This window comes from Leptodactylus fuscus, chromosome 1 (assembly GCF_031893055.1).
Source record: "Leptodactylus fuscus isolate aLepFus1 chromosome 1, aLepFus1.hap2, whole genome shotgun sequence".
NCBI classification, from domain to species: domain Eukaryota; kingdom Metazoa; phylum Chordata; class Amphibia; order Anura; family Leptodactylidae; genus Leptodactylus; species Leptodactylus fuscus.
Window position 1 is genome coordinate 222,194,531 of NC_134265.1, and position 72,089 is coordinate 222,266,619.

The 72,089-nt window shown below is 43.6% G+C and overlaps 1 protein-coding gene across 1 annotated transcript; it reads left to right on the top strand.

The window, feature by feature from the left end:
- Positions 1–5,087: 5,087 nt before the first annotated feature.
- On the top strand, positions 5,088–34,730 carry ERI1 (exoribonuclease 1). The gene is made up of 7 exons (XM_075283735.1): positions 5,088–5,389; positions 8,480–8,649; positions 19,395–19,596; positions 20,012–20,095; positions 29,046–29,155; positions 34,098–34,212; positions 34,341–34,730. The coding sequence occupies exons 1-7, from the start codon at positions 5,291–5,293 to the stop codon at positions 34,581–34,583; spliced, it is 1,023 nt and encodes a 340-aa protein (XP_075139836.1). The 5' UTR covers positions 5,088–5,290; the 3' UTR covers positions 34,584–34,730.
- Positions 34,731–72,089: the final 37,359 nt, after the last annotated feature.

The following is a 72,089-nucleotide window of genomic DNA, read 5'->3' on the forward strand; positions in this document are numbered from 1 at the left end:
ATGCTGCATTAAACAGATACAGACTAGGTATAGATGCCACCATTGTAAAACAATTCCTACAGAGCATTTACACCATGAACCATGCCATCTCAGATTACCATATACAACTGCATTTCCTGTTAAGGAATTGTTGACAAACGTTATCATTAGGGTTGAGCCGATCTTGAGATTTCAGGAATGGGATCGTTTTTATCCGATTTCCAATCATTTTCCATTCGAACTCGATCCCAATTCCGATCCTAATGCAAGTCAATGGAATTTTTTTAATAATCGAAGATCGGATTTTAAAAACGATCCTATTCACTACACAGCATGGAATCCAAAAATTGAACGCTTTAATTTTTAGACTCCACGCTGTGTAGTGATTAAAAAAATATCCCCCGCTACTTCGTCCCCACTGGTGTCCACTTACCTGCACAGATCGCTGCCGCTGCCCGTTGTTCTCGCTCCTCTTCTCTCTCATTTATAGGCCTTCAGAGTGCATCACTCACGTCTCCCCTCCCAGTACCCACCCACACTCTCCTAAGCCACAAGCCCCACCTTCTTCCTAGGTCTGTATGAGAGAGAACCGGACCGAGAAGAACGAGGATCGACAGCGGCAGTGGATCTGTGCAGGTAAGTGTTAGCTACTAGATGTTAGCTAGTCTAGAGATGAGCGAGTACTATTCGAAACTACCGTTTCGACTAGCACGATCCCATTAGAATGAATGGACGCAGCCGTCACGCAGGGGGTTAAGCCGCTGTGTGTCGGCTTCATCCATTCATTCCTTTAGGAGCGTGCTATTCAAAACAGCATTTTCGAATAGTACTTGCTCAAGCTAAATTAACTTTTCCCACAATGTTTGGCCAGTACCAAAGCATTGTGGGAAATAAACTCCGACCTCGATCCCGCCTAAAAAGATCGGGATTGGAATTCCAATTGCAATTGTGAAATTTACTCGATCGCCGATCGGAATCCAATCTTTTCCGATCCCTCAACCCTAGTTATCATATGTGAAGCACAAAATCACTATAAGGAATAATTATGTGTGACACAGGATGGAAATGATACTTCTTCTCCAGTATGTATATTACGTGAGGCACTTAAGATGTTTATTCAGTTCTGCACTTAACGTGGGGGGAGGGGCAGATCAGACAAGGGGGTTGGGGCTGTTTAGTTGCTGCACTCACAGATGTCTCTTCTTAAAGCTACTACACACACTTATCCACAGGATAACACAAAATCAAAAAGGGATAAGCTAAAACTTTTACTGGGTACTGTGAGAAGGTGACAGAGTGCTGGAGTCCCACTATATCAGTCCCATATTCCTGACTTATGTGTGGTCCAGTGCGTGTCTGGAATAGGTTTCAGCCCAAAGTGTGGGTCATGAGGCTCATTACTGGCCCATAAAAGGTTGCATAGCCTGCACTTCAGGGAAGATCCAGGAAGTCAGGAGGTGTTTGGGTCCGTCCTGTAACCCTGAGTCCGGTTAGACCAAATTCTGTTTGTTATTTCATGTGGCTGGTAATAAGCCACATGTATAGTTAGGTTATTACTTCTGTTTAATTATTCGCTCGGACAAGCAGGAATTTGTTTTATTTTTGGCTGAAGTTAAGGCTGTATTTTGTTTTTGCTCATTTGTGCTTGAAGTGAAGGTTTATTTATTTTCCTGTTTTTTTTCTGAATAAACCTATTTTCTGCATATTTTGTGTCCCTGTTTTGACTGTTTGGTTCCGCACCACTGCTTCTACCGAGCTGCCTTCCCCACAGTACTTAAATAGAAGGTAACGTGAACACTTCCACTACTCAAAACCACAGTAAACCAAATGACAAGATATAATGATGTACAATACTGTTAACAGAAATTAGATCTCCAGCGATCAGACACATATCTCCCAACCTGTGGTGAGGGGATAAATATTTGAAATAGTACAACCACTTTAAAGATGTCTGGTATGTAAAAGTGTAGGGTTAGCTTTTATTGCTGCCTGTAATAGCAGCACAGTAATGATGAATCTGGAAGCCTTCAATATGTTTCTACTGCCATGGATTGCCACCATTGCATCTTGCTCCGGGGGACGGCAGTCTGCGTGAACCTTATGACGCCTACGTGTCACTGCTATCCACATTGGCTTGAGGAATCCAATTCTTTAATGCTTGTGCTCAGAGAAGACTCTACACCATGGAGACCATGCGGTTATGGCACCCGCTCCATTCCTGCTTGTCTTAGTATAATATTTGCCAAGTTTATCAAATGTTATACAATGGTTCATAAATTTGATGTATCTAACACTTTCTACACCACCCACCAAACTTTTCAAAAATGCAAAAATTTGCATTTGATATGTTGCATTAAAACAGCGTATTATTACTGTGTATTTGAAAATGCAGCTAGAACCTTAACCAAAGGCCTGCATATACTTTAAGGCCTCATTCACATGACTGCACTCAGAGATGTGTGAGGTTCATGCTATTTATGTATAGCCCCCAACCTGAAAATTGTGGTGTCTGTGCCTTATCTGCGGTTTACACCTATGAACTTTTTTTGGTTTCATTTTCTATAGTTTTTATGTCTCCTGGTCCATGAAAAATGGATGACATACGCATGTCATCCTTTTTTTTTCACAGACACATAGACTTTCAGCAATGTAATCCATCTGTGATGCATCATCATCAGTGAAATAAAAAAATCAAAGGTTAAGGCCCCACATTGCGGAAAAGCTGATTTTTTTTTTTGTTACAGATTTTTTTGCAGTTTTTTGAGCCTAAGCCAGGAGTGGAACCTTCTTTTCTGAATAAACACTTATTAAAACATTCAACTTTACAGGGGTTGTCTGGGATAAAATTAAATCCCTACTCTAATCTAACACCACACCCTTCCCTCCGCCTAGTTTCTAAATAACATAAATGATCAAAAATGTATATTTACCCATATCTCTGGGGCGGTCATGTGACCATTCCAGGGAGTTTTTCTGGTTATCTGATGTTGATTCATTTCCCTGTCTTCTCCCCCATCCACTCCATTATACTTACCTTTCTTCCTTCTACCCTTACTCCAGCTTTCTGACTGTTGGTGCACACAATAGTCCCGGCACTGCTCTGTAGCTGATATTCCACCTCCCATGCCTGCACAGTAGAGGTGGATCGTCAAGGTGTGACATCCCGGGGTCATTTGCTGAGGTCATGTGACGACTGAGGACAATCAGTGGCTTTAACTGAAGGCATCCTGGACATCACAACTGGTGAGGAGTTTCACTTCTAGAAGAGACCAGGACCGGAGCATGCTAGAAAGACACTGGAGCACCAGGGGCTTGTGAGTATAATTTTTTTTTACCTCCCCTGATCTAATTAAAATTTTTTTTTTTTTACCTGGACAACCTCTTTAAGGATCTCCTCATACTCGCTATGTCTATCTAAAGTAGCTATAAGGGGCGCTCTTAACAACTGATGTTCCTATAAAACTGTGGTCTAGCAGCCAGCGTTATTTCTATGCTGAATAATAGTTTGCTCTAAGCTTCCCTCAATTTAATTGTATAGGACTTCCATTAGACATCTCATTCCCACCTAATACATTTCCCAAGAGTCACTGCAAAGGGAATGTGAAACAGATAGCAAGCTCTTATACTTTCCCCTTCTGCCCACTCCACTTCTGGTTAATATTGCTATACTCTTATGTGCTGCCTGGTGACTATGGCCACGACCCCCATTGTGTGAAACATTACCTCATCACCCTACAACTCTTTAATATAAGTGAATAGAGTTGCTTTGTGACCAAAGAGGTGCTGCAAAGTGAGATTTCCAGTCACAAAATCTGGTACTGATTGACGTTTTAGTGACCAGAAGTTTCACTCGCAGCACCTTCAGAGTACTTTCACTTAGGGGGTGTTCACACTTGCACCTGGTGTCCGCCCTGTGCCATTCCACCTGGTTTCCGTCCTCAGCCCCGAGAAACTGGAGAGGGGACGGCATCCCAGTGATCAGCTTTAAAACCCATTCATTTGAATAGATTTTTAAAGGTGACCGCCAGTGTCCGCCTGCGATCTCTTTGTGGGGAAAGTTTTTTTTAGCCGGACACAAAGTCAGACATGCAGGACTTTATGTCCAGCCGAAAACAGTTTCCCCGCGGAGAGGCCGCAGGTGGACATCGGTGGTCACCTTTAAAAATCCATTCAAGTGAATGGGCTTTAAAGCTACCCGCCGGGAAGCCGTCCGCTGTCCAGTTTCTTGGGGCTGAGGATGAAAACCCGGTGGAATGGCACAGGGCGGACACCGGGCGCAAGTGTGAACGCCCCCTTACGCTAGGTTCACACCTGCGTTCAGCCTTCCGTTCTGTGCTTTCCGTCTTCTGCATGCCAGAAGACGCAAAGCACAGACCGGGTCCGGCCGTGAGCGCTTTATGCTCTCCGCCGCGAAACTGGATTTTTAAATCCGGACACAGAGTACTGCATGTCCGACTCTGTGTCCGGATTATAAAACCCGGTTTCGCGGCGGAGAGCATAAAACGCTCACTGCCACACATCTTTTTCACCCATTCAAATGAATGGGTGAGAGACTCCTGCAGGTTTCCGTCTCCTGCTCTGTTTTATGCAGGAAACGGAAACCTGCAGAACGGAGAGGAGAACGCAGATGTGAACGAGCCCTTACACTGATAATATAAGTCACAGAGCGACGTGGTGATCTTTGGTTGTGGTGTCGCCCTAGCCCTGCCGCTATATACAAATGCACTAATGGGACTAACACAAAGTCCAAGCCGTTATTTTCCTAATTATATCATATTCCGCAGCACTGTTACAGACATTCACAGACATAAAGTAAACACTTTTGAAAAGCATAAAAAACATGTTTGTAATATGACAAAACAGTATATGAGGTAAAACAGAAGGAAGCTTCCACATCACGGCCATACTAAAGGTTATGGAGAGTACAAGGTCCAGTTTGTCGTTTACTGTGCAATGACAACACACTAGTCAGTTGGCGCCCTCAAACGGTCAGCCGAGTCTCTTCATGGCACCTTTTTCCCGGCTCAAACATGGCGATTTCCCGTGAGGAAGTCAGTAACTTCCGGTACCGTATATTCCGGATGTACGTCAGAGACGTGGTAGACGCGGGATAAACAAGTGACTCGGTATTTGAGCCTGGTGTACAGCTGCGGCCACTATGACTTACCGTATGGCAGGCATCTAGGGAATCCATCATGGCGCAGCCCACTTTACACGTCTCTCTGCCGCTCATATGTTTTTGAGCGCCACGTAATGATTGGAGCCGTCTATTGCGATATAAAGAGGGACATCGCGTTCCAGTAGAGCCATAATGGAGGAACAGAAGGAAAATCGGCCTCTTCATAACGTAGGGTGTGAGGAGGACGAGCTGTGCAGGACTCTGATGAACGTGGTGGAGCTCTCAGATGGGGTACATGGAGGCTTTCATTCTTCTCTGACAGGACGTGTCATGTCTGAGTAGGGAGTGATAGGAGCTTGCAGTGATCCTGGATTCTAGTCCTTGTCCACTTGTATCCTGGTCATTACACAGAATGCCTTCAGAACGGGACGCCTGTTATGGCTGTGGGCACATTGTGCAGATTTGGTCCTTCTTTTTCACTTCAGAGTCTTTCCCTGGTTGTCTGTAAGTTGTCAGTAAGCTTCAGAACTACAGTGGCACAGTCCTGCAGCTGACGCGTCAGATGAGCTGCGGTAGTTCTGCAGCTTACAGCGTTACAAAGTCTGATGTACTCCACTACTATTAGTAACGGAGCATTGACTGGGGCTCACCATGAGGTGAAGGTCTGAGCAGAACAGCAGCTCAACATATTCAGTATTTAAAGGAGTATTCCCATGACACTTGTTCACCAACCTGCAGGCTGTTGTTCTCTATGCACTTCCTGCATTTCTCGGTACATTGATGGGCGGGGTTTCACTTGCACGGGATTGGTTGTAAATGAATTACCAGTGTGAAGCTGATGTAGCAGAGCTGGATTTGAGTCAATTTGCATTACATACAGAGGTAATGGACTCCCTATCTCAGCCCTTATCAGCCAAATTCAATTAAACCGACTGATAAGAGCTCAGAGAAGCTCAGCTACTTATCAGACACAGCTCAGCGCTACTCCCAGCCCCTCCCCCATGAGAGCAGGCAGCTACATCACTTGGCAAATAGCAGATAATCCCAAGCGCCATAGAAACGGAGTGTAAACAATGTAGTGAATAAATTAAGATAGCTGCCGAACAAAGCAGTTTTGATAAAACAATGCATTTAAGAGAAGTCTTAAATCCACATAAACTAGCAGCATAGATAGGATCCTTGTGATGGGACAACCCCTTTAAGGTACTTTTTGGACAAAAAGACACATCTGGCTTTAAGATGCACAAGAAATAGTGCCCCCCCCTGTTAATAACATTACATGTGGGGGGAGACTATTGTCTGTGGTAGGGGGACTGTTAAAGTTATAGTGCTCCCCTAAGAGCTAATAAGTCTGTGCACAGGTAATGTTATTAACTGTAATAATACTTACCACAGGTAATGGATAGTGGTAGTAATAGTGCCCACCCATTAATAACATTACCTGTGTATGAGGGGACTGTTATTAATGGTAATAGTTAGAGCAACCCTAATAGTGCCCCCTTGGTCCATAGGGAAATTGACCTACATGTAAGTGGTCTGTGTGTGGGTGGGCTCATTAAAAAAAGGACTAAGGGGATTAATATACAAAAGGTAGGTGTGGAACAGCCTTTCTAAAGGCTATGCAAGGATATGATTAGTTTAAAAATGAGTTTTCCCAATGATAGAGCCCCTTTAACTTTCATAACTGAATAAATGTTCATTTTCTCGATGTCTATAGCGTTCTCAAACATAAAAAGGTATTATTTTTATCAGTGCTATGGCATCTATATCACTATGGGGGCACTTTAAATGAGATAGGCAGCTGATACTCTTTAAAGAGGACCTTTCATGTCCTCTGGCACACACAGTTTTATATACTGCTAGAAAGCAGACACTGCACTGCATTCAGGAGGGGCATTCCCAACTAGACCTTCTGACAGTGAAGAACTATCGGTAATAGCACCGATATCTCTTCCCCTGGAGCACATAATGGGAAAGCCGACAGTGCACTGAATTCAACGCACTGTCGGCTTTCTAGCAGTATATAAAACCGCATATGTCTGAGGACCTGAAAAGTCCTCTTTAAAGGGGTTGTCCCATCACAAGGATCCTAGCTATACCGCTTGATAATGTGAATGTAAGACTTTTCCTAAATACACTGCTTCAGCAAAACTTCTTTGTCCACTATATTACTTTATTCATTTCTCTGTTGACACATCCCTTGACTTATCTGCTGCTCTCAGGGGGGAGGGATGAGGGGCTAAGTGCACGGGAGCGAGCCTGGAGGGGAAGGGGGGGGGGGGGGAAAGGGGCCGCCAATACAGACCTGGCATCCGCTGTAATAGAGAGGCGGATGCCGGGGAGTGTAGACGCCGGCACCGGTGCCTGCAACACCGCTACGCTCCTGCCCTGCATGAAGCCAGCAGCGGCAGGAGTGATGCTGTTATTCCGGAGGAGCGGAATAGCAGTATCACTCCTGCCGCTGCTGACTTCATGCAGGGCAGGAGCGTAGCGGTGTTGCAGGCACCGGTGCCGGCGTCTACACTCCCCGGCATCCGCCTCTCTATTACAGCGGATGCCGGGTCTAAATTGCATTGTGAAGGCTGTACGTCCGATGCCTAACTACATCGGGAGCGCACATGCAGGGCCAGCAGCATAGAAGCGACGACTTCTCGCCACTGGCTTTCCATATGTAACCCCGCCCACCAATGACGCAACAAAGCCGGAAGAAAGAAGAATTTACTGCAGCGAAGAGTGGTGAGTATGCGACGTGGGAATACCCCTTTAACTGGATCCTACATAGCCTTAAGCTGAAGCCCCACATTACGTGAAGGCAATTTGCAGGTTTGCTGTGTTTTATTTTATTTTGAGCCAAAGCCAAGAATGGCTACAAAAGGAAATGGAAATATATAAGATGTACTTAAACCTCCTGTCCACCCACTCCTGCCTTTGGTTCAAAAAACCACAGCAAAATCTGGAAAAATTGGGCTTATTACATGCTGTTTATGGTGTTGTGACTATTGTCTGATATACTACACTATATTGCCGCTCGATGGCTCTCCTTGTTATCTTCCCCTTCATGGCTCCATCATTTTTCTTATTTTGATGCTTCTGGGTGCAGGAACAACACGTTGATACAGAACTTAGCGACTGCTGTAGCCACTCACTGGCAATATTCCGTAACTATTGCAACAGTCCCATGTCCATGGACAAAATAAGTCTTGTTTTGTAGAACCTTTTTCGCATTTGAGATCCTGTGATTTGGAATGATTTTTGGATTCAGAGTTTTCACTTTATGTGCTGGAAGTGATCCCTTGATAACATGGTAAACTGGTACCATAGTCCCTTCAGTCGTATATGATTCATACTACTAACCCTTATGAGATATTCACTTTCTTTTAGGTTAAAGAGAGAAGCCAGCCTGAAGACCAAGGGATTTGTTGTACTAAATCAAGTGCCGGTGACTTCAGTGATCCAGTCTACAAAGAAATTGCTTTCGCAAATGGATGTGTAAATAGAATGAGTAAAGATGAGCTGAAAGCCAAACTTACAGAACTAAAGTTGGACACCAGGTAAAGCAAATTGAAGGGAAAATTAATTAGTTATTTTTTATTGCTTTGCTTTATTGAATTCTTTGCCTCATGAAATGTTAGAGGCTCATGATGAATTTCATTTCTTGTTAAAGGGGACCTTTTACTGCCTCATAGTTGTGCGGTATATTATATACCGCTAGAAAGCTGACAGTGTGCTGAATTCGATGGGCTGTGAGGAACGCCTCCCCCAGATAGTTCAAGGCTATGGAACAGTACTATGGGCCCGCCCCTTCTGACAGTAGGAAGATATTGGTGCTGAAACTAATGGCACCGATATATCCAGCACTGGTGAGCTTGCTGGTGATAGCCGGCAGTGCTCTGAATTCAGTTTTAGCTTTTTAGAAATCTGCTTTCTAGCTGTGTTTAATACCGCACATGTACGAAGATCTGAAAGGTCCTTTTTAAAGCTGATCTGTCAATTTAAAGTGGCTTTCCAACCCCAAATGTATTTTTGATAATGATGGGACTCCTACTTCTGGATGTATTTGAGCAGTCCTAGCTCTGCCTCCCCCTTCATTTGGGGACGTTGATTGTCGGGCTGCCTTTCTTTCAGTTATATACAGCAGCCAATCAGTCTTTCTAAATTTGTGAGGGATGTGCGATTGTCTCACTGATCATAATACAGCTGGACTGTATTCCTTTTCAGTTCTGCTAGTGGAAAGATGGAACATTATTCTTGTGTTTTGACTACTAATACTACGGACCTGTAGCTATAAAATGCTTTTTTCATATGTACAGATCCAAAGGCAAAACGTGTGTGTGTGTGTGTGTGTCCCTAATGCAACAACTAGCTGTATACTTAGTGGTTTAAAAAGTTCTAGAAATAAGACCCAATGTAATGTTTTGAACTAGAGTTTGGACAGAGTAGGTGAAGCCATCTACAACCATCAAGTCCAAAAAAAGTTATAAAAAGTAAAGAACGCAAAAATACAATGATTTCATAGAAGCATAAGAAAATGCAACTTTTTTTTTTTTTTTTTTTAAAGGCAGTGTCTACCATTGTTTGGCTATGCAAGGATGTGATTAGTTAAAAATGACTTTTCCCAATGATAGAGCCCCTTTAATGCAATCCACATACCATCAGAGATGCAGGCTTATGAACTGTGTTGTGATAAAAGGATGATTTTCTCTCCTATTGAGACTGCAGGGCACTGTGGTTTCCATAGAGAAATTCATATTTTGATTCATCTGGCCAGATTTTGTCAATTTTTAACCAGCTTTGGCCCAGAAAATACTACAGTATTTGTGGATTTTTTTGATATATGGTTTTTCCTTGCTTTATCTTGTATTTGTGGAAATTTTTTGTCGAAATGTGTTTACAGACTTTGATTTCTGGAAGTATTCTTGACACTAGGTTCACAGCTGTGTCCTCCTCTCTGTTCTTGTCTGTCAGCACTAAAAGAGAAAAATGGATAGTTAGTTCTGTGAAAAGAAATGGCACTGACAGACCCCATTAAGTAAGTCCAGCGGAGTTGGGGTTGCTTCGGGTATTGCGTTTTGTTTGACTGAAACCACTGGATGAAAAAGTCAGACTTGCTGATGTAAAAGCCTAAGTATTCATGACTGTTTTTAATTCGGTGTTGCAAGAGGTCCTGTAGATCGCTAGTATCCAGTTTTGACAGTCAGCCTTTGTTCCTTTTACTCATGGATTTCTCAAGATTCTCTAAATCTTTATGTACTGTAGATGAAGGCATTTTCAAAGTTTTAGACTTTTTTTTTTTTTTTTTTTTGTACTTTTAACAATAGAAACAAAGAGAAATCCGGGTTGCGGGCCTTCATTCGTGAATAGGCAAGTGACATTGCGGTGCTGTGTAAGTGTCCCAAGCACTTGATGACTGACATAGGGTATTTTGTGTGTCTTCTTGCCCGTCTATGGAGCCATTGGAGGGTGGCAAGGTGAAGAGAGCACAGAGACCCTTCCAGAGCAACCCAGGGTTTGGTGTGGACATGGTGGTGCCAGTCTGGAATGCATGCAGTGACCGCAGCCAAATAGTACTGTGTGCAGTCCGGGACAGCCTGGCCACCTCTTTGTTTTGTCTTAATCATAATATGTTTGGCAAGTCTAGGTAGTTTAGTGGCCCAGATAAATTTAGAGAAGATCTTTTTAACGGAGGAAAGAAACTCTTTAGGGAATACCACAGGAATTGTTTGAAAAGAGATAAAGTAGTCTAGGCAGAACATTCATTTTTAAGAATTTTTTTTTTGGCCGAACCATGAAAAACCTTGTCGCAGTGTTTGTGGTCAGATTAAAAGGTGTGTTAGAGGGAGGAAGTTCAGTGCATAGGTGTCTTTAAGGGAGCTTGAGAGGCGAACACCGAAATATTTAATGACTGTCAGGGACCACGAAAAGGAAGACGTCATTGGACCAGGGATGCAGGTAGAGAAATATTAAGTGCGGTACTTTTGGATAGGTGAATTTTGTAATTACTAGAAAAGTTGTGTGCGGTGATTAGATGGAGGGAGGGCAGCATTGTTAGAGGGTTTTGAAGAGCAGGACATTGTCTGCGAATGCTGATATTTTTAGGTGTAGATTACTGACGTGGAGTCCCTGTATATTCGGGTTACGTCTGGTGGGCAACAGGAGGTGTTCTAAGACAATGGTGTAGAGCAGGGGTAGGGAACGTATGGCTCTCCAGCTGTTGCAAAACTACAACTCCCAGCATACATACTGGCTCTGCTGTTTTGGGAACTCCCATGGAAGTGAATGGAGCATGATGGAAGTTGTAGTTTCACAGCAGCTGGAGAGCCAAAGGTTCCCTAGCCCTGGTATAGAGGATTATGGAGAGGGGGCAGATCAGTGAGGTGCCATTATGAATCAACAGGAGAGGGGAGAGTGTGCCATTCACCTATATCTAGGCCATCAGGAATGAGTACAGGACATGAATGTGACATAACATGACCGGTCCCATGCCTATCTTGAATTAGGGCCGCTTTGGGGAAATGCCGTTCTTGAAGGCCTTCTCCATATCTAGGAAGAGTAGCATCATCTGAGTCTTCGAGCTTTGGGCTTGATGGATCGCTAAGAAGGCTTTCAGGGTGTTGTCCCATGCCTTCATCTGGAATATAAAGCTTACCTGGCCGGGGTGTATCAAGCTGCTCATGGGCTCCATGTCGGTTTAGCGTATAACTTTGCGTCTTTGTTGATCAGTGAGATTGGCCTGTAACTGGGGCATAGTTGAGGGTCTTTGCCCTCCTTGGGCCAGACAGTGATGTGGGCGTGAAGAAGTGAAGGGTGCATCAGGAGAGACTGTGTTAAAGGATTTTAGAAGCATAAGGGAGAGTTCAGAATTCAGGGATTTATAAAACCAAGCCGTGAAGCCATTTTATCTTTTTTTTTTTTTTTTTTTTTTTTTTTTTTTTTTTTTGTAATTTTAACTTATAAAAAAAAAAAACCAAAATGGATACTCAACAATCAATCGACAAACAAATGACATCAGGTGTCAACATTTTAATTAACTCTAGGCTCCTACCCGCAAAAGCACCTATTCCTGCAGACCCCCAACCTCCTCGACCCTAGGTCACCCTCGTCTGCCAAAGGTGCAACACCTCCATCAAAAACCATTCAAAAAGGAGGATTTGGATCATCAAATGTTTGATCTGTTAGATATGTTAAAAGAGCTCCACTTCACATTCAACTTTTTTTGTTTTTTGTAGCAGTTCTTACCTGTTCTGCTTCCAAACACAGACTCGTTTCATATGTGTGATCATCTGATCTGTCAGAAGTGTAGGCAGTAGCCAGTGTTCTAACAATAATCACTTAGGCTAAGGCCCCACGTTGCGGAAACACAGCTTTTTTTCTTTTCTTTTTTTGCGGTTTTTTGAGCCAAAGCCTGGAATGGATTGAGCAGGAGGTAGAAATAAAAACTCCCTATATATTTCCCATTCCTTTGGTAGCCATTCTTGACTTTGGTTCAAAAAAATGCAACAAAAAAAGCTGCATTTCTGCAATGTGTGGCCTCACCCTTAGTTGGTACACTTGAAGGATGAAAAAGTTGGGGAAAGTTTCTGTTTCTACCATCTCCATTTAAACTCTACTCCTCCCTGTGATGAAAAATAAAAATGAGGTGATAATGGAATGCAAATTCCCCACAGTTTGCTTACTATGTCTCCAACCTGGCCCTAGAGTTTCTTGTTCTGTGCAGAACCCATGGATAATGAGAGATCAATATTGTTGATTGTGCACTTTGGGCAGGACATGAGTTGATGTGGCATCCCCCTGCCCCCAGGAGGTTTGAGGGCATAAATAGCTCTATGCAGAATTGCATGTCTTGACAAACCTCATTAACCATATGTTTACGCCTTAAAGCACATCCTGCTAGTATCTTACTTCCACCCTCCCTGTTATCTAATTTCTTCTCCCAGGTTCAGTCTGGAAAGAACCGCAGCAAACACTCTTTGAGAGCCCCATAGAGGTGGGAAATGGATATTGCCTTTGTGCCTGAGAAGAAAGTTTTGTCCAATTTATTCACCCAAATCCCCTCACCAACCTCTTATAGTAGCTTATGAAAGAACACTACAACTTGTATGTGCTAGAGAGGGTGCAGACCATACTGGGACCCCAACTCCATCAGTGTCTGCCTTCTTGGTTCAGTGGGGTGATGAAAGTGTTACACCAATATTTTATACCCCAGGGCTGCCATGCCTTGTGTTTAATTTAAAAATAAATAAATAAAAAATCATATGACTTTGTTGAAAATTGACCATCCAACTTTTTCATTAGTACCACTTTTCCAATCTTTTGTTGTAGGAAGTCTGTCACCAGGGAGAAGCTTATTAAACCAACAACACAGGTCAGACTCTCTTGAATGCAACATCTCTCTTCCCATGAAAATTTCAGCCTCTGTTGTAGAGATTCAATTATTTCAGTATATGCAAATGAGCAACCTGTAGCACTGAGGGCAGCTTCGTTGCTTCGAACTGCTATAATACGCCCTCAAGGCAGGATTTCAGCATAACTCCATTGCCCTGTAAATCAAAGAGTGGGGAAGTGTTAGACCAGTGTGTTTCAACTGAGCCACCCTTGGTGTTCCAGGCTGCTCATTTGCGTATTCTTAAATAAGTGAATTTCTCTGCAACAGACGCAAAATTTTTTGGGAAAAAGGCATCACATTCAGCTTGACCTGACTCCCTGCTTTCCAAAAGTCATAACGTTTTTATTTTTCAGCTCAGAGCCGTATTTATGCTTAACCCCTTCCCGACATAGTAATAGTATGGCGCGTGTCGGGTCTGTAACTATGGCGACCGTCATAGCCGCCGGGTGTCTACTGCTTCAAGCAGTAGACAACCGGCTCTAATGCCTCTGATCGGTCCCCGGACCGATCGGAGGCATTAACCCCTCCGGCGCTGCTGTCAAAGGCGCCGGAGGCGCCATTTTCCCGGCGGCGCATGGGCGCCGCCATTTTGGCAGGGATCGCCGGCTCCTGGAGCATGCTCCTGGACCCCCCCGTTGCCATGACAGCCGGGAGCCTTGTTAAAGGCTCCCAGCCGGTCTGCAAATTCTCTCTTTTGCAGGCTGGTGTATACAGCCTGCAAAAGAGATGATGCTTTTTTGCAATGCATTGCAATGCATTAGCATTGTAATGCATTGCATTAGTGATCAGACCCCCTGGGGTTCAACACCCCTAGGGGGTCTAATAAATGCAAAAAAAAAAATAAAAAAAAAGTGAAAAAAAAATATAAAAAAATATAAAAAGTATTAAAAGTTCAAATCACCCCCCTTTCCCTAGAACAGATATAAAAGTAGTTAAAAACTGTGAAACATATACATGTTAGGTATCCCCGCGTCCGAAATCGCCCACTCTACAAATCTATACAAATATTTTTCCTGTTCGGTAAACGCCGTAGCAGGAAAAATAGTCAAAAGTGCCAAACAGCCGTTTTTTCACTGTTTTAATTCTGATAAAAATTTGAATAAAAAGTGATCAAAGCAATAACATTTCCCGAAAATGGTAGAACTAAAAAGTACACCCGGCCCCGCAAAAAAAGACGCCCTATGCATCCCCGTACACTTATGTATAAAAAAAAGTTACGGCCGTCGGAATATGGCGACTTTTAGAAAAAAAAATTTTTAACAACGTTTTGGAATTTTTTTTTAGGGGTCAAAATGTAAATAAAACCATATAAATTTGGTATCCCTGGAACCGTACCAAAACACAGAATATAGGGGACATGTCATTTTGGCTGCATAGTGAACGCCGTAAAACCAAAGCCCGTAAGAAAGTCGCAGAAATGCATTTTTTCTTCAAATCCACCCCATTCTGAATTTTTTTTCCTGCTTCCCAGTACATTATATAGAATAATTAATGGTGGCATCATGAAGAAAAAATTGTCCCGCAAAAATTAAGACCTCATATGACTCTGGGAGCGGAGAAATAAAAAAGTTATGGGGTTTAGAAGGAGGGGAGTCAAAAACGAAAATCAAAAAATGCCATCGGCGGGAAGGGGTTAAGGGCACAGCCCAAAAAATGCCTTAAGGACCAGGCCTTGTTTTTCAAAACTGACTTGTCACTTTATATGGCAATAACTTTGAGATGCTTCAACTTACACAAGTGATTTTGAGAATGTTTTCTCATGACACACTATACTTCATGTTAGTGTTAAAATCAAATGAATATTTGTGTATTTATTATAAATTGCAATTTTCAAAATGTGAACTGCTGTGCTTTTCAAACAGTTATATCACACAAATACATTAATAAATATTATCTACCATATCTCTGCTTTACATTGGCATCATCTTTTGACTCTTTTAATTTATTTTGGATGTTAGAATGCTTTGAGAAATTTTCTTGTAAATCTGGAAAATCTTGTTACATTTCAAACTAATTAATTTTTTTGGGACCACTTCAGTTCTGAAGGGGATTATAAAGGCCTATATAATAGAAACCCCTATAAATCACCCCATTTTCAAAACTGCACCCCTCAAATTATTCAAAACAGCATTTGGGAAGTTTGTTAACCCTTTAAGTATTTCACAGAAATTAAAACAATTTGGAGGCGAAATTTAGACATTTCATTTTTTTTTCTGATATATTCCTATAGCCCTAAAATTAACTAATTCCCAAAGGGTTAAAAGAGAAAAATGTATCTCACATTGTGTTATGCAATTTCTTCCGAGCACAGAAATACCCCATATGTGGGTGTAAACTGATTTTTGGGCAGACTGCAGTACATGGAAGGGAAGGAGCGACACTGGACGTTTGAAAAGCAGATTTTGTTGGAATAATTTTCAGGCACCATGTCTCATTTGCAGAGCCCCTAGAGTATCAAAACAATGGAAACCTCCCAAAAAGGACCCCATTTTGGAAACTAAACCCCTCACAGAATTCATTAAGGGGTGTAGTGAGCAATTAGACCCCACAGCCTTTTCACAGATTTTATTAACATTGGGATGTGTAAATGAAAAATTACTAAAATGTCACTTTATCCCCAAAGTTTTCATTTTCACAAGGGATTAAAAGAGAAAAATCTCCCCAAAGATTGTTACACAATTTCTCCTGAACACGGCAATACCCCATATGTGGTCGGAATCTGCTGTATGGGTACATGGTGAGGCCTGGAATGGAAAGAGCGCTATTTGGTTTTTGGAGAGCAAATTTTGCTGGAATAGTTTATAGGTGCCATGTCTCATTTGCAGAGCCCCTAGCGTACCAAAACACTGGGAAAAACCCAAGTGTGATCCCATTTTGTAAGCTACACCCCTCAAAAAATTTATCAGGGGCCTAATGAGCATTAGTATCCCTGACATGACTGCACAGCGGATGGTGGAGCGTGAATATATAAGCTGTGCAGAGTACATTGGGAACACCAAATTCCCCACTATATCTCCAGTAGCTCCTAAGATTGGGGGTCACTCTGGTGGTCAGTTCTGGTATATTTTCCCCTTGTAAGCTCTAAATCTGGGGTGTCTGCTGATATACGCTTATACATTCCCTTCCTGCCTCAGCTAGTTGTGTTCTAATGATTTGGTGATTTTGTAATGACAACATTTCTGGGTGCCTATAAACTATAGAATACATTATTTTACGGTAACTCTTTCTTGGTGGATTAAAAACCTCCCCAGCAATTCTGGTATTGCTTTTTAACTTAATTTTTTTTCCACCCAGCGTAGCATATAAGTAACGTGACCTTTATTCTGCGGGTCGGTACGATTATGGCGATACCTCATTTATATTGTTTTTTTTATGCGTTACTAGTTTTTCAGAACAAAAAACAATTTGGGGAAGGAAATCAATAATTTTTGTATCGCCATCTTCTGAGATGTGTAGCTTTTTTTTTTTTTTTTTTCGGTTGACAGAGTTGGTTGAGGGCTTATTTTTTGCGGGGCGATCTGTGCTTTTTGTTGGTACTGTTTTGGGCTATGTATGAGTTTCTGATCACTTTTTATAGCATTTTAATAAGGCGAGATGGCAAAAAAATCTTTGTTTCTTTGCTTGATTAATTTATTATATATATATATATATATATATATATATATATATATATATATATATATATATTTTATATGTTTTTATTGATGTCCCACTAGGGGACCTGAACCAGTGATCCATTGGATCACTGATTCCGCATTATAGACGTGCAATACACTTGTATTGCAGTCTATAGAGGAAGTTAGTCTATGCAGATGCATAGGTTGACTTCCTTCAACACAAGGCAAGATCAACGAGGTATGTAGAGGCTTCATGCAGCCTGGGGTCACTGTCCAGACCCTGGGCTGCAGATACTTGATATGGGTACCCCCCGATCTCACTGCAGGGGGTGCCCAGGGGCCCCTTAACCCGGCAGAGCCCATTGGATACGGTGGACTTGTTTGCCTGCCATATCCAAAGGGTTAAAACCCCCGATTGAAGCGCAGCGTCGATCAGGGGTTAAGATGCAGGATGTTAGCTGTGTGTTACAGCTAACTCCGGCTGCCGATGCCGCCGGGAGTTTTACTTTGTTTGAAACACTTAAGATGGGACAGTCACTATTGAATGCCTGCACCTCAAGGGTGCGTTCACGGCCGCAAAATAACGTGGCGTATACGCTTGTAACTCCCATTGACATCAATGGGATCTTTTTGAGCGCTCAAAGCCAGATCACGCTCAATTTTACATCGTGTGAACGCACCCTAAGGGTTATCACCGTCCCTGCTGTTATAACTGGAGCCTGGCTGCCAGAGCCCGTGTGATCTCCATCATGTACAGGGACGTGGGAATGCGGGAATGAACCACATTCCCTGACATGCATGTACATGGGGTTAAAGGGGTTGTCCCATCTCAAGGATCCTATCTATACTGCTAGTTTGTTGATTTAAGACTTTTCCTAAATACATTGCTTCAGCAAAACTGATTTGTTTGGCCACTATCTGAGATTATTCACTTCATTGTTTACACTGCGTTTTCATAACCACGGACCTGGAGAAGATCTTATCACTGTCCAGGACAAGTGACGTAGCTCCCTGCTCTTGGGGAGGGGAGGGAGAGCTGAGTGCTCGGAGCAGCTTGTATTTCTGAGCTGTTATCTCCCGCTCTTCTAGTTATCAGTCGGCTGATTGAATTTTGCTGTAAGGGCTGAGACAGCGAGTCCATTAAACACAGACCTAAAAGTGAGTATATTGCAAGCTGACTTGTGGTCCTGTAGCATATAAATTTGGGATTCTCGTCACCTATCAAATCCAGCTCTGCTACATCAGACTTCATATTGTACATCTTCCAGTCATACTGTGCTAATTTATTTGCAACCATCCCTCATTACTGACTGCAAACATGTACTGCTATGAAGAGAGATAACAGAGCTGGCTTTGTCTGGGAGACAGCAAGTGAAGCCCTGCCCACCAATTTACCGAGAAAACCAGGAAGTGAACAGAGCATACAGTCTGCTAGTTGGTGAGCAGGCGAATTGGGAATATCCCTTTAATTTTGGTATAATAAATTGTATTTCATAATTGTACCAATTAATATTCCATATAATGTATAGGGAAGCATCAAAAAAATTCAGTGGGGTGGAATTGTAGAGAAAACTGTTTGTGCTACTTGATAGCCTTTTTTTTTATTTTTTATTTCCTCCCCCTCCGTTCAACCTAAATTACACGTCACCTGTATTACTAATGGTCAGTATGAGATTGAGGATACCAAATTTTATTTAATTTTTTCTTTATATATTTCAGTTTACAGTGTCTTATTTACTTTTGAGTTCTAGTGAGACTGGGTTAATTTTGAATTATTTTTTTTTCTATTTTTTTAATTTTTTTTTTTTTTTTTTTTTTTTTTTTACATGCCTTAGGGGGTCTTAAACTAATGTTTATTGCAGTATACGTTGCAATGTATTGGAAAATACTGATTTACAGGCTATTGTAGGCTCCCAACTGTCATATTACTGGCCCTGGATTTCATTCCTGGAAATCCACCCCAAAAATGTATTTAATAGGTTTCACCCCGGTAACACTATCTTTAACCGTGTGGCAACTTTTTTTGAGAAGCGATGATGCCATTAAATTCTAAAAGTTATTTTCCAAACGAAATGGAAAAAATGTTTTGCTTTCAACTTCTGTCATGTGTTCTATGTTCACTTGTGAATAAAATATGGGTAAATGAGATGTCCAAATCATTGCATTCTTGCTTCCTTCACATTTTACTCATTACAACTTTTTACAAATTTAGAGATGTAGATCAGAGTCCTATAACATTAATGTTTGTGGTAATGGTACTTTTTTTTTTTTTTTTTTTTTTTCTGTCTCCACAAAGAGGTGTGAAGGATGTTCTGAAGAAGCGCCTCAAGAATTACTACAAAAAACAGAAGCTAAAGGAGCCCAGTGACTCTAGCTACTATGACTACATTTGTGTTATTGACTTTGAAGCCACCTGTGAGGACAGCAATACACCCGATTACATCCATGAAATTATAGAGTTCCCCATCGTCTTAATAAATACAAAGACGTTGGAAATTGTAAGTTTAGAAATTTGTGGAAATTTAACATGTCTATTGATTGTGATTTTCATCATTCCAAGACTTTCTTTTTGATGTTGCAATTTCAGTGTATGTCCTTTCTTTTAACAGTCCAATTCTGCAGATACATTTTCTATTATTTTCCAGTATCATGCCAACATGTGTTCAGTAGGATAGGTAAAAGTAATGAACAGTTAGAAGAAAGTATGACTGCCAAGTCTTTCCATACAGGGTTTATTCCTGGTCTGTTACTAGAGAGAGGCATAGATCTGTAGAAGTTGTAGAAACGGCAGAAAATTTTTCATTAAAACCTATTGCGTTTTGTTTTTAGATTTGTTGAAGTAATTTTGGTGTCAAAGGTAGACTCCTCATTTAGCTATTATTGAGATGTTTCTATTTTGCTCTCTCTTTAAAGGAGGATACTTTCCAGCGGTATGTTCGGCCAGAGATGAAGCCACAACTTTCTGAATTCTGCATTAATCTTACAGGAATAACTCAGGCAAGTATTTGGTTTAATGATGGTGAATGACATAACCCCTTGGCGCTCTATGCTGTAATAGTACACCATGAAGAGTTGCTAATTAGCATGCCATGCCATACTATTACAGCATAGCCCAGACATATAGCATAGTAAAAGAGGTCATCTCCGCCTCTAGGTGATATCTTCTCCACTGACATTTCTAGCCAGTTTTAACCTAGTGTCCAGAGGAGGCAGACTCGGGGCTTTGAAGAGAAAGGTCTGCAACGTTTTCTATAAAATTTAACTTTTAATCCATTGGTTTATAAAAATAGCAAAAAAACATACATTGTGAAAAGTCAGAAAAGCATAGTGACAAATTGTGATTTAAAAAAACGCTATCACTGACGCGTTTTGGGACTTTAGCTTTCCTTAGTCATAGCATAGATGGTATTCAGTGAACTACTGAGACCTCTAAGGGCTAGTTCACACGTGAACTGCCCGCGCGGGTTTTGACACAGAGAGAGACGCGGCGAGCCGCGTCTCTCTCTTGTCAAAACCCGCCCGCCGCGACCATCGCTGTCGCGGCTTAACCCTCTGCTGTCGGCTCAAATGAATGAGCCGACATAGGAGGGAGCTGCGGGGGGCGGAAGCCGCGCGACTGAGACAGCGCGGCTTCCGCCTGAAGAAAGGACATGTCCTTTCTTTTCTCCGCTAGCAGCAGCTCGCCGCTAGCGGAGAACAGAAGCCCGGCGGTCTCCATAGACCACCATTATAAGGGGAGGTTTTGGACGCGAATTCCGCTGTCAAAAACCTCCCCTTATACTCACGTGTGAACTAGCCCTTACGTGTGTGTGTGTGTGTAAAGGAAAACTCACTCTGATTTTGCTTGTTGCTTTTCAATAAAGTTTTTCTATATGTCGGTTCTATTTCTCCTTTTACCATGTTCTTGAACATATCTAATCTAATATACATCAAGAACAATTCATAATACTAGATGAGTAATAAATATGTTTCTTAATACTATGTGCATAGGAAAAGATTCCACTTAAAATGGTTCCCCTTTACTATTCTGTCCCTTATTAGATCTTCTCTCACTTTTGAACAAAAACCCTATAAATTAAATCTGTTTAACACAGTCAAACATTGCCCCATCTGCAAGAAACATTTTTCTTTAAGAAACGCAAAAAAGTGTATCTCTTTACAATGTCCCATTCACGTGACCTCAATCTACCAATCCTCTTTGGTCACATGATCTAAAGTAGCCTAAGGAGATTAAGTAAGATAAGAGAGATATTCCTTTAATAGTCCCACAATGGGGAAATTTCAGTGATACAGTTTCATAGATGGTACAGTAGTATATAGCAAGAGAGAAACACATAGAAGCTCATGGCAGATAGAGAAATCCTAGGAAGTAAAGGTTTCTTTTTAAAAAAGAGGCTTTATGGATTACGCAGTTCAATTGTAGACAACCACAAGGTATGAACGTAAGAATGGATCTATCCCTAGTCTATTAATATCTATTAACGGACATTGCAATATTAGTCATCAAACAAAGATCCGACCATAAACATATTTTGAATTACTAGCGTTCGGTCCAGATGGGATGTAAGATGCGGGAGGAGAATAGGTCCTGGCGCTCCGCTCCAATAGAGGCTGATACAGACTCTCACTGGTTGACGTCATACATGTGACCAATGTAGATATAGTATAATGAATGGATTTGTTGAAGCTAGCTTGGAAACCTTTACTTAATCTCCATAGGCTACTTTACATCATGTTAAGTGGAATATTTTCCTATGCATATAGTAGTATTAAGAAACATATTTATTTCTCATCTAATATTATGAATTGTTCTTGATGTATATTAAATTAGATATGTTCAAGATCGTGGTAAAAGGAGAAATAATAGAACCAACATATAGAAAAACTTTATTGAAAATTAACTAACAAAATCAGAACACATGTATAGACTAAAGCTGGGCATATATATATACACACACACACAAGTAAGAGGTCTCAGTAGTTCACGGAATACCATCTACGCTATGACTAAGGGACGCTGAAGTCCCAAAACGCATCAGCGATGGCGGTTTTTAATCACGATTTTTGTCATTGTTTTTCTGACTTTTCACAATGTATGTTTTTTGCTATTTTTATAAACCGATGGATTAAAAGTTAAATTTTATAGAAAACGCAAGTGCTGCGGACCTTTCTCTTCATATATTCGCTAATCCTGCTTTTTGGAGTCCAAAAGTGAGGGTCGTGCACCTTTTGAAGTTTACATGTGAAGAAACGGTGAGCTTCTTTATTGACATTTCTTTCTCTAAGCTACAGTAGCTGTAAAAAGTTTCCATAAGGCCAGTCTGAGCCCATCTGCTCCTTCTTTCTTCCACCTAAGCTAGTTCAGGACCCTCCCAGCCCTTCTCCAGCAGTTCCCACACCGCTGGCCTACCTTCCTGGGCCATAAGTGATCTTGCCAAACTTAACCAATATGTGATGGAAACTTTGGAAGTACTTCCTTCCCAGATTGCTGCTCAGTTGGAGACTTTTAGCCCCCCCCCCCTCCAGGTGTCCTCATCATTCCAGTTCCAGGAGCTGTCCTCGCAAAAGGACCAGGTAATCCTACTACAAGTCAGAGTCCTTCTTCCCTTTGTCTGGGTACTCCCCAGATAGGGGCACTCTGACAGGCTTCTGCCTGTCAGAACCCTGTCTTCCCATGCTTCGTCTGTTTCTCCTGGGGTCACTTCCAACTCAGAGCATCAGTGAGGCACATCTATATCTGCTGCTTCACGGGAGCTCATCCATCTGTTCAGATGCCCTACAGATCTGAGGACCTGGATCTTGCTTTTCAAGAGGACCTCTCCTCCCGCAGTCACTGCCTCCTCTGGTCTTGGAGACCAGTGTGTCTCCAAGTGGTTGGAACTTCCCATGGTGGACCCACAATAGCTAGGCTCTCCAAAGCTGCCTTCAATGGACTTTACCTCTTGGCGATCCCTGGAGAGGGAGGACTATTTTGCCAAGGCGGACTTCGTAACGGCTGACTCCTCCCTCTGCAAGTTGACCTCCTGTCTCAAGGACCGATGTTCCACACCACCTTACCTCAGCCGTGTTTATCAGCATGGCTGTTGAATTTGCATAACAAATGCATTTTCTGATTTAACCCCTTGTAAATATGTAAATTCACCTTCATTATTTTTAAACTTCTGTAAGACGCTTAGTTAAGAAACTTCCTAAATGCGTTTTTCAAATATTTCATTGTTGCAGTGTTTAAATTGGGGTATTTAACCCCTTCCCGACATCAGCCATATGGCAGATGCCGGGTATTTATATATGCAGGACTTTATGTCCGTGCATGGTTTCCAGGTGGAGAGGCTGCATACGGACACCGGTGGTTACCTTTAAAAACCCATTCAAATGAATGGGTTTTAAAGCTGACCGTCGGCAAGCGTCCCTTGTCCAGTTTCCACAGGGTTTAGGACAGAAACCCCTGGGCAGATAGTGGCGGTGTGTGTTAATAGAGAAGCCATCCAAAGCCCTGGAATTGGTTCCTCAAAAAATGGTCTTTGTTTTTTGAAAATTTGGAAAATTGATGTTTGATTTGCAACATCTAACTTCTAACATTCTAAAAAAGTTTGGGTTTACAAGAGGTTTTTGAAGTGAAATCCTCAGACTCCTCCTAATAGAACGCCTCCCATTCATTTCAATTGAGTAAGTAGTGGTGGTTTGGTTTTTTTGGTTTTTAATATTCCTCCTAGCTTTTTTGGGTTTTTTTTTTTTTCTCAGCTAGAGGGGGGGGGGGGAAGGGATCTGACCTCTTCAAGCGGATTGCACATGAAATCAGTGGGAGGTGGAAAAAGACTTTTTTTTTTTTTTTTTTTTTTCCCAAAAATGCTAGCGTGGATTTTTTTGTTTAAGTCCATACAGTGTGCCGAAGCAAAGAAAAATACAAAAACCACATCGTTAAAAATAAAATAAAATCTAAGGACCTTTTTTAAAACTTTTTTTTTTTTGTTGTTGTTGATATAGTTTTAACACATTTTGGCTCCTTTCTCTGAAATCCTGCATAATTTTCCACTCTTTCCCTTTTCTTCTGTATTGAATTGTTCCCTTAATATTGTTATAGTATATGGGAGGGCTGAATCTCATGAATGTTCTTAGAAACAAATTTTGTGGGGATAGCCTAAAGTGGCTCGAGCTTCCAGAGTGAATTATGCTCCAAAGACTACCCTCCCCTCAGTATATTATACAGTTAGGGCCAGAAATATTTGGACAGTGACACAAGTTTTGTTATTTTAGCTGTTTACTAAAACATGTTCAGAAATACAATTATACAGTCCTATGAAAAAGTTTGGGCACCCCTATTAATCTTAATAATTTTTAGTTGTAAATATTTTGGTGTTTGCAACAGCCATTTCAGTTTGATATATCTAATAACTGATGGACACAGTAATATTTCAGGATTGAAATGAGGTTTATTGTACTAACAGAAAATGTGCAATATGCATTAAACCAAAATTTGACCGGTGCAAAAGTATGGGCACCTCAACAGAAAAGTAACATTAATATTTAGTAGATCCTCCTTTTGCAAAGATAACAGCCTCTAGTCGCTTCCTGTAGCTTTTAATCATGTCCTGGATCCTGGATGAAGGTATTTTGGACCATTCCTCTTTACAAAACAATTCAAGTTCAGTTAAGTTTGATGGTCGCCGAGCATGGACAGCCCGCTCTCAAATGATCTGAAAACAAAGATTGTTCAACATAGTTGTTCAGGGGAAGGATACAAAAAGTTGTCTCAGAGATTTAACCTGTCAGTTTCCACTGTGAGGAACATAGTAAGGAAATGGAAGACCACAGGGACAGTTCTTGTTAAGTCCAGAAGTGGCAGGCCAAGAAAAATATCAGAAAGGCAGAGAAGAAGAATGGTGAGAACAGTCAAGGACAATTCACAGACCACCTCCAAAGAGCTGCAGCATCATCTTGCTGCAGATGGTGTCACTGTGCATCGGTCAACAATACCGTGCACTTGGCAAAAGGAGAAGCTATATGGGAGAGTGATGAGAAAGAAGCCGTTTCTGCAAGCACGCCACAAACAGAATCGCCTGAGGTATGCAAAGCACATTTGGACAAGCCAGCTTCATTTTGGAAGAAGGTCCTGTGGACTGATGAAACAAAGATTGAGTTGTTTGGTCATACAAAAAGGTGCTATGCATGGCATCCAAAAAACACAGCATTCCAAGAAAAACACTTGCTACCCGCTGTAAAATTTGGTGGCGTTTCCATCATGCTTTGGGGCTGTGTGGCCAATGCCGGCACCGGGAATCTTGTTAAAGTTGAGGGTCGCATGGATTCCACTCAGTATCAGAAGATTCTTGAGAATAATGTTCAAGAATCAGTAACGAAGTTGAAGTTACGCCGGGAATGGATATTTCAGCAGACAATGATCCAAAACACCGCTCCAAATCCTCAGGCATTCATGCAGAGGAACAATTACAATGTTCTGGAATGGCCATCTTAGTCCCCAGACCTGAATATCATTGAATATCTGTGGGATGAGTTGAAGCGGGCTGTCCATGCTCGGCGACCATCAAACTTAACTGAACTTGAATTGTTTTGTAAAGAGGAATGGTCCAAAATCCCTTCATCCAGGATCTGATTAAAAGCTACAGGAAGCGACTAGAGGCTGTTATCTTTGCAAAAGGAGGAGCTACTAAATATTAATGTCACTTTTCTGTTGAGGTGCCCATACTTTTGCACCGGTCAAATTTTGGTTTAATGCATATTGCACATTTTCTGTTAGTACAATAAACTTCATTTCAATCCCGAAATATTACTGTGTCCATCAGTTATTAGATATATCAAACTGAAATGGCTGCTGCAAACACCAAAATATTTAGAACTAAAAATGATTAAGATTAATAGGGGTGCCCAAACTTTTTCATAGGACTGTATATATAATATGGGCTGAAAGTGCACACTCCCAGCTGCAATATGAGTTTCCACATCCAAATCAGAGAAAGGGTTTAGGAATCATAGCTCTGTAATGCATAGCCTCCTCTTTTTCAAGGGACCAAAAGTAATTGGACTCTCTTGGAGTCTCCCTCGTAAACCTGTAATCAATGAAGTAGTTAAAAGGTCTGGGGTTGATTCCAGGTGTGTGGTTTTGCATTTGGAAGCTGTTGCTGTGACCAGACAACATGCGGTCAAAGGAACTCTCAATTGAGGTGAAGCAGAATATCCTGAGGCTGAAAAAAAAGAAAAAATCCATCAGAGAGATAGCAGACATGCTTGGAGTAGCAAAATCAACAGTCGGGTACATTCTAAGAAAAAAAGGAATTGACTGGTGAGCTTGGGAACTCAAAAAGGCCTGGGCGTCCACGGATGACAACAGTGGTGGATGATCGCCGCATACTTTCTTTGGTCAAGAAGAACCCGTTCACAACATCAACTGAAGTCCAGAACACTCTCAGTGAAGTAGGTGTATCTGTCTCCAAGTCAACAGTAAAGAGAAGACTCCATGAAAGTAAATACAAAGGGTTCACATCTAGATGCAAACCATTCATCAATTCCAAAAATAGGCCAGAGTTAAATTTGCTGAAAAACACCTCAAGAAGCCAGCTCAGTTCTGGAAAAGTATTCTATGGACAGATGAGACAAAGATCAACTTGTACCAGAATGATGGGAAGAAAAAAGTTTGGAGAAGAAAGGGAACGGCACATGATCCAAGGCACTCCACATCCTCTGTAAAACATGGTGGAGGCAACGTGATGGCATGGGCATGCATGGCTTTCAATGGCACTGGGTCACTTGTGTTTATTGATGACATAACAGCAGACAAGAGTAGCCGGATGAATTCTGAAGTGTACCGGGATATACTTTCAGCCCAGATTCAGCCAAATGCTGCCAAGTTGATCGCACAGCGCTTCATAGTACAGATGGACAATGACCCTAAGCATACAGCCAAAGCTACCCAGGAGTTCATGAGTGCAAAAAAGTGGAACATTCTGCAATGGCCAAGTCAATCACCAGATCTTAACCCAATTGAGCATGCATTTCACTTGCTCAAATCCAGACTTATGGCGGAAAGACCCACAAACAAGCAAGACCTGAAGGCTGCGGCTGTAAAGGTCTGGCAAAGCATTAAGAAGGAGGAAACCCAGCGTTTGGTGATGTCCATGGGTTCCAGACTTAAGGCAGTGATTGCCTCCAAAGGATTCGCAACAAAATATTGAAAATAAAAATATTTTGTTTGGGTTATGTTTATTTGTCCAATTACTTTTGAGCTCCTAAAATGTGGAGTGTTTGTAAAGAAATGTGTACAATTCCTACATTTTCTATCAGATATTTTTGTTCAACCCTTCAAATTAAACGTTACAATCTGCACTTGAATTCTGTTGTAGAGGTTTCATTTCAAAACCAATGTGGTGGCATGCAGAGCCCAACTCGCGAAAATTGTGTCACTGTCCAAATATTTCTGGCCCTAACTGTATTTTGCGAGACCACTGTTGATTACATTTTACTGTGTGGGACCTCTGTGGAGCATATTCTACTGTGTGTGGGGCTGCTGTGGTGTCTTACCTTGCAGGTTTTATGCACCATGTCAATTATTTCTACAAGTTTAGACTCCGCTTTTAACTTATGCAAAGCAAGGTGGGAGGCTTAGTCAGCGGCCTAGGAATTGGAGCTGAAAGTCACAGTGAAAACCAGCCACATTCTGGTTTAGCCTAAGTGAATATTGCTTGAAGCCCTTCAATCACTGTGTTGCAATTTGCAGTAGGAGATTATTTCTGCTTTAATTTTCTTCATCTTTAAAAAGTAAAAGAGCCCTGAAGTTTATGGTTAATATGGCCTTTGGCTTTGTCATAGAGATTGGACTTGGAGTAGTACCGTATTTTACGGACTATAAGGCGCACTGGACTATAAGCCGCATTGCCCATGAGCGCCTTATAGTCCGTCTCGGTTCATATATAAGGCGCACCGGACTATAAGCCGCAGTCCGGTGTGCATTATATGTTATTGAAAGCGGCGGCAGGCAGACTTTGCCAGCGGCCGCTTAACCCCCCGCGTGCCAGCCGCTTCTACTGGAAGCGCTCGGCAGGCGAGGAGGGGCTCTATCAGCAAAATCATGCTGATAGAGCCCAACCGTAAAAGTTACATTAAACTACCCAACACCCCCCCCCCCCCCCCCCCCCCCGTTTTAAAATAAAAGCCTGAAACAGAATGTGAAACTTTCCGAGCGGTGCAGGGTGGGCGGGCATTCAGGCCTCCGATGTTCAGTCCTCCTCCTCCAGCGCTCGCTAACTGATAATGGCCTGGGCGCATGCGCAGTAGCCGTAGTAGGAGCACTATGATATTGCGCATGCGCCCAGGCCATTATCAGTTTGCGAGCGCCGGAGGAAGTGGTCAGGACATCGGAGAAAGAGGAGGCCTGAATGCCCGCCCGCCCGCCCTGCACCGCTCGGTAAGTTTCACGTTCTGTTTCAGGCCGGCGTGACAGCAGGGCTGCCGGACACTTCCCATTCATTTCTATGGGAGCCGGCATGCGAGCGCTCCCCATAGAAATGAATGGACTGCTTTTTTCCATTCATTTCTATGGGGAGCGCTCGCATGCCGGCTCCCATAGAAATGAATAGGAAGTGTCCGGCAGCCCTGCTGTAACGCCGGCGTGTACGGCTGTGATACACGCTGGCGTTCCGTAGTGTGAATGCACCCTTACGGTGCCTTTTATGTATGTATGGAAGCGGCACGCAGACTTTGCCGCCGCTTCCATCCATATATAAGGCGCACCGGACTATAAGCCGCACTTACGATTTCTGAGGAAATCGTAGGTTTTTATGTGCGCCTTATAGTCCGGAAAATATGGTAGATTTCAGGAGGGGTTATCAGAAATTGCGCTGTCTCTTGAATGTATCACAATGATCAGTTATTAGATGTCTGGTTTCGCACAATTTTAAGTTTAACAAGCTGAGTTTTTTTTTTTTTTTTTCTTCAGGAGATTGTTGACAAGGCTGACACATTTCCTGTGGTTCTCCAAAGTGTAGTGGATTGGATGAGACAAAAGGAATTGGGAACAAAGTTCAAGTATGCCATCCTGACAGATGGGTAAGGACTTCAGCTTTAATTTTCTCCCTTTTATTTTTTTTCTTGTTGTCCCTCGTTTTTTCCTTTTTTGGGCCTTTTCTTTGGACCCTGTAATTTTCTGAGCACCCAATCACTTGATTTTCCCCCCACAAATACAGAGGTATTTCGATGCTCCTACTAAAATAAATACTAGGCAACATAACACGACCGTATAAATACAGAATGTGAACAGTTACCGTAAGTGCATCTGTAGGCGTACAGTACTAATCTGTATAAAAGGAAACGTTGCTGATCATAGTACGGTTGGAAAAAGACATATTAAATCATTGGATTGAATGATATTCTATACATTTTCATAAGCCTCAATGCTATTTTTCTGTTACCTAAGCTTTTATTGAAGATGTCAGTTGTGACCAGCCCTAGGGTAGTCTATTCCACAGATTCCCAATCCTTACAATGAAAAAGTCTTGTCTGCTCTTGAGACTAAACCTTTATTTTCTCCATGGCGGAGGTAGTACCACCTTTTGTCTTTGGAGGGGATTTTACATAGAACAGCTTTTCTCCACAGGTTTATCATATCACCACTTCTTCAGACTAAACAGATTTAATTTCTTGAATCTCTCCTCAAAACTGAGGTCCTCCATGCTTCTTACCAGTTTTGTGGTCCTGCATTAAATCTTTTCCAACTCTAGAACATCCTTTCTATGAACTGATGTCCACAGCTGAACTGTATAATCCACATGGGGCTGCACAAATTACTTACATAGTGATATTACTTCCAGCGAGTCCATTCCCCTTTTAATACGAGACCATATCCTGTTGGCCTTGGAAGCAGCTGATTGACATTGCATGTAAACTCTGGTCTTTCACCACCACTGACTCTCCCAGCGTTACTCACCCTAGGGAATATGCTGCAATCAGATTATTTTATACCCAAATTCATAGCATTACATTTACCCACATTGAACCTTATTTGCCACATGGAAGCCAAACTCTCTGTCCAAGTCTGCTTGTAACCTAACCACAACCTCTATAGACTGTACTTTATTACACAATCACTTGGATTAAAAGAGGAGCAAGTATATCAGTGAAAAACAAGTATACCCAGTTGTAAAAATAGCGTATACTTATATTATTATTTTATTATTATTATAAAGTCTCAAATTCTGCGCAGAGTGTCCTTCCAGCACAGAACTGTCTAAAAATAACGTACATCCGATGTCAATGAGGTCCCTTGGGCTCTGCTTATATCCACTATTTTTACCATCTGTCTTTCGATTCTTGTCCTCCAACTGACCAGAAAAAAAGGAACTCTGCAAAGATGTGAACCTAGCTTTATTAATTCACCACTGCTAAAACTGAATCTAGACCTAGATTAATGTCATCTAGCCTTGATAGGATTTAAAGGGAATTTGTCAGCAGGAAAATTGATATCAAGACAAATAAACCTGTAGGGCTGCATCTACACTTTCCAGTGATTGTCTTACTTATTCTGCATTGCAACACTATTTTTTCTTATTCATATTAGCTGAAAAGGGCTTTGGGAGGCATTTCTTCTGCTGGGTCTTTGCTCCCCACTCTATAAGGCTGCCTTCACATGGAGTTTATGCTCCGCTCATTCAGACATGTAAACACGTGTCAAAGTGACTGCTGCAAAACAGATCCCATAGACTTCAATGTGTGCCGGTCATGAAACGCGCGTCTCACATTGAAAGCAATAGGTAAAAAAGCCTCCCATTGATTTCAATGGGTAGCACACGTAAGACAGAACCCTTTGAAGTAAATGGGATTCTGTTTTACACCGCTCATCTGACACGTGTTTTATGTGTCAGAATGAGCGGAGCGTAAACTTCGTGTGAATGCAGCCTAAGACTACCTCTGATAGCACGTCACTCAAGCAAAGGGTGGTGGAACTGGGTGGCAGTTATTCAGAGCATGGAGTGAGAAGCCCCAACAGGAGAAGACACTCGCCTAAAGCCCTTTTCAGCTAATTTGCATAAGAATAAAATCCTGATTTTTGTGAAAATGGAGCTGCAAATCAGAATAAGGCAGGCATCTTTAGAATGTGTTGAAGCCGCCCTACAAGGTACTGATGTTAGTTTGTTACTGTTTTTTTTTTTTTTTTTTTTTTTTTCTGCTGACACTCCTTTTAATCCTTTCAGGACCAAACGTCATTGATGCCCCAGTGCTCAGGATAAATTTAGCACTTTTGTATGCATTGCTTTACACAGCAATATCTTTTTAATGGCTTTTCATATCTCAATTAGTATTATAGGACACACAAGGCTTGAAATGAGTGGCCTTATTTGCTAAATAAGTGTGAATATTTTTATATATATATATATATATATATATATATATATATATACTCACACTATTGCACATAAACTTATGAAAATGTAATTTTCTAGTTCTTATTACAGGGGCTACGTATTTGTATAGGTTTTTAACAAAAAAAACCCATTTTATATGGATTTAGATACAGCATGCCTTATTTTTGTGCTGCTAGTCAATATGTAAATTAACTAGTAGTTTGATGTAGAATAGGGCTGTAAACTGCTGTTATATCTAGCTGGGCTCCCTGCTGAGAGAGCTAACATCCAGGAAGAAGGTGAAGGGAGTGGCTGGCAGGGGAGTGAGCTCTGCTAGCACAATGTGAATGGGAAGGCTCTTTCATTCCACACTGTAAAGAGTTACATTTTGCAGATAAGTGATGATAAAAGTCCTAAAAGCTACAGAAACTCCAGGACAATAACTTTAGCATGGAGATTTCAGCATTTATCACTCCTATATGATTAGTTGTAAATCATAGGTGGATGACTTTAACGTCACTGCAGCATCGGATATTAAAGCCATGTAAATAACCAGATTAACAATGTCTAGGGGTTAAAGGGTTTTATTATGCTCTCAATAAGTATAAAACAGAGCTTCTCTAATTAAAATCATACCATGCTGCTGCCCATTAATGTTTCCCTACTGCTAATTGATTTAGTTGGCCCCCAATGATTCAGATTCCAGAGGTTTTCCAGACAGAGGGGGGGATCCCAGAAACACTTTAACCTGCATTCTTTAACACACACACTAGCCAAAAGTCACGGGAAGGCGTGTCCCAGTGCCGTTTGTATCAGATATGATGCTCAAACAGTGACGTGATGCGCTAGTGTCACCAGGATATCTGAATAGACAGGTGTCTCGTAAACATGGCAGCACATTTCGAGTTAAGTGACTTTGAACATTGGGCGATAATTGGTGTAAGACGCATGGCATAGCATTTTGGAGATTACCCAGCAATTTGTGTTTCCGAGGTCAACAGTGCCTCGGGTGGACCTGCAATATCGCGTAGACAACGTTGGCAGCCACGTAGACCGGCACACCGGTTGACCACAAGTGTTCAATGTACGGACGTCGCGTCACCTGCACAGTCATACGGGGCTCTGGATGGTCTCCTGTGGGTCAAATTGCCACCGATTTGAATGTGGGGTGCCAGGACCCCATTTCCACCAGGACTGCACCGCATAGACTTAATCAGTTGTCACCCGACCATTGTCCCTTTGATGTCACAACATGGAGCTGTCATGGGCCTGCGACCATCGTCATTGGACTATAGAACAGTGGCGGCATGTGGCATAGTCTAATGAATCTCATTTCCAGTTGTACAGGGCCAATGGGCATGTGAGTGTGGTGTATGCTCCATGAAGCCATGGGTCCTGCATGCCAACAGGGATGTGTCCAGGCAGGTGGTGGCTCTGTCATGGGCAGTGTTCACATGGTCGCAATTGGATCAGTGACTAGTGCTCGATATGTGCAACTTATGGCAACTATCTGCAGCCATTTTTGGTGTTGGAGTTCCCTGATGGGGATGCTGTGTACCAACAGGACAATGCAACATGTCATCGCTCGTTGGTGGCACGGTACTGGCTTAATGAACACACCAGTGACCTCACGACCCTAGATTCACCTGCCCGCTCGCCCGACCTCAACCCCATAGAGCATTTATGGGATGCTGTGGATACCAGTGTCCACTCCATGGACCCAGCGCCAACTACACACGACCGAATATGGGCTGCAGTGCAGACTGCGTGGATCAATATCCCTCCAGAACTCTTCCAACACCTTGTCGGCTTTCCATAGAGACAAGGTTTTTTTAGTTGTATAATGCATTTTGGTATTTCCAGTGGTCACAATACCCAAGCTTATACTGTCAGACACTCAATCCTCAGAAGACTTAAATAGTTTGACTAGTTTGGACAGCACTGCATTGAACAGGTCTCCTGACTGTAGGCTAATCGCAGGAGATCTTGTTATTGACAGAGCTGTGAAGTTGTTAGGGCAAACCAACTGACTCTCAGAATTGCCTGACAGCATGGTCGGTCAGAAGTAAAACTCCTCTAGGGGTACGTTCACACAGTGGAAAAAGAAGAGGAAACTCTTCTTCCGCCGCCAACATTTTCACGAGGGCTAGCCGTGACAGGAGGCCGATGCAGTACATCAGCATTCCGTTGTGGCATCTAGCTACTGATTAGGCCCAGATGAATGGACCTAATCAGGAGGGTGTCTCTAGCCGCAGACTCTGCGGCTAAATCGGTCGCGAAATCCGTGGTAAGATTGAGCAGGACGCTTCTTTTTTCCACGTCCTGATGCGATCTCTGCCTCCCATTGAAAATAATTGGATGTGGATTCGGGGAGGAATCGCCTCTGGATTTGGGGCGCAATCCGCCCTCAAAACCAGGGCAGATTCTTCTGTGTGAACACACTGTTATTCATTTAAAAAGTTAGTGATTGAATTCCAATAGAGGTAAATTTGCAATATTAATGATTGGATAATATAATTTAAAAAAGTCAATGTTTGTTAGTAACTCAGTGGCAATATGAAAAGTCACCTAGTCCTTTTAAAACAAAGTTAAAGTTTTGTATTGTTATGGTCATGTGAATATTTACTACAGTTTTCAATATACCTTTGCAGGTCATGGGATATGTGCAAATTTTTAAATATGCAATGTCGTATCAGTCGTATAAAATTCCCACGGTTTGCAAAGAAGTGGATTAACATTCGCAAATGTTATGGGAATTTTTACAAGGTTAGTACACTCTTTGTACTTTGTAGCTATTAATATACAAACTATTATACTTTTTTGTTCAGAATGCATGTTGAAATGTCAGCTACATGTCCATTTAAGATTTATTTATTTATTTTTTTTTTTTATAGGTTCCAAGAAATCAGACAAAGCTGACAATTATGCTTGAGAAGTTGGGCATGAGATATGATGGTCGCCTTCACTGTGGCTTAGATGATTCAAAGAACATAGCACGGATTGCTATTCGCATGCTGCAAGATGGCTGTGAACTACGTGTGAATGAGAGGATGCATGCAGGACAGCTTATGACTGTGTCCAGCTCCTTGCCATTTGAAGGGGCTGCCATTCCTCATAATCCACAGTTCAAAAATTAGCTTTTTATTTTTAGAGCACTTTAAAATGGATTTTAAAGAAAGTTTTGCATCTGATTGCCAGGTGTACAAGCGTGGCACTGGTATGGAGAAAATGATGCCTTTTTATGAATTGCTTTATTGATGTCAGTAATAAATGCTCCAATATAGCTCAAGTGCATTCATAAAACTTTTATGAAATAAAATAAAATTTTGAAAAATTGCTTTTTAAAATGTCAATTTACTCCATAAAGTGATTGTACTTTTTCACACATGCATCAGACAAACTTATGAGCATATGGCTGTATTCTCATCAAATTATGGCTCTACATATGGAATGCATACTGCCCAACACGTGCAACACAGACGCAGTAGGGTAGGTTTATGAAAACTGCAGTTTACTTTAGTCTTCATTACCCTATAACCAACATTTATGACCAGGTGCCACCATTGCTGGCTTGGAGGGAAATCTATACCAGTTTATAGCTGGTGCAGATTTCTTGCATCATTTATTCTGGATTTCTGGCGTAAAAGATTAAAGCTGGTGGGGCCAATGTCCCTGTCCCCAGCATGGCCCCTTTGGGGGATAGTGACAAGTAAAGCACAGAAGAAAAAAAAATACTTTAACACACACACCCAATTTGCACAAAAATATGCAACTTTTTATGCCAGAAAACTGGAGTACAAGACATAATAAATCTGGTCAAGTATGCCTAGATATTAGCATGTATGTAATGTTTACTTCCATTGAAAAAAGACAGTGTTCAATTGTTGGGGGTGTGGGTTGCATCCAAATGTATTGATTTGAATAGAACATTCCCTCATTTATTTATTTGTTCCCTTTGTCTTTGAAAATATTTCTATACCTTACAAAAAATTACATGCATTATACTTTCAATTCCATATGATCAGGCCAAAGCCCTACAGAGCAAAGGAGAAAATTATCTTGGCACATAACTAAGATATGTATTTGCCACTTTGACCTTTACCTATGATCTTTACAGGATTTTATTCGATACCCCCCTTACCCTGTCTAAGCCTCTCCCCTCTACCAGGTTAGTCTTCTCTACATCGGACTGACGAGATGCAATAACATCGAAACAGCCGTCCTCGGTTGAGAGACTATACCTGGTAATAATCCCAGCATCATTGCAAAACAAAGGCCTCTTGGAAGTTCGAGCATGATGCTAAAGGGAGCAGCCTTTATTGGGTTATTTCACTGAGATTCTGTCTTCCTAATTACATCAGGGAAGACAGGCTTGCACATTCCAGTGAGCTCCCTCTATTGGTTTGCAACACTGAGGCACCTGACTTCCTAATTACATCATGGAAGACAGATTTGCATATTCTTCCCATAGGATTTTAGTCGTAACTAAGACTTTTTGTTTGTTTATACACCCTGAGTGGAGCATCTGTTGTAGACATAAAGATTGTGCTCTTCCATTGTGTTGATGACACTAAAACCTGACTTGCACACTGATGCCATAGCCCACTGTTAGCGCCACGTAAACGTGTTAACGTGGCTTTAACGCGACCGCAAACATGCACCGTCAAAATCGCGGCGCAAATGGAACCAATGTGTTACCAATACATGAGCTAATGCTATGTGCACATCTGTGGCAGGGTAAGTAGGATCTTGTGTCTATACAATCCACATAAAATTTCAATAAACTGATAGCGGTAAAGCAGTTCCTCATAGCTTGGAGTGCCTTGATAGTGGGAAAGGATGTCAAGATATTTTCAGACAACATCACTAATGTCTCATACATCAACTGCATTGACAGATTCTATATTTCAGTGGTGGAGGGTTATTTGAACAACATCTAGGGCATTCACAGACAATTGTATAGCAAACTCCCTGAGCCACAAAAGAGTGGGGCGTTTTGCTTGAAAGGGATGCCCATCTATAGATCTCTTTGCCAACAGGGAAAAGTCGGGTGGAGAGGTTCTTCTACCTGAATCCCTTGGATCTGGCCCTGGTAGCGAACACTCTGAGCCAAGACTGAGCCAAAGATAGAAAAATAATTTTCAACTTATATTCTTAATTTTGAGGGTATTGAGATGGATCAGGGAAGAAGGGGGGGGGGGGGGGGTTCAGTGATTTTTAATAGTTCTAAAATGCTCCCATCTAATTTGGTTCTCTTAGTTTTTGTCAATCATAATCCCTCTGTGGAACCTTCTTTACACTTACCATTAAATGATCTGAGGCAATAGCCTGGCAGAAGGACAGGAGCAGGAATGGAGTTAAATATTGGCCGCGATGTGTTTGAATAATCAAGTAGGTAGAAGATTAACATATATCTATGTGTGTGTGCCAAAAAGGAGGCAATATTATGTGTGGGAGACAGTAAAGGGGGCATTATACTGTGGGGACCTGCTGCAATAAATCAATGGTTACCACTATGGCCAGCAATTGACTGCAATGGTCTTTTGTCACAAACAACACAGCCCTGTAATGACATCAGGAGGGGATCAGCGATAGAAGGCCTGAAGTGCCTTGTAAAGGGAGCTGACTTTTTTTTTTTTAATATACATATACTGTACAGCAAAGTAAAACTTTTGAAATTAAAGATCCCCTCTTAGAAAAATAAAATCCTTGCACTGATGCAAAAAGAAACTTGCCCTAGGCCAGTGCCAAGATGTACACTAGGTGTCTCCCTTCACTTAGATTAGAGTATTGGTCAGATGATCACCAGATCACCCTGTGACTCCGTCACTAATGTTGGTGAGTGGAGTTGCGTTGCAACCCCTAGTGCCGTGACCGCTACTTCTAGTTGCCAAAATGTCAAGAAGTGTTCAAATTCGCAGTTGCGGTTTCTATAGCTTGTAATGTGTAAAGTCAGCTTTCTTTAGTGTGTATGTGGGGGGCTAGTAAGAAGACATACCATATATACTTGAGTATAAGCTGACCCGAATATAAGCTGAGGCCCCTAATTTTACCATAAAAAACTGGGAAAACTTATTGACTCGAGTATAAGCCGGGGGGGGGGGGGGGATGCAGCAGCTACTGGAAAATTTCAAAAATTAAAATGGTTGGAGTTTGTGGGTGCAGTGGATGCTGGGAAAGGGGAGTCGGTGTTTTGGTTGTCTGTCTGCCCCGCCCCTCCCTGAGCTTGAGGACTGTTTTTTCTTCCCCCACTTAGAATTCAGTCTGTCTGAATATAGGGTATCTGAAGTGCTCCTATTAACCCCTTCCCGACAGAATAGAAGCACTGCAGATACCCTATATTCAGTAGACCGGGCACTTTCAGACACAGGGATACCTAATGTGTGTGTGTTTCACAGTCATTTTCAACTTTTGTATGCATTCTAGGGAAAGGAGGGATTAAGAACTTTTAGGTTTTTTGTTTTTTTTGCACTATTTTATGGGAGATTCTATATCTGATCATAAACCCCCCACCACCACCATCATCCTCCTAAAAAAAAAAAATCATTTTTTTAAATTTTTTTTTTTTTTTTTTGCTGACTCGAGTATAAGCCGAGGGAGGCTTTTTCAGCACAAAAACTGGGCTGGAAAATTCAGCTTATACTCGAGTATATATGTTATTCTAGATTTACAGAACCAGTAGTCCCAGCCAAGTACCCCTAAAATAGTGATTATTTATCGATGTTAATAAAACAAGGCTTCGGTAACAATTACCATGCTTCAGGCCCACTGTGGAAGGAAATTTATACACTTGAGAAACGCGTTGTGTATCTGTTCATAATAAAGAAGTTTTTCATCCATTATCACGGGCGAGCGCTGTGTGTCTTTGGACGAATCCTGTGAGGAGGCTGGTCCGCTATTTCTCGGTAACAATTATGTAATGGCCACATCAGTGCCCCAACATGTAGTATAATGACCCTTACACTTAATAGATTGGCCCCTTCAGTGCCCCACATGTAGAATAATGACTGTGCCCCTACACATAATAAAAGGGCCCCAATGCTCAGTGTTGTTTAAGGATAGACATTACTTATCACCGGGGTGGATTAAGTGTATCATGATCCTCAAGCTATTATGACTGAATAGTGTCCCATAGTGGACCTTACGTTAATAAATTAGTTATATAGTTTATGCTATAACTTCCAAATACCAAACTTTGAAAAATAAAAAAAATTGTATGAGTTGCCATATTCTGACACCTATACATTTTTCCTTTTTTTTCTCTTCTTTTTTATGTAGATTGCGAGCCCCATATAGGGCTCGCAATGTACATTTTTTTTCCATATCAGTATGTCTTTGTAGAATGGGAGGAAATCCACGCAAAAATGGGGAGAACATACAAACTCTTTACAGATGTTGTTCCTGGCAGGATTCAAACCTAGGACTCCAGCGCTGCAGTGCTAACCAATGAGCCGTGTTGCAACCTTTTTTTTTTTCTTCTTCATATCAGTATGTCTTTGTAGAATGGGAGGAAATCTACGCAAACACAGGGAGATCATACAAACCTATACATTTTCAATAATTCTGTGTACGGAGCTCTGTGCCCCGTGTTCAGTAATCCATTTGGGCAGTCCACTTGAGGTTCCCCCGAATGGAAACCTATACGCAATAAAAAGCAGTTAACAAAGAAACCAAACGGACCCAATAAACTATATTGGGGTTTGTGTGGTTTCCGCTCGGTTTCTACACAAAACATGCGGAGAGAAAAGTACTGCTTGTGCAGTCCATGGGGTCCATGTGGCTTCTTCGGTAACTGCTTTTTAATTTGTATAGGTTTCTGTTCGGGAGGTCCCCAAGCGGACTCCCCAAACAGAATACCGTATGCAGATGTGAACCGGGCCTGAGGCATCTTTTTAGCAGCACAAGTTTTAGATTGATGTTTTGTTCGCTTTTTATTAAAAAATTTTTGGGGGTGTAAACCTATGTGGTTTGGCTATTTTTACTCTTTTTCCGGTGCAAACATGTTCTAATGGCTTCCAGGATATTTTAGCAGAGCTTTAAGCCTGGCATTCCTAGGGAGCTGTCTAAATATAGAGCAGCACAGATGGCACTAGTAAATGTAAAAGGACTGAAGAATAGAGCTGTAAAAACGGAGCATTAGGAGTGAATGAAGTAAAACACCTAAGCTTAAGTAGTGTTACTAGAATGAGACTAAAGTCAGGGGCTTAATATGTGCTAAGAGCAAATTTTGGTTAGGGACATTACTGGACTAAAAAATCTCAAGAGGCAGTACATTCGTAAAGTGGGATGAGGATGTGGCGATATGGTAATTGTTTTATGGAAAAATGGAAATAATATAAAGATGTATCATCTCCCTGCAAGAGACTAGTATATACACACTACTGATCAGCTGCAGTCAGAGAGAGACCAAATAACACTTAAAGGGAGTCTGTCAGAAGCCAATTGGTATGAAACTAATGATACTACCTTGTAGAGCTGCTTCTATACATTCCAAAGTTTTTTTCTTATTCTGTGTTGTAGCTCTATTTTCATGGAAATCAGGATTTTATTTTTATGGAAGTTGGCTGAAAATGACATTAGGGGCGCTTCTCCTGACAGAGCTTTTTTCTCCACTGCAGATAAATGTCCCCAACTGGGATCATTCAAGTAACGGGGGGAGCTGGACGACAAGGACAATTATTTACAGCACAGACTGAAGCCCCAGCAGGAGAAGAAACGCCCCTAAACCCTTCCTCAGTTAATTTGCATAAGAATAAAACACTGGTTTTCACGAAAATAGAGTTGCAATGCAGAATAAGAAAGGCATCTTTGGAAACTGTATAAGCAGCCCTACAAGGTAGTCATTCGTGTGATTTTCTGCTGACAGACTCCCTTTAAATTCCATAGTTAACCGTTATCATCTTAGAGGCAGGTACACATCAGCGCCCGGTCTCCAGTTTAGCCAACCCGGCCAGTTTCCGTCTTCTGCCCTGCGAAACTGGACAGGAGACGGAAACCCGGCACTGCTATACCTGAGATTTAGCAGTGCTGTGCACTCAACGCTGCTACATCTGAGATTACCAGAAATTACCAGTAGTTGAAGCTCACAATTGCTGAGTGATAGTAATTAGAGATGAGCGAACAATGTTCGTAACAGCCGTTCTGAACAGCACGCTCACAGCACGCTCCCATAGAAATGAATGGAAGCGGCCAGCACGCGGGGGGTTAAGCGGCCGGCCGGCGGCAAAGGTGCTTCCATTCATTTCTATGGGAGCGTGCTGTTCGGATCGGCTGATCCGAACAGTGTTCGCTCATCTCTAATAGTAATAAATGCAGGATTATTATTGTCAGAAATTAATCTGCTACCATTCTGCCAGGCTTCTAGAATTTACTTACCTATGTATTAAGAATACAGAAATTCTCTTGGTCTCATAGTTGAGCATGGGCATTTTTCCTGGTAAATGATTCCATTGGGAATATTATGAAGCAGTTCTTTGACCTCACTTAAAATAAAAAATATACTGATTTGTCCTGTTCAGTTTAGCTCCATATCCAAAATAAAAAGTAATAATAATTATTTTATGGAAATAACTTATTTCTATGTGGCCTATTAGGGAATATAGGCCTCCTAGGGGATTCCTCGAAAAACCTCTATCTCTCTATGATCTATGAACATAATTCTCACTCTGGCAGAACTGAGCAATCCGAACATTATATAGACAGATTCAGCCGTGGCTCGGGACTCCCTCCTCATTAGGCCCATTCATCCGGGCCTAGTCGGGAGCGGGATGCGCAAAAACGCCACATGACGGAAAAGGTTTCCACTGTGTGAACAAACCCTAAGACCTGCTAGTTAGAATGTAGAATCTATGTAATTCTGCCTCTTCAACATTGCTTCTGAGGGAAAATACCTCCATAATACTACATTTGAAACAATTTGGAATGCCTGCAGTTCTGTAGTGTGGATTTTTAGAGACTCTGTGTATCTTTATACAGCTTAAAAGACGTTATGCACTTTCATAAATCATACCCTTAAAGGGGCTCTATCATTGGGAAAAGTGTGTGTGTGTGTGCTGAGCTCAATATTTTGGGCACTAAAATTATTTCTGAAAATTGCTATTTTTACTATCAGCTGTTTTTGTTTCTGGAAAATAAATGAATGCGGCCCAGTCGTAGTCGCATCACACTTCCACACAAATAGCTATCACCACCTGCCATTTAATGGTTGGTAAGACATCAATATTCCCGAAACACAACAATAGCACACAAAAGGTAACTAGCTAAGCGATATTTTTTCTTTGGAATTGTGGTGACATTTAGAATCAAGGACGATCTTACAAAACTTCAAATTTAATACAAAAGATACAGTGCTTAAAAAAGATGTAATAACAAAAAGACATATACCTGCACGCAATATAAAATAAAAAGAAAGAAATAAAAAACAGACCTGTTGGTAAGGCTGGCTGTTAGCTTCATAAGGAAGTCGTCATGGACAGATCTACAGATTAATAAACTGCATCTTCAGAATGTCTGATGCTGAATTCATATACCTCACCCATTATTCAAACAACCTCAGTCCTGCTACTTTCTGGAACTTTCCACCTGTAAATGGGATGTCATAATTTTTCCTTGTTTGAAATCTAGAAATTTGGTCAACAATTCTGTCAGACTGTCATGGAATAGAGATGTCTGCTATACTCCACACAGATTATGGGGATAACGTCCATCCTTAGGGAGAGACCACCTTTTCAGGTCTGTGGAGTCTTATACAGCCATAGTTGCTCCACTGCAAGGGAACATGGGAAGAATATGCAAATCTGTCTCCAAAGATGTAAACAGGGAGACAGTGCCTCTGTTATGTTGCCCTCTATGGGAAGCACCCTGAACATCATGCCCGACTTTCCCAGAAGTCTTTCCTGCATAATGCGAGGTTATAACCAAATCAATTTCTCAGCTTCGGACGGCACCGTTTCTGTCTGGTTGGACTTCATCAGCGCAGCCTGGAGAGAACTGATTTGGTAGAAGTGAGAGGCTATGAGACCACGCACACAAGCACCTGCTAGATAGTGTCTGTCTGTTTGTGACCATCTGTATCCTGGTTTGTGGATTGTAATTGCCATACAAATTGCACTGACACATTGAAGCAGACTCCTAACTACCACTATGAACACACAAGTTAAAACATAACTAGACAGTGTAATTCATAACATAATATAAAATATACATAGTTTCTCACAGTCATTAATATCATAGTTCTAGAAATTAAAATAGGATATCACAAATCTTCACACTAACTTGGTCATGCTAGAGAAGGTACGGTAATGATATTTTTGGCATTTACAATTAGAATAAATATATAAGTAAAAAATTAGGCAGCACTCCAAAACCTGGTTTAGAAAAATTTGGAGCACTTTATTCAGTCTTAAAAGAGGACCTATCATGTCTCCGGGCACATGCGGTATTATATACTGCTAGAAAGCCAACAGTGTGCTGAATTCAGCGCACTGTTAGCTTTCCTGTTATGTGTCCCTGGTGAAGAACTATTGGTACCGTTACTATAGCTCTTCAGTGTCAGAAGGGCGTTCCTCACAAACTGTCAGTAGACAGTAGAGTAAAAACGAAAATAGAATAAAGTGCACTAAAAATTAACTTTTAATAATATTGTTTAAAGGGCTGACTAACCATAAGATAAAATGGTAGAAACAATTAGGGCTACATAGATTGTGTGGCACCCTACAGCTGCAAACTCACAGGAATGTCTGGTACAGTGGGGCAAAAAAGTATTTAGTCAGTCACCAATAGTGCAAGTTCCACCACTTAAAAAGATGAGAGGCGTCTGTAATTTACATCATAGGTAAACCTCAACTATGAGAGACAAAATGAGAAAACAAATCCAGAAAATCACATTGTCTGATTTTGTAAGAATTTATTTGCAAATTATGGTGGAAAATAAGTATTTGGTCAGTAACAAAATTTCATCTCAATACTTTGTTATATATCCTTTGTTGGCAATGACAGAGGTCAAACGTTTTCTGTAAGTCTTCACAAGGTTGGCACACACTGTTGTTGGTGTGTTGGCCCATTCCTCCATGCAGATCTCCTCTAGAGCAGTGATGTTTTGGGGCTGTCGCTTGGCAACACGGACTTTCAACTCCCTCCAAAGGTTTTCTATAGGGTTGAGATCTGGAGACTGGCTAGGCCACTCCAGGACCTTGAAATGCTTCTTACAAAGCCACTCCTTCGTTGCCCTGGCGGTGTGCTTTGGATCATTTTCATGTTGAAAGACCCAGCCACGTTTCATCTTCAATGCCCTTGCTGATGGAAGGAGGTTTGCACTCAAAATCTCACAATACATGGCCCCATTCATTCTTTCATGTACCCGGATCAGTCGTCCTGGCCCCTTTGCAGAGAAACAGCCCCAAAGCATGATGTTTCCACCCCCATGCTTTACAGTAGGTATGGTGTTTGATGGATGCAACTCAGTATTCTTTTTCCTCCAAACACGAAAAGTTGTGTTTCTACCAAACAGTTCCAGTTTGGTTTCATCAGACCATAGGACATTCTCCCAATACTCTTCTGGATCATCCAAATGCTCTCTAGCAAACTTCAGACGGGCCCGGACATGTACTAGCTTAAGCAGTGGGACACGTCTGGCACTGCAGGATCTGAGTCCCTGGCGGCGTAGTGTGTTACTGATGGTAGGCTTTGTTACATTGGTCCCAGCTCTCTGCAGTTCATTCACTAGGTCCCCCCGCGTGGTTCTGGGATTTTTGCTCACCGTTCTTGTGATCATTTTGACCCCACGGGGTGAGATTTTGCGTGGAGCCCCAGATCGAGGGAGATTATCAGTGGTCTTGTATGTCTTCCATTTTCTAATTATTGCTCCCACAGTTGATTTCTTCAATCCAAGCTGGTTGCCTATTGCAGATTCAGTCTTCCCAGTCTGGTGCAGGGCTACAATTTTGTTTTTGGTGTCCTTTGACAGCTCTTTGGTCTTCACCATAGTGGAGTTTGGAGTCTGACTGTTTGAGGGTGTGCACAGGTGTCTTTTTATACTGATAACAAGTTTAAACAGGTGCCATTACTACAGGTAATGAGTGGAGGAAAGAGGAGACTCTTAAAGAAGAAGTTACAGGTCTGTGAGAGCCAGAAATCTTGATTGTTTGTAGGTGACCAAATACTTATTTTCCACCATAATTTGCAAATAAATTCTTACAAAATCAGACAATGTGATTTTCTGGATTTGTTTTCTCATTTTGTCTCTCATAGTTGAGGTCTACCTATGATGTAAATTACAGACGCCTCTCATCTTTTTAAGTGGTGGAACTTGCACTATTGGTGACTGACTAAATACTTTTTTGCCCCACTGTATATGTTTCGATTCAAGGGGTATTCTCCCTAGTACTTCTGTCTGGCTATTTGCTATCTAGCCGAGCTCTGACAACAGGGAGGCCCTCTATTTGTTATTAGAGCAACACAGACATACCATCCACTGCAACTGGGCCCACAAACAATGGACCCAGCACTAACAAACAGCTATAGCCAGAACGATGGCTAATTGGCTAAAGGTGCATACACACATTCACACATTTACACAAGGCCACTCTAAGCTGCCTGACGTGTTTCTTCGGCAAGGTACCGATTCATCAGAGGCAATATGCACTTATATTATGGCCAAACCAGTGTTACCTGTTTCATGGGTTAACACTGGGTTAACAAGTACGCGCTATATGTAATTGAGTGCTCGGCCGGCTGTGATGTGTAGCCGCAAAGCGCTGGCGCTCTATCTCGCCTCGATATAGGGTGAAAACCCGCCTCCATGCGCGTCATCAGTGGGCGTGCCTGCCACAATACGCCCGCCCCATCACACATGACGCGAATCAATCACCGGAGCTCACGAGCGGCAAGCCCAAATTTAGCTCCGCCCCTTCGTCACCTTGGGCTCCAATGTACACAGGGAGATAGCGACGAGGAGGACCATCATAATTCAGTCTCATAAATAAAGACAGTATGAACACACCAAATTTTTAGTTACATAATGACCAATATCTAGTCTAAAGACAATGGGCCACCGTATGGCTAATGCCTACTTCTCTATAAAAAAGAGGCATAGGAGATAAATTCATTCAGCCCCCTAGGCGACACTGTGTCAAAAATAAACGTCCAGCGGGCCTCCCTTTGAAGGACCTTACGATCATAATTGCCTCCCCTCACTTGTCGTGTAACCAATTCTAAGCCTTGGAAACACAGGTTTCCACTGTCCCCCTCATGCACATCCCATACGTGACGAGCTACGGATGTATCCTACTTTCTTGCAATATCATTAATGTGCTCTCTGATCCTCCTGCGGAACTCCCTCGTTGTCTTGCCAACATACTGGAGTCCGCAGCAGCAGGTGATGACATATACCAGGCCTTTAGAAGGCAGTTGATGAAATGGCCCACTTTGTAACTTTTGCCAGCGTTCTTACATATGACTTCCTTTCCCTTTTTGATGAATCCACACGCCTTACATGAGCCACATGGAAAATTGCCTACAGTGCAAGCCCTAGCCTCGTCCAACCAAGTTCTGTCACCCTGTTCTTCAGTAAGATTACTATGGACAAGTTTGTCTCTAAGATTGTTCCCCCGTCTGAAAGTAATCTGGGGTCTAGTTCCAACAATCTGTCCGACCATAGGGTCAGTCTGTGAGGAACTCTCCTCCTGACAGTAGACTCCATAGCACTGTACTGTCAGAGGGGGTGCTCCTTACCTCCCAGCCATGACCCTGAGCGGTGAGAACCTCCCCCTCCCCTCCTGACAGTACTCATCCATAGACTAGTATTGGGGTGCTTTCCTCACCGCTCAGGGTCATAGCTGGGCGGTAAGGAGCACCCCCTCTGACAGTACATTGCTATGGAGTCTACTGTCAGTAGAAACGCCCTTCTGACACTGAAGAGGTACAGTAACAGTACCGATAGCTCTTCACCAGGGGAGCATAACGGAAAAGATGATAATCCACTGAATTCAGCACACTGTTAGCTTTCTAGTAGTATATAATACCGCATGTGCCTGAGGACATGAAAGGTTCTCTTTAAGGAGAACCTGTCTCAGATACAAAATACTACCTTGATCCTGCCCCACTCTGTTCACGTTTCAAAAGTAGCATATTTTTTGGCCCAAGACAGCCATGCAATAAAGAATGTACCGTATTTTTCGGACTATAAGACGCACTTTTTTTCCCCAAAATTTGGGGGGAAAAGAAGGGTGCGTCTTATAGTTTGAATGTGGCGCCTGGCATCCGCTGTAATAGAGAGGCGGAAGCCGGCAAGTGATAGACGCCGGGGCCTGCGACATCGCTGCGCTCCTCTGCCCTGCATGAAGCCAGCAGCAGGGGCGATGCTATTCCGCTCCTCCGTCCCCCCGCCGCTGGCTTCAGGCAGGGCAGAGGAGCGATGTCTCAGGCCCCGGCACCTGTGATGGCGTCTATCCCTCGCCGGCATCCGCCTCTCTAGTACAGCGGATGCCGGGTCAGTATCGGTGGCCCCTTCTCCCCCGGGGCCGGTCCCCACCGGCCCCATACCTGTAAAGTTGCAGGCCGGCTCCTGCGCGGCGATATCGCAGGAGCCGACCTGTTCGGGTGACAGCCGGGAGCCTAATGAGGTTCCCAGGCCTGTCACGGCTATATTAGTATTGCGGCTGGGTCTATGACCAGCCGCCGTAATACTAATATACAGAATGTCCCATAAACGGCAATACACTTGTATTGCCGTCTGTGGGACTTGCAATCAAGTGACCGCAGGTTCAAGCCCCCGGGGGGGGAATAAAATAGTAAAAAAAAAAAAAAAAAAAAAGCTTTAAAAATATATAATAAAAATATGAAATAAATAAAAGTTCTAAATCACCTCCTGTTTTTTTTTTCAATACAAGGTGATCTAAGAAATAGACATTCCCCAAAATGGTATAACTAAAAAGTACATCTGGGCCCGCAAAAAAAAAAACCACTCTATGCGTCCCCGTACAGCTGCAGGGTCACCTGTCAATGTGGCTTTGCAGCTGTTGCAAAACTACAACTCCCATATATTAAATATTTTACCAGTTTTTGCTTCAAATTTTTTTTCCCTATTTCCTCCTCTAAAACCTCTAAACCTCTTTTCCGCTAAAAATCTAGAATAAATTCCCCCAGTTTATGTAACTTTACATTTTACTTACTATGAGCAACAGTGAGTTATCATAGGGTCCATGGCTACTGCAATACACGCTTACATGTCTTAGACCTTTGGGGATGAGTTGTTTCGACTCCCAATAAGTCTAAATGGATTCCAATATGCAAAACATTGTAAACTCTTTTTAATTCCAAAATGAGATATCACAGTAGCTAGAGGTAGCGGCTGATTTTGATCCAAGTTCTTTGCAGGGTGTTGTTTTAATAATAAAATATTAAGGTCAGTACTGTCACCAAGTCCAGGAACATCACGTTCTGAATATTGCTGGCAGTACACGTTATGCCTAGAACTCTGCTCTGAAGTCCAAAGTGAGATGGAGATTGATGGTGAGATACGCTTTTGGGTTTCCAAAGAGACCAAAAAATCTCTGATGTTTTCAGCTAGTTACTGGGAGTTGTCGTCTTGTAAGTGACTGTTGAATGCAAATCTACAACATTCATAAGCATTAGAGATGAGCGAACAGTGTTCTATCGAACTCATGTTCGATCGGATATTAGGCTGTTCGGCATGTTCGAATCGAATCGAACACCGCGTGGTAAAGTGCGCCATTACTCGATTCCCCTCCCACCTTCCCTGGCGCCTTTTTTGCTCCAATAACAGCGCAGGGTAGGTGGGACAGGAACTACGACACCGGTGACGTTGAAAAAAGTAGGCAAAACCCATTGGCTGCCGAAAACATGTGACCTCTAATTTAAAAGAACAGCGACGCCCAGGTTCGCGTCATTCTGAGCTTGCAATTCACCGGGGACGGAGGTTTCCGTCCAGCTAGCTAGGGCTTAGATTCTGGGTAGGCAGGGACAGGCTAGGATAGGAAGGAGAAGACAACCAACAGCTCTTGTAAGAGCTAAATTCCAGGGAGAAGCTTGTCAGTGTAACGTGGCACTGACGGGCTCAATCGCCGCAACCCAGCTTTCCCAGGATCCTGAATGGAATACACTGTCAGTGTATTCCCGTATACCCGATATATACCCCGATACCCGTTCCAACGGTGTGCCCCCCCACCTTCACCCCAGAAATACCCTGCAAGTCCCCTAGCAATAGAATTGGGGCTATATACACCCACAATTTTTACTACTGGTATACAGTGCCATTGTCTGACTGGGAATTCAAAGAATATATTGGGAATACAAATACCCTCATTTCTTGCTACTGCCATATAGTGCCAGTTTCTGACTGGTAATTCAAAGAATATATTGGGGTTACGTGCACCCACAATTTTTACTACTGGTATACAGTGCCATTGTCTGACTGGGAATTCAAAGAGTATATTGGGAATACAAATACCCTCATTTCTTGCTACTGCCATATAGTGCCAGTTTCTGACTGGGAATTCAAAGAATATATTGGGGTTACGTGCACCCACAATTTTTACTACTGGTATACAGTGCCATTGTCTGACTGGGAATTCAAAGAGTATATTGGGAATACAAATACCCTCATTTCTTGCTACTGCCATATAGTGCCAGTTTCTGACTGGGAATTCAAAGAATATATTGGGGTTACGTGCACCCACAATTTTTACTACTGGTATACAGTGCCATTGTCTGACTGGGAATTCAAAGAGTATATTGGGAATACAAATACCCTCATTTCTTGCTACTGCCATATAGTGCCAGTTTCTGACTGGGAATTCAAAGAATATATTGGGGTTACGTGCACCCACAATTTTTACTACTGGTATACAGTGCCATTGTCTGACTGGGAATTCAAAGAATATATTGGGGTTATAAATACCCTCATTTCTTGCTACTGCCATATAGTGCCAGTTTCTGACTGGGAATTCAAAGAATATATTGGGGTTACGTGCACCCACAATTTTTACTACTGGTATACAGTGCCATTGTCTGACTGGGAATTCAAAGAGTATATTGGGAATACAAATACCCTCATTTCTTGCTACTGCCATATAGTGCCAGTTTCTGACTGGGAATTCAAAGAATATATTGGGGTTACGTGCACCCACAATTTTTACTACTGGTATACAGTGCCATTGTCTGACTGGGAATTCAAAGAATATATTGGGGTTATAAATACCCTCATTTCTTGCTACTGCCATATAGTGCCAGTTTCTGACTGGTAATTCAAAGAATATATTGGGGTTACGTGCACCCACAATTTTTACTACTGGTATACAGTGCCATTGTCTGACTGGGAATTCAAAGAGTATATTGGGAATACAAATACCCTCATTTCTTGCTACTGCCATATAGTGCCAGTTTCTGACTGGTAATTCAAAGAATATATTGGGGTTACGTGCACCCACAATTTTTACTACTGGTATACAGTGCCATTGTCTGACTGGGAATTCAAAGAGTATATTGGGAATACAAATACCCTCATTTCTTGCTACTGCCATATAGTGCCAGTTTCTGACTGGTAATTCAAAGAATATATTGGGGTTACGTGCACCCACAATTTTTACTACTGGTATACAGTGCCATTGTCTGACTGGGAATTCAAAGAGTATATTGGGAATACAAATACCCTCATTTCTTGCTACTGCCATATAGTGCCAGTTTCTGACTGGGAATTCAAAGAATATATTGGGGTTACGTGCACCCACAATTTTTACTACTGGTATACAGTGCCATTGTCTGACTGGGAATTCAAAGAATATATTGGGGTTATAAATACCCTCATTTCTTGCTACTGCCATATAGTGCCAGTTTCTGACTGGGAATTCAAAGAATATATTGGGGTTACGTGCACCCACAATTTTTACTACTGGTATACAGTGCCATTGTCTGACTGGGAATTCAAAGAGTATATTGGGAATACAAATACCCTCATTTCTTGCTACTGCCATATAGTGCCAGTTTCTGACTGGGAATTCAAAGAATATATTGGGGTTACGTGCACCCCCAATTTTTACTACTGGTATACAGTGCCATTGTCTGACTGGGAATTCAAAGAATATATTGGGGTTATAAATACCCTCATTTCTTGCTACTGCCATATAGTGCCAGTTTCTGACTGGTAATTCAAAGAATATATTGGGGTTACGTGCACCCACAATTTTTACTACTGGTATACAGTGCCATTGTCTGACTGGGAATTCAAAGAGTATATTGGGAATACAAATACCCTCATTTCTTGCTACTGCCATATAGTGCCAGTTTCTGACTGGGAATTCAAAGAATATATTGGGGTTACGTGCACCCACAATTTTTACTACTGGTATACAGTGCCATTGTCTGACTGGGAATTCAAAGAGTATATTGGGAATACAAATACCCTCATTTCTTGCTACTGCCATATAGTGCCAGTTTCTGACTGGTAATTCAAAGAATATATTGGGGTTACGTGCACCCACAATTTTTACTACTGGTATACAGTGCCCGAAAAACTCCCACCTCGAGGGCACGTTTCTCGAAGGTGTGGAGTTTTTTCAAGGAATGCGCCGAGGACAGATATAGTGTTGTCTGCACAATTTGCCTCTCGAAATTGATTAGGGGCTCTGAGAAGAGCAACCTGTCCACCACTTCAATGCGCCGTCATTTGGAATCCAAGCACTGGAATCAGTGGCAGGCAGCAACGGCAGGACAAAGGCCGCCTGCCGTTCACGCCACTGCCACTGCCTCTGCCACTGCCTCTGCCTCTGCCACTGCCACTGCTGACTGTGCTGGCGATGCACTCCAGAGGACGAGCCAGGACACCACTTCATCTGCCTCCGCCACTTTGTTGACTTCTACCTCATCCTCCCCTGGTCCTGTCTTATCTCCTTCTCCTGCACCATCAAAGGCACCATCAGGCGTTTCTTTACAACAACCCACCATCTCTCAGACATTGGAGCGGCGGCAGAAATACACTGCTAACCACCCACACGCGCAAGCCTTGAACGCCAACATCGCTAAACTGCTGGCCCAGGAGATGTTGGCGTTCCGGCTTGTTGAAACTCCCGCCTTCCTGGACCTGATGGCAACTGCGGCACCTCGCTATGCCGTCCCTAGCCGTCACTACTTCTCCCGGTGTGCCGTCCCCGCCTTGCACCAGCACGTGTCACTCAACATCAGGCGGGCCCTTAGTTCCGCGCTTTGCACAAAGGTCCACTTGACCACCGACGCGTGGACAAGTGCATGCGGACAGGGACGCTACATTTCACTGACGGCACACTGGGTGAATGTAGTTGAGGCTGGGACTGCTTCCCAAACTGGCCCGGTGTACCTCGTCTCCCCGCCTAACATTCCTGGCAGGGACACGAGAAGAACACCCCCCTCCTCCTCCTCCTCTACCGCCTCCTCCTCCGCCACCGCCTCCTCCTCCGCCACCGCCTCCTCCTCCGCTGTTAGATTGACCCCAGCTACGAGTTGGAAACGTTGCAGCACTGGCGTTGGTAGACGTCAGCAGGCTGTGCTGAAGCTGATCAGCTTGGGGGACAGACAGCACACTGCCTCCGAGGTGAGGGATGCCCTCCTCGATGAGACGGCAATATGGTTTGAGCCGCTGCACCTGGGCCCAGGCATGGTCGTTTGTGATAACGGCCGGAACCTGGTAGCAGCTCTGGAGCTTGCCGGACTCCAACATGTTCCATGCCTGGCCCACGTCTTCAACCTAGTGGTGCAACGTTTCCTAAAGAGCTACCCCAATGTTCCAGAGCTACTGGTGAAAGTGCGGCGCATGTGCGCCCACTTTCGCAAGTCGACAGTAGCCGCTGCTAGCTTAAAATCTCTCCAGCAACGCCTGCATGTGCCACAACACCGGCTTTTGTGCGACGTCCCCACACGCTGGAACTCAACGTTTCAGATGTTGAATAGAGTGGTTGAGCAGCAGAGACCTTTGATGGAATACCAGCTACAAAACCCTAGGGTGCCACAAAGTCAGCTGCCTCAGTTTCACATCCATGAGTGGCCATGGATGAGAGACCTTTGTGACATCCTACGGGTCTTTGAGGAGTCCACAAGGAGGGTGAGCTCTGAGGATGCGATGGTGAGCCTTACAATCCCGCTCTTGTGTGTTCTGAGAGAATCCCTGATTGACATCAGGGATAACTCAGATCACACAGAGGAGTTAGGGATAGCATCCGATCCGTCACAGCTGGAGAGTAGGTCCACACATCTGTCCGCTTCACTGCGTTTAATGGAGGAGGAGGAGGAGGAGGAGGAGGAAGAAGAGTTGTCCGATGATGTGATGGTGATACAGGAGGCTTCCGGGCAACTTCGAATCGTCCCATTGTTGCAGCGCGGATGGGTAGACATGGAGGATGAGGAGGAAATGGAGATTGAACTTTCCGGTGGGGCCAGAGGAGTCATGCCAACTAACACTGTGGCAGACATGGCTGAGTTCATGTTGGGGTGCTTTACAACCGACAAGCGTATTGTCAAAATCATGGAGGACAACCAGTACTGGATCTTTGCTATCCTTGACCCCCGGTATAAAAACAACATCTCGTCTTTTATTCCGGTAGAGGGGAGGGCCAATCGCATCAATGCTTGCCACAGGCAATTGGTGCAGAATATGATGGAGATGTTTCCAGCATGTGACGTTGGCGGCAGGGAGGGCAGTTCCTCCAGTAGGCAACCAAGTTCTCACCGGTCCACACAAACGAGGGGCACACTGTCTAAGGTCTGGGACACCTTGATGGCACCCCCTCGCCAAAGTGCCGCCACGGAGGGTCCTAGTGTCACCAGGCGTGAGAAGTATAGGCGCATGTTGCGGGAATACCTTTCCGACCACAGCCCTGTCCTCTCCGACCCCTCTGCGCCCTACACGTATTGGGTGTCGAAGTTGGACCTGTGGCTTGAACTTGCCCTATATGCCTTGGAGGTGCTGTCCTGTCCTGCCGCCAGCGTCCTATCTGAGAGGGTGTTCAGTGCAGCCGGTGGCATCATCACTGACAAGCGCACCCGTCTGTCAGCTGAGAGTGCCGACCGGCTCACTTTGATAAAAATGAACCACCACTGGATAGAGCCTTCATTTTTGTGCCCACCTGTGTAAAGCACCCCAACATGAAACTCCATGTCTGTACTCAACCTCTCCAATTCCTCCGCATCCTCATACTCATCCACCATAAGCGTTGCACAATTCTGCTAATACTAGGCTCCCTCCAACATGATTTCCCCCAACTCTGCTGGTTAGAGGCTCCCTCCACCCTGATTTCCACCAACTCTGCTGGTTAGAGGCTCCCTCCACCCTGCTTTCCCACAACTCTGCTGGTTAGAGGCTCCTTCCACCATGAATTTGCCCAAACTGGGCTGTTTAGAGGCTCCCTCCACCATGAATTGGTCCAAACTGGGTTTTTTAGAGGCTCCCTCCACCATGAATTGGTCCAAACTGGGCTGGTTAGAGGCTCCCTCCACCATGAATTGGTCCAAACTGGGCTGGTTAGAGGCTCCCTCCACCATGAATTGGTCCAAACTGGGGTGGTTAGAGGCTCCCTCCACCATGAATTGGTCCAAACTGGGCAGGTTAGAGGCTCCCTCCACCATTAATTGGTCCAAACTGGGCTGGTTAGAGGCTCCCTCCACAATTAATTGGTCCAAACTGGGCTAATTAGAGGCTCCCTCCACCATGAATTGGTCCAAACTGGGTTTTTTAGAGGCTCCCTCCACCATGAATTTGCCCAAACTGGGCTGTTTAGAGGCTCCCTCCACCATGAATTGGTCCAAACTGGGCTGGTTAGAGGCTCCCTCCACCATGAATTGGTCCAAACTGGGCTGGTTAGAGGCTCCCTCCACCATGAATTGGTCCAAACTGGGCTGGTTAGAGGCTCCCTCCACCATGAATTTGCCCAAACTGGGCTGTTTAGAGGCTCCCTCCACCATGAATTTGCCCAAACTGGGCTGGTTAGAGGCTCCCTCCACCATGAATTGGTCCAAACGGGTTTTTAGAGGCTCCCTTCACCATGAATTGGTCCAAACTTGGCTGTTTAGAGGCTCCCTCCACCATGAATTTGCCCAAACTGGGCTGGTTAGAGGCTCCCTCCACCATGAATTGGTCCAAACTGGGCTGGTTAGAGGCTCCTTCCACCATGAATTTGCCCAAACTGGGCTGTTTAGAGGCTCCCTCCACCATGAATTGGTCCAAACTGGGTTTTTTAGAGGCTCCCTCCACCATGAATTGGTCCAAACTGGGCTGGTTAGAGGCTCCCTCCACCATGAATTTGCCCAAACTGGGCTGTTTAGAGGCTCCCTCCACCATGAATTTGCCCAAACTGGGCTGGTTAGAGGCTCCCTCCACCATGAATTGGTCCAAACGGGTTTTTAGAGGCTCCCTTCACCATGAATTGGTCCAAACTTGGCTGTTTAGAGGCTCCCTCCACCATGAATTTGCCCAAACTGGGCTGGTTAGAGGCTCCCTCCACCATGAATTGGTCCAAACTGGGCTGGTTAGAGGCTCCTTCCACCATGAATTTGCCCAAACTGGGCTGTTTAGAGGCTCCCTCCACCATGAATTGGTCCAAACTGGGCTGGTTAGAGGCTCCCTCCACCATGAATTGGTCCAAACTGGGCTGGTTAGAGGCTCCCTCCACCATGAATTGGTCCAAACTGGGCTGGTTAGAGGCTCCCTCCACCATGAATTTGCCCAAACTGGGCTGTTTAGAGGCTCCCTCCACCATGAATTTGCCCAAACTGGGCTGGTTAGAGGCTCCCTCCACCATGAATTGGTCCAAACGGGTTTTTAGAGGCTCCCTTCACCATGAATTGGTCCAAACTTGGCTGTTTAGAGGCTCCCTCCACCATGAATTTGCCCAAACTGGGCTGGTTAGAGGCTCCCTCCACCATGAATTGGTCCAAACTGGGCTGGTTAGAGGCTCCCTCCACCATGAATTTGCCCAAACTGGGCTGTTTAGAGGCTCCCTCCACCATGAATTTGCCCAAACTGGGCTGGTTAGAGGCTCCCTCCACCATGAATTGGTCCAAACGGGTTTTTAGAGGCTCCCTTCACCATGAATTGGTCCAAACTTGGCTGTTTAGAGGCTCCCTCCACCATGAATTGGTCCAAACTGGGGTGGTTAGAGGCTCCCTCCACCATGAATTTGCCCAAACTGGGCTGGTTAGAGGCTCCCTCCACCATGAATTTGCCCAAACTGGGCTGTTTAGAGGCTCCCTCCACCATGAATTTGCCCAAACTGGGCTGGTTAGAGGCTCCCTCCACCATGAATTGGTCCAAACTGGGGTTTTTAGAGGCTCCCTCCACCATGAATTGGTCCAAACTTGGCTGTTTAGAGGCTCCCTCCACCATGAATTGGTCCAAACTGGGGTGGTTAGAGGCTCCCTCCACCATTAATTGGTCCAAACTGGGCTGGTTAGAGGCTCCCTCCACCATGAATTTCCCAAAACTTGGCTGTTTAGAGGCTCCCTCCACCATTAATTGGTCCAAACTGGGCTGGTTAGAGGCTCCCTCCACCATGAATTTGCCCAAACTGGGCTGTTTAGAGGCTCCCTCCACCATGAATTTGCCCAAACTGGGCTGGTTAGAGGCTCCCTCCACCATGAATTGGTCCAAACTGGGCTGGTTAGAGGCTCCCTCCACCATGAATTTGCCCAAACTGGGCTGTTTAGAGGCTCCCTCCACCATGAATTTGCCCAAACTGGGCTGGTTAGAGGCTCCCTCCACCATGAATTGGTCCAAACGGGTTTTTAGAGGCTCCCTTCACCATGAATTGGTCCAAACTTGGCTGTTTAGAGGCTCCCTCCACCATGAATTGGTCCAAACTGGGGTGGTTAGAGGCTCCCTCCACCATGAATTTGCCCAAACTGGGCTGTTTAGAGGCTCCCTCCACCATGAATTGGTCCAAACTGGGTTTTTTAGAGGCTCCCTCCACCATGAATTGGTCCAAACTGGGCTGGTTAGAGGCTCCCTCCACCATGAATTGGTCCAAACTGGGGTGGTTAGAGGCTCCTTCCACCATGAATTTGCCCAAACTGGGCTGTTTAGAGGCTCCCTCCACCATGAATTGGTCCAAACTGGGCTGGTTAGAGGCTCCCTCCACCATGAATTGGTCCAAACTGGGCTGGTTAGAGGCTCCCTCCACCATGAATTGGTCCAAACTGGGCTGGTTAGAGGCTCCCTCCACCATGAATTTGCCCAAACTGGGCTGTTTAGAGGCTCCCTCCACCATGAATTTGCCCAAACTGGGCTGGTTAGAGGCTCCCTCCACCATGAATTGGTCCAAACGGGTTTTTAGAGGCTCCCTTCACCATGAATTGGTCCAAACTTGGCTGTTTAGAGGCTCCCTCCACCATGAATTTGCCCAAACTGGGCTGGTTAGAGGCTCCCTCCACCATGAATTGGTCCAAACTGGGCTGGTTAGAGGCTCCCTCCACCATGAATTTGCCCAAACTGGGCTGTTTAGAGGCTCCCTCCACCATGAATTTGCCCAAACTGGGCTGGTTAGAGGCTCCCTCCACCATGAATTGGTCCAAACGGGTTTTTAGAGGCTCCCTTCACCATGAATTGGTCCAAACTTGGCTGTTTAGAGGCTCCCTCCACCATGAATTGGTCCAAACTGGGGTGGTTAGAGGCTCCCTCCACCATGAATTTGCCCAAACTGGGCTGGTTAGAGGCTCCCTCCACCATGAATTTGCCCAAACTGGGCTGTTTAGAGGCTCCCTCCACCATGAATTTGCCCAAACTGGGCTGGTTAGAGGCTCCCTCCACCATGAATTGGTCCAAACTGGGGTTTTTAGAGGCTCCCTCCACCATGAATTGGTCCAAACTTGGCTGTTTAGAGGCTCCCTCCACCATGAATTGGTCCAAACTGGGGTGGTTAGAGGCTCCCTCCACCATTAATTGGTCCAAACTGGGCTGGTTAGAGGCTCCCTCCACCATGAATTTCCCAAAACTTGGCTGTTTAGAGGCTCCCTCCACCATTAATTGGTCCAAACTGGGCTGGTTAGAGGCTCCCTCCACCATGAATTTGCCCAAACTGGGCTGTTTAGAGGCTCCCTCCACCATGAATTTGCCCAAACTGGGCTGGTTAGAGGCTCCCTCCACCATGAATTGGTCCAAACTGGGCTGGTTAGAGGCTCCCTCCACCATGAATTTGCCCAAACTGGGCTGTTTAGAGGCTCCCTCCACCATGAATTTGCCCAAACTGGGCTGGTTAGAGGCTCCCTCCACCATGAATTGGTCCAAACGGGTTTTTAGAGGCTCCCTTCACCATGAATTGGTCCAAACTTGGCTGTTTAGAGGCTCCCTCCACCATGAATTGGTCCAAACTGGGGTGGTTAGAGGCTCCCTCCACCATGAATTTGCCCAAACTGGGCTGTTTAGAGGCTCCCTCCACCATGAATTGGTCCAAACTGGGTTTTTTAGAGGCTCCCTCCACCATGAATTGGTCCAAACTGGGCTGGTTAGAGGCTCCCTCCACCATGAATTGGTCCAAACTGGGGTGGTTAGAGGCTCCCTCCACCATGAATTGGTCCAAACTGGGGTGGTTAGAGGCTCCCTCCACCATTAATTGGTCCAAACTGGGCTGGTTAGAGGCTCCCTCCACCATGAATTTGCCCAAACTGGGCTGGTTAGAGGCTCCCTCCACCATGAATTGGTCCAAACTGGGGTTTTTAGAGGCTCCCTCCACCATGAATTGGTCCAAACGGGTTTTTAGAGGCTCCCTTCACCATGAATTGGTCCAAACTTGGCTGTTTAGAGGCTCCCTCCACCATGAATTGGTCCAAACTGGGGTGGTTAGAGGCTCCCTCCACCATGAATTTGCCCAAACTGGGCTGTTTAGAGGCTCCCTCCACCATGAATTGGTCCAAACTGGGTTTTTTAGAGGCTCCCTCCACCATGAATTGGTCCAAACTGGGCTGGTTAGAGGCTCCCTCCACCATGAATTGGTCCAAACTGGGGTGGTTAGAGGCTCCCTCCACCATTAATTGGTCCAAACTGGGCTGGTTAGAGGCTCCCTCCACCATTAATTGGTCCAAACTGGGCTTGTTAGAGGCTCCCTCCACCATGAATTTGCCCAAACTGGGCTGGTTAGAGGCTCCCTCCACCATGAATTGGTCCAAACTGGGGTTTTTAGAGGCTCCCTCCACCATGAATTGGTCCAAACTGGGGTTTTTAGAGTCTCCCTCCACCATGAATTGGTCCAAACTGGGGTTTTTAGAGGCTCCCTCCACCATGAATTTGCCCAAACTCTGCTGGTTAGAGGCTCAATCCACCCTGATTTTCAAAACAAATGTTGGTGCCAACCTCAACTTACTACAAGGGCCAAATTCACTGCTGGTGACAAGCTCTCCTCACTGCAAGTGCCAAATACACATGTTTCAAGGTGTTTTCCTACTGTCAGAGAGGTGGTATTGAGTGTGTAAAGTGTGTAGTTGTTAGGCTGTGATGTTGGGGTAATAGAGGGTCTTTGGTGTGTTAGATGCCCCCAGACATGCTTCCCCTGCTGTCCCAGTGTCATTCCAGAGGTGTTGGCATCATTTCCTGGGGTGTCATAGTGGACTTGGTGACCCTCCAGACACGGATTTGGGTTTCCCCCTTAACGAGTATCTGTTCCCCATAGACTATAATGGGGTTCGAAACCCGTTCGAACACACGAACATTGAGCGGCTGTTCGAATCGAATTTCGAACCTCGAACATTTTAGTGTTCGCTCATCTCTAATAAGCATTCATTACACCTTTAGCGGACAATTCCTTGAAGGTACTAAAGTGCAAAATTGTACACTTTATAATGCATACATGTTTTTGCTGTTTTCGCTAACACAATTTTTTGAAAGTTCTCCATAATGCTACATTCATACAGTGAAAATCAGCCACGTGACTGGCGTTTTTTAATGGCCATCGCTCGGCTGCATTCATTGTAATGTATGTAAATGGGGTTAATTCACATGAACGTTCTTTTGATGGTCTGTTTTAGAAGAATGTCAAAAAATTGGTAATGTTCTATTTTCTCCAATGTTCATAAATCCCTCAATGCAATCAAATGTATAAAGGGATCCATGAAGTTGGGTGCCGTAATAAATGGCCGTATGAATGTAGCATGAAGGGATTGTCCAGGCTAAACTTTTAGAGTTTAAATCGGCTAGAGGCAGTGAAAAAAATACATACTCACCTGTCCCAGTTGTCCCGATTCGTTTGCTCTCCCCGTCCTTTTCCTGCATTGTGCTGAAGCCTCTGATTGGCCTCATCAGTCACGTGAGCACATGTTACTGTAAAGGTCTTTCATTGTTACAGGGATGCTGAGGTTTTTGCTATGGCCCTGTGATCATATGATCTCCTCAGAGAATTCTGATTTTGGTTGCAATGTGTGTTTTGTCATTGGTGGTGCAGGGCAGTGCGTGCGAGATTTTCTCTGGAGTGGTCTTGGAGCTACATATTAGGTTTACACTTTTGGGGCAAGGGGCCGCCAATACAGACCCGGCATCCGCTGCAATAGAAAAGCGGATGCCGGGGAGGGTAGGACGCCGGCACAGGTGCTGGGGCCTGCGACATCGCAACGAGCCTGCCCTGCAGGAAGCCAGCAGTGGCAGGAGCGTAGCGATGTCACAGGCCCCGGCACCTGTGCCGGCGTCTAACCCTCCCCGGCATCCTCTTTTCTATTGCAGTGGATGTCGGCGGCCACATTCGGACTCTAAGACGCACCCTTCTTTTTCCCCCAAATTTGGGGGGGAAAAAGTGCGTCTTATAGTCCGAAAAATACGGTATCCACTCGGACTGCTTATCAGTAACATAACATCTAAGATATTGCTTTAGTCTTCGGTTGGTAGGTTCAGTTTCACCATTAGTCTCAGAGATGGAATAGGATGAAAAGCAGAAGATAAAAGACAATTGAATCCTCAACTTGGTATAAAAGGTTTTCCAAAACTTAGAGACAAATTAAACACCTCTATCAGAAACTATATTATCCAGAATAACATTTAATTGAACAATATGGTCAACAAAAGATCTCGGAGAGTTTGGCATTCGGTAGTTGAGATAATGGAATGAATTTACTATCTTAGTGGAACAATCTACAACTACCCAAATGACAGATTTGCATCCAGACACTGGCAGACCAGTAATGAAATCCATTGAAAGATGGGTGCACGGGCTTAGAGATACTGGTAATGGCAGTAGTTCACCCACTGCATGGAACCAAGGGATCTTGGCTCAGGCACAGATATTACAACGTACAGTCATGGCCGTAAGGGTTGACACACCAGAAATTTTTCCAGAAAATGAAGTATTTCTTCCAGAAAATTATTGCAGTTACACATTTTGTTATACACATGTTTATTTCCTTTGTGTGTATTGGAACAACACAATAAACAGAGACAACAAAAATTCCAAAAATTATATAATTTCATGCAAAACTATTGGCAGCGTCAAGTTAATATTTGGTTGTACACCACTTGGGAAAAAATAACTGAAATCAATCAATTCCTATGACCATCAACAAAGCTTCTTACGCCTCTCAACTGGAACCACTAACTAACCACTTTTCTTTGGTAAACTGCTCCAGGTCTCTCATATTTAAATGGTGCCTTCTCCCAACAGCAATTTTAAGATCTCTCCACAGGTCTTCAATGGGATTTAGATCCAGGTTCATTGCTGGTCAATTCAGAACTCTCCAACACTTTATTTCCATCCATTTCTGGGTCTTTTTGAGGTTTGTTTGGGCTATTGTCCTGATGGAAGACTCATGACCTATTATGCAAATCCAGCTTTTTGCTACTGGGTCTCCTGCCATAGCACTTCATTTCGTTTAAATTTTGTCAGACAGTTCGCACTGGCATTCCCTTACGTCCCTAACAGCAGCACAACTTACGGGGTATTTTCTGCCCCTATGTGCTAATAGGACAGGCAGAATTTTTAATTAGCATAATAAAATACAGCCTAGCTCCCTATAAGAAGGCCTAGATCCCTCCCCTTGCTTGTTTTTTTTTCTGTCCTGTGTGTTAGGACTGGTGGAGCGGACCTCTAAGTCCTCTATCTTCAGGGATTGTTTGTCCCCCCTAACCCCTCTGCTCCTTTGTTTTCACCTGCTACTTGCATTCCTCACCACAGAACTCCAGCCAACCCCCCCTTCCTCCCACCTCAGCTCCTTCCTACCTCAGCTATGGCGGTCCTGTGTATTCTCCTGCAAAGGAGAGGTTTTCCTTGCTGACAGCTGGGTCTAGCCATAGACTTCATGGAGCTCGCCTTTTTGCCGTGGGAGGTTCTCTGGGGAAGCGCCAGCCATTCCAGGCCGTCAGGTAGGCCAGGTTAACTGGCCGGAACCTTTGTTATGCTGCTATGCTCCGGGGGGGAGCACTTTCTTAGTGTACTACCTATTCACTGCTGTGACAGGAAGTGGTGTATTCCATGCTGTTTTTAGCCAGAGCAATTGAGTCAAGATGAGCACTTAGCCTGGAGGGGTCCAGGACTGTTTTGGGGAGGGGAGGAAGCTTATGGGACAAGTTTTATCCCTGGTTTGGTGCTGCTTTTATTTCAGCGACAGGGTTGCTGTTAAGCCCCACCCCTGGGCAGTGCTAGGCTCTTATAGAGCTCTCAGTGGCTTCTATTCTCTGCCTTCACCTGCGTTCAATGTGTCCGTACTATGGTTTCCGTCTTCTGCATGGCAGAAGACGGAAACCATAGACCGGGTCCGGCCGTGCGTGGCGGTGAGCGTTTTAGGCTCTCCGCCGCAAAACCGGATTTTTTTTATCCGGACACAGAGTACTGCATGTCCGACTCTGTGTCCGGATTATAAAACCCGGTTTCGCGGCGGAGAGCGCAAAACGCTCACTGCCGCGCACGGCCGGACAGCTTTCTCACCCATTCAAATGAATGGGTGAGAGAGACTCCTGCAGGTTTCCGTCTCCTGCCTCTGTTTTATGCAGGAAACGGAAACCTGCAATAAGGAAAGAAGAACGCAGATGTGAACGAGCCCTTACCTTCATTGAAGAAGTTGTCTCCATTCAAGGTTTTGGTGAGTTATTATCTGTGAGCCCTTTTCTTTTGGGTAAGTTGGCATCTGCTTAATTTTTTTCTAAACCTTTGTTCAGGTTTATAACCACATTGATTATCTTTGGAAAAAGAGTGTATCCTTCACCACTGTCAGCTGGTGAGGTTAGTGGTATATATTATGGTTACTTGCTAATAAAAAAAAATTTTTTGTCAGTCTATACTGATTGTATTTCTTCAGATGTCCTCATCCTCAACTCCTCCTGGGGCTCACAGGGCTAGGAAAGGTCCAACCAAAAGGAAACACTTGGCATGTTTGGGGTGTGAAATCCCGCTTCCTGATGGTAGGCGAAAGTCTTTACCCTCTATTAAATCCGGGAGACCTTCCAGCCTAAGGGTGCATTCACACTGAGTAAACGCTAGCTTATTCTGAACGTAAAAGACGTTCAGAATAAGCGGCGTCTAAAGCAGCTCCATTCATCTCTATGGGAGCCGGCATACGAGCGCTCCCCATAGAAATGAATGGGCTGCTTCTTTCACTCCGAGCAGTCCCATTGAAGTGAATGGGGAGTGCCGGCGTGTACGCTCCGGCATGAGCAGAGCTTGCCGTATACGCCGGCACTCCCCATTCACTTCAATGGGACTGCTCGGAGTGAAAGAAGCAGCCCATTCATTTCTATGGGGAGCGCTCGTATGCCGGCTCCCATAGAGATGAATGGAGCTGCTTTAGACGCCGCTTATTCTGAACGTGTTTTACGTTCAGAATAAGCTAGCGTTTACTCAGTGTGAATGCACCCTAAGTCTGTCTTTTGTTTCAGGCTATGATTATACTAGATGCCGCTCCTGCCGTGGCCCTCCAGAAGAGGAGCCCTCTACCCACGACATAGTCGTATAGGTGAAGGAGTTCAGGGTGAGTCCTGTTTCTGCTGAGGCCTTAGGCTTCAGGCCTCTAGCTAGCATTCCTCTTTTTATGTTTTTTCTAGGAGGACTTGCTCAAGGACATTAGGAGCTCCATACCACAGCTCTCTAAAAGACAGGGCTTGATAGGCGGTGAGTTTCTCTGCTGTCTGTTGAAAACCCGCAGGTTGCTGATAGTCTCTCCTCGAAAGAGGGTGAATCTGAAAGTTCCAGCAGACCTATATTCTCGGTGGATAAGCTCCCTAGGCTGCTGAAGTTCATCTGACCGAGGGGCCAGGATGTTGATGGGGAAGCCTCCACGTTCACCTCTGGGAGAGAGAGGGTTTTCCATGTGGACGCTGCTCTGGCCAAGCAGATGGAGCTTGAATGGAAGTGCCATGAGAAGTCCCACCACCACCGTCAAATCAAGACGCTGTACCATGTTTCTCCTGCACACCTTGACAGGTGGGGAGTGGTCCCCAAGGTGGACCTTGCTGTGGCCAAGCTATCGCGCCGCACAGTGGTTCTGGTCAAGGATGGCGGTGCGTTGTCTACAGATCTACATAGACCGTTCCAGAGCTTTTAGAAGATCCGAGCATCTTCTAGTTAGTACAGACAGGAAACAGAAAGGGCTGAAGGCCTCTAAAGCATCTATTGCCCACTGTATCAAAGAGACTATCAAACTAGCGTTTGAGCTTCAAGGGAAACCTCCTCCGTCCTTTCTAAAGGCTCACTCCACGAGAGCAATTTCCACCTCCTGGGCGGAGAGTAGAGCCCTTCCGTTAGAGCAGATATGTGTGGCAGCTGCCTGGTCGTCTCATCTAACTTTTGTACGCCATTATAGATTGTCATCCTGTACTACTGAAGCCTCCGCCTTCGGGTGGGTGGTTCTTGAGGCTGTGAGATGAGTGACCCTCCCTAGGGGTATTACTTGTCAAATCCCCGTATGTTGTGCTGCTGTTGGGAACGTAAGGGAATGGAGGATTATGTAGACGATCTGTTTTCCCTTAGTCCTAACAGCAGCACAAGATTTCCCTCCCTAAAAATTGTGTATTACATTACTTGTTAAAATAAACACGCAAGGAGGAGGGCTCTAGACCTTCTTATAGGGAGCTAGGCTGCATTTTTTATGCTAATTAAAAATTCTGCCTGTCCTATTAGCACACAGGGGCAGAAAATACCCTGTATGTTGTGCTGCTGTTAGGACTAAGGGAAAACAGATTATCTACATAATCCTCCATTGGATACACCCTGAGCCTACATGATAACTTAAATTTCTTTGGAATTTGATTGGGGATGCTTATCCTCTATCCTGTCTATCCTGCATTGCAACCTTTCATCATCATCATTATTGTTTATTTATATAGCACCAATAATTCCATGGTGCTGTACATTTGATGGTACACCAGATATACAAAACAAATATAATACTAACAGTGACCAATTGTATAGTGGGATAGAGGACCCTCCCCGCAAGGGTTTACAGTCTATGAGGGAAGAGGGATAGAGACAGAAGGTGAAGGGAATGGCTGTACAGATAGTGATGTGGTGCCAGTAGTGTTATTGGGGGTTGTAGGCCTTCCTGAATAGGTGAGTCTTCAGGGCCTTCTTGAAGCCTGTGATTGTGGGGGTCAGTCTTATGTGTCTTGGTAATGATTTCCAGAGTATGGGGGATGCACATGAGAAATCTTGGAGACTGTTGTGTGAAGAGCGGATAACAGAAGAGCGGAGTGGGAGTTCTTTGGAGGATCAGGATTGGATTCTGGCTAATTCAATCCACACATTGCAGAAAATAATCTGTAGCAGAAATGCTGAGATCTGAAGATCGCTTGCACTTGCTTTAAAAAAGGCTGCAGGAAAAACTCACCACGGAACCACTATTTTCAGAACCCTGACAATACCTTCAGCTATTTCACTTTCGAACAGTTCTGTACATGTCCAAAGGGTGTTTTAGTGGGGTATTTTATTATTATAAGGGTTAATATTGTATATGCTAATGCATGTTTTATTGTGTTATGTTGATTTTTATTTTAGACTGACCTGTAGAATAATATGTTTCCCTTTGGGATTAATATTCTGTTTCATGTAAATAGGTTCTAGACAGCTCACCTGATCTAATGGTATGGGCGTCACTAAAAAGTTGCAAGCCAGCATTGGGCACCTCACTTGATATTGTGACTGGCACCTTATATATGAGACTTCTGTGTGCATTTGGAATTCAAGGCATTCACAACCTCACGGATGTGTTAGTCAAATAAGGCACCTAAGAGAAAGGCATGTTTTTAGATTTTATAGCTATTGTACACCACTTTTCTAGTGGGGAACTTTCACTTTCACGTAAGTTGAAGCCCTTTAACCCCTTAAGGACCCGGCCATTTTTTGGTTTCGCATTTTCGTTTTTCCCTCCTCACATTTCAAGAGCCATAACTTTTTCATTTTTCAGTTCACAGAGTCACATGATGGCTTATTGTTTGCAGGACAAATTGTACTTTGTAATGGCATCATTCAATATGCTGTGCAATGTACTGGGAAGCTGGAAAAAAATTCAGAATGAGGTGCAATTGGAGAAAAAATGCATTTGCGCCATTTTCTTATGGGTTTAATTTTTACAGCGTTCACTGTTTGGTACAAATGACATGTTACCTGTGTTCTACGTGTCAGTACGAACGCGGTGATACCAAATTTATATAGTATTTGAAATGTTTTGATACTTTTAAAAAAAATGATAAACTTTGCAAAATAGAAAAAAAATTTTGTGTCATCATGTTCTAACACCTGTAACTTTTTCATATTTCCATGTATGGAGCTGGTTGTGGTGTCTTTTTATGCGGGACAAGATGACGTTTCTATTGATACCATTTGGGGAAAGATCTGATGGTTTGATCACTTTTTATTCAATTTTTTATAGGAGGCAAAATGTTGAAAAAAACGCTTTTTGGCGGTTTTTATTTTTTTTGCCGCTACGCCGTTCGCAGTATGGGATAAATGTTTTAATATTCTAATAGTTCGGGCATTTTGAAGCGCAGGGATACCTAATATGTTTATGTTTAATGTTCTTTAATTACTTTTATAGCTAATCTAGGGAAAGGGGGGTGATTTGAACTTTTATATTTTTTTTATTTTTTTAATACTTTTAAAAACTTTTTTTTTTCTTCTGTTACATTTATGATCAGACCCCTTAGGTACCTTGAAACCTAGGGAGTCTGATCGCTCATACTATTCACTGCAATACTACAGTACTGCAGTGAATAGCAGAATCGCAGCACTTCTATTAGACGATGCCTCTGGCATCGTCTAATAGATCTCGGGCAGAGACAAGCCTGGAAGCCTTCAATAGGCTTCCGGCTGTCATAGCAACCGATCACCGCCCTCATGTGACGTTCAGGAGGGCGGCGATCGGCGAAACATGGCGGCGCCCATGCCGCCGGCGCCGTTTACACACTGCGGTCACGTTTGACCGCAGTGTGTAAAGGGTTAACAGCAGCGATCGGCTCGGGCACCGACCGCTGCTGTTATTGGCAGGTCCTGGCTGTATGATACAGCCGGCATCTGCCGTGTATGGAGCGAGCTCAGCGTGTGAGCTCGCTCCATACATCCCCATGCGACCCATGACGTACAGTTACGTCAAGGGTCGCTAAGGGGTTAAATACTACAGATCAGGGTACTCTTTGTACAATGATCGTACTTTGCTTAAACTATCAAAATATTTAATTACAAATATGTATTTTGGCACATCAATATAGTCTGGAACAATTTGATAACCTTATTGAATTTGATTTAGTTTGGTGTTGAGTAATGTTGACAAGATTTTTGGCCATGTATTAACTTTTCTAGTAGATAACAAAACAACACAACTGGGAACATGATATGATGGTTATTTGGTAAAGTGCTGCACTTGCTCCATTGGTTAAAGGCAACCTGCCTTTGGGTATTCTGAATGCAGTAGTTCAAATAGTGAGAGACAGCTAGTTTTTTTTTTTAGTTTTTTTTTTTAGAAATGTAAATGGATAATATAGGCTCTCAAACCCAAAGCAATCTCAATACTAGATAAAAAACAAAGATACCTGCAAAAAACTCAAAGCACCAACTAAGTATCAATGTATAAATAACACAAAAAATTCTTTTGATTTTAAATCTAAATTTATTGTTACAAAAATGTTTTTAATTGTAAAAAATATTGGTATCAGGAAAACAAACACATAAAAACATTTAAAAACACACAACAAGAGTGGAGGTCGCACTGGACTGAGCAGCTCCAGCAGGTGTATAATCTGCTAGTGGTGTAGGGGATGAGAACAGCCACAATAAAGGTGTGTATAGAGAGGCCCAGTATTTTGTATATATAAATGTAAATAGGCACCTATTGCCCACAATATCACAAGATCAGGGCACTTAATTGAAAAATATCTGTAGCATTGCAAAGATCATACCCACATCACCACTATATAGTAAGAGCATATAAGGTAACAGAACCAATGTAAAGTTACACACACATGCCAGTATTACATAAGCCAACCTACATAGGACAAAATGTGAAGCATATACATAAACCACTGCTCACCAGCTGCGACCTCCACTCTGAGCCCCGACGGACCGTTTCGCCCCTGCCCCTGCTCCCGGGCGGTCGCCATAGTTACAGACCCGACACGCGCCGTACTATTACGGCGCATGTCGGGAAGGGGTTAATATAGGCTCTCAGCCTACCCCTGATCTAATATAATGAGGAATGCAGGTAGGAATGCTTATTCCAATATAACACTGGAAAACACTCTGTGGGTATCTTAAATGTCATTAAGTGTTTCTTAAGCAGTTTTTTATCCTGATTTCAAATCTGAAAACCGTTTTGCTCTATCAGGTCAAATTGTTAAGATATTGTCGAATAAATGTTTTAATTTTGCTTAAAAAGGACCTTTCATGGTTTGGGGCACAGGCAGTTCTATATACTGCTGGAAAGCCAACAGTGCGCTGAATTCAGCGCATTGTCGGCTTTCCTGATCTGTGTCCCTGGTAAAGAGCAAAAATCGTCATGGACGAGCACTGTGAGCAAATGGGGAAGAACGCCCCCTCCTCTCACACAGTACAGCGCTATTGGCGCTGCTGTGAAGAAGGACGTACCTGACAGACTGTCAGGAACTCCCTTCTGACTATAAAGAACTACGGTACCGGGACCGAAAGCTCTTTACCCAGGGCACAGATCAGGAAAGCCGACAGTGCTACAGGTCCTGGACACTAGTCCAATTCCACATATGAGTAAGCACACCAGGTTTAATATCTTATACTAAACTGACTTTTCAAAGTATTTTTTGTACATAATGTCCAGGCTGCTGTCCCTGAGCATTTGTCCACAATCATCATTGTGGACATGTTTAGCTGCATGCGCCTGACGTATCGGGATTGCTGAGGTGTTTTGTATAGCCTCACGCATTTCATCTTATTTTCATTGGTGTGCTAATCTTTGAACATATGTGTAAATAATTATGCAATTTGGCAAAATGTGATATTTATATCCCATAGTTTATACTAGGGATGATGTAGCTGCTGTAAGTGGATCCTATGTGGGAATGTTTTCCTGTATTGTGTTTTCTCTTGTGATAATTGTATTTAATGTGTTAAATAAACATTTTTGATATTTTTCTACATGCTGAGTGTGCTTTCTACCTTGCTTTGTTTTTTCTGTGTGGCATAGTTTGTTAGAGGTAGAGACACGCAATTTAAGGGGCACAAAATAGTTGCAAGAGGGTTTTTGCAACGTTTTATTATTACATATCCCTCTGTGTATAGTGTAGTGCTATGTTTTTGTCTTTTATTTTCCAAATAATCTAAATAAGAAAGTCACTGTTCCGACTGTTCTTGTCAGAACAGACAGAGACCCCCAGTAGAGCAGCTCCTCAATATATGCACGGGGAGAAGAGTCTTAGGGTCAGTCTACACATACATGATCAATCCGAACACTGCCCTAGAAATAATTGCTGACATTAGGGAAGATTACTGCCACTATTTCCTCTCTCCTTATAATTGCACGTATATCCTCCAGTCCTCCACTGGTAGTCCGTGTCAATGTGTGATTGCCCACTAGATAGCAAAAGAAGAGCCCCCAGTCGGAATAGTGACTTACTTATTTCGGTTGTGAGCTGACAGTGCTGACCGGCTGACTTTCAACAAAATGAACATCCACTGGATTGACCCATCATTTACATGTCCACCAGTGTCAAACACCCCAACATGAAGTTCCATGTGTGTGCCCAATCTCTCCAGTTCCTCCTCCTCCTCATACTCCTCCACCATCAGCGTTGCACAATTCTGCTCCTACTAGGTTCAATCCACCCTAATTCCCTCAAACTCTGGTGGTTAGAGGCTCAATGCACCCTAATTCCCCCAAACTCTGCTGGTTAGAGGCTCAATCCACCCTAATTCCCCCAAACTCTGCTGGTTAGAGGCTCAATCCACCCTAATTCCCCCAAACTCTGCTGGTTAGAGGCTCAATCCACCCTGATTCCCCGAAACTGCTGGTTAGAGGCTCAACTCACCCAAAGGGCCAAACACTAAATCTCTGCTGTTTAAAGGCTCAACTCACCTAAAGGGTCAAAAACACTGCTAGTGCATGGCTCAACTCACCTCAAGGGCCAAAAACACTGCTAGTGCAAGGCTCAACTGCTGGGGTGACCCAAGGGCCCAAAACACTGCTGGTGCATGGCTCAACTCACCTCAAGGGCCAAAAACACTGCTGGTGCATGGCTCAACTCACCTCAAGGGCCAAAAACACTGCTGGTGCATGGCTCAACTCACCTCAAGGGCCAAAAACACTGCTGGTGCATGGCTCAACTCACCTCAAGGACCAAAAACACTGCTGGTGCATGGCTCAACTCACCTCAAGGGCCAAAAACACTGCTGTTGTTTGGATCAACTCACCTCAAGGGCCAAAAACACTGCTGGTGCATGGCTCAACTCGCCTCAAGGGCCAAAAACACTGCTGGTGCAAGGCTCAATTGCTGGGGTGACCCAAGGGCCAAAAACACTGCTGGTGCAAGGCTCAACTCACCCCAAGGGCCAAAAACACTGCTAGTGCAAGGCTCAACTCACCCCAAGGGCCAAAAACACTGCTGGTGCAAGGCTCAACTCACCCCAAGGGCCAAAAACACTGCTAGTGCAAGGCTCAACTCACCCCAAGGGCCAAAAACACTGCTGGTGCAAGGCTCATCTCACCCCAAGGGCCAAAAACACTGCTGGTGTAAGGCTCAACTCACCCCAAGGGCCAGAAACACTGCTGGTGCATGGCTCAACTCACTTCAAGGGCCAAAAACTAAATCTCTGCTTTTTAAAGGCTCAACTCACCCAAAGGGCCTAACATTCTGCTGGTGCAATTCTCAACTCAATTAAAGGTGCAACGTTTAGATGGCTTCTTTCCAAGCCGAGGGTGATTCCTTTCGGTAAGGTCTGATGGCTGTTTCCAGCCCTGATTATCCTGGTTGATCGGGTTCAGTAATGAGGCCAGCTCAGCATGAGGATCTTGTACGTTAGGTTGTCCATGCCCACTAATATGCATGAAGACTCGATCACAGTAAATGTCCTTATTTTTCTCCAATTCAATCTCTGAATGAACTGCTCTGAAAGATGGCCTAGGCACTGCTGCAATGGCAATCACTGGCTTTTCCTGTTCTGGTTCCAAAGAATTTTGTGTCTTACTTGAAGAAGAGACAATCTTAGGCTGACTGCTGGTTGCTTGTGCAGCATTTGGAGTTGGGTCTGTCAGCTTTGTGATGAACTCCTCACACACACACACACACTAAGAGTTAAGGGTAGGTACTGTTGGATTTCCCATTGCCTATTCCACCTTTGGTTGTCATGGGCAACGTGATTTAAAGGGGTGCTTGTTAAGGTTTCATTAGCGTAAAATTTGGGTTTCTGTCCATACAATTGGGAAGGTTTCCAGGTATTTTTCCACTTTCCATAGAAGTTGTATTGAGTGTGGAAAGTGTGTAGTTGACGGTCTGTGATAGTGGGGTAAAACTGTGACTTTGGTGTGTTAGATGCCCCCAGACATGCTTCCCCTGCTGTCCCAGTTGCATTCCAGAGGTGTTGTCATCATTTGCTGAGGTGTCATAGTGGACATGGTGACCCTCCTGAGTCGAATAGTGGTTTCCCCTGAAACAAGCATTTTTTTCCCATAGACTATAATGGGATTCGATATTCGTTCGAATAGTCGAATATTGAGGGGCTATTCGAATCGAATATCGAATATTTCACTGTTTGCTCATCTCTAATTATAACCATAAAATTCATAGTTTTATTATACTTTGCTTGGTGTTTCTTTATGATTCTAATTGGTTTAGCGCACCTGCATGTCATCATATGTTGTTTGTTTGCATCTGTTCATAAAAAAAAGCATTTGATATTTATTTCTACGGAGGAAAATACTGCATAATAAAACATGCCAACAATCCTGTATTATGCCTATGCCAGTGTTGTGCCCACACTTGAAATGACTTCATTCAGGCGTTATTTAAAGAGCCAGAAATATAGTGCCAATTTACAGAAGTTTTTTTTGGGAACATTACAATGTTTGTCCCCTACATGGTCTTAAAGGGGCTCTATAATTGACAATATACATTTTTAGCTAAGCACATCCTTGCATAGCCTTTAGAAAGACTATTCCATACGTACCTTTTGTATGTTAATTGCCTCAGTAGGTGTAACATCTCTGCCTGTTCGGGTCACTGCACCACCCTCTGCTCGCATGCGGCGATG

Excerpts from the sequence above, each read along its gene's own strand:
- ERI1 (XM_075283735.1), top strand. The coding sequence starts at position 5,291 with ATGGAGGAACAGAAGGAAAATCGGCCTCTTCATAACGTAGGGTGTGAG. Across the intron at positions 19,597-20,011 it reads ATACAAAGACGTTGGAAATT|GAGGATACTTTCCAGCGGTA; the intron begins GTAAGTTTAGAA and ends CTCTCTTTAAAG. Across the intron at positions 20,096-29,045 it reads ATCTTACAGGAATAACTCAG|GAGATTGTTGACAAGGCTGA; the intron begins GCAAGTATTTGG and ends TTTTTTCTTCAG.